This window comes from Neopsephotus bourkii, unplaced genomic scaffold, assembly GCF_033783945.1.
Source record: "Neopsephotus bourkii isolate Nb327-2 ecotype Australia unplaced genomic scaffold, CSIRO-AGI_Nbou_v1 NB_1491, whole genome shotgun sequence".
Classification (NCBI taxonomy): domain Eukaryota; kingdom Metazoa; phylum Chordata; class Aves; order Psittaciformes; family Psittacidae; genus Neopsephotus; species Neopsephotus bourkii.
Window position 1 is genome coordinate 587774 of NW_026901967.1, and position 70216 is coordinate 657989.

Here is a 70216-nt window from a genome sequence, read left to right on the forward strand (position 1 = left end):
CTGGAGGGAAGGAATGCCACCCAGAGGGACCTTGACACACTTGTGAGGTGGGCTGATGCCAACCTCATGAAGTTTAACCATGCCAAGTGCAAGGTCCTACACCTGGGTTGGAGCAATCCCAGGCACAGCTACAGGTTGGGAAGAGATTCAGAGCAGCCCTGTGGAGATGGGCTTGGAGCTGTTGGTTGATGAGAAACTGAACATGAGCCGGCTTCAGTGTGCACTCGCAGCGCAGAAAGTCAACCATATCCTGGGCTGCATCAAAAGGAGCGTGACCAGCAGGTCAAAGGAGGTGATCCTGCCCCTCTGCTCTCTTGAGACCTCACTTGGAGTATTGTGTCCAGTTCTGGTGTCCTCAACGTAAGAAGGACATGGAGCTGTTGGAGCAAGTCCAGAGGAGGGCCACGAGGATGATCAGGGGGCTGGAGCACCTCCTTTATGAAGACAGGCTGAGAAAGTTGGGGCTGTTCAGCCTGGAGAAGAAAAGGCTGTGGGGAGACCTCAGAGCAGCCTTCCAGTATCTGAAGGGTTCCTATAAGGATGCTGGCAAGGGACTCTTCATTAGGGACTGTAGTGATAGGACAAGAGGTAATGGGTTCAAACTTAAAGAGGAAAAGTTCAAGCTAGATATAAGGAGGAAATTCTTTACTGTTAGGGTGGTGAGACACTGGAACAGGTTGCCCAAGGAAGTTGTGAATGCTCCATCCCTGGCAGTGTTCAGGGTCTGGCTGGTTGGAATCTTGGGTGACATGGTTTATTGGGAGGTGTCCCTGTCCATGGCAGGGGGTTGGAACTAGATGATCTTAAGATCCTTTCCAACCCTACTATTCTATGATTCTAAGATTCCTTGTGAAAAATATGCACATGATTTGCACACCAATGAAAACTGAGATTGACACCATTAAATCATGTACTTCAGGTATAATGGAATTAATCTTTCAAGTAACTTCAATGCTATTACTTTTCAAAAAAATTTTATCCAGAAAGAGTGGATAAAAAAACAACACGTCAGAAGAATATGATAGTACCACAGTGGTGCCCCTCTTCTCAGCAGTAATCAGTGGTGGGATGTTTACTGGCATGAGGATGGGGAGAGGTTCTTTCACCATCCTTCATTGCTTAGAACAGGACTGTGGTCACTTGTACGCAATAAAAAGTCTCTGAGGGCCATAAGCACATACGTAAATGTTACCAAAGGAGAACTGGTTCATCTCATGAGTTTGTCTCTTGGTTGTTCTTTTTGTTTTGGTTTGGGGTTTTTTTGTGATCCTGGCATATCAAATATTGTTAGTCATCTTACTCAAACACATGCAAATTCTGACCATTATTACACCATGTCACCAAACAAAGACTATGTTGAGTTAACTTAGACTTTACGAATTTCTTCCTTGTGAGGGTGGTGAGGCCCTGGCACAGGTTGCCCAGAGAAGCTGTGGCTGCCCCATCCCTGGCAGTGTTCAAGGCCAGGCTGGATGGGAGTTGGAGCAACCTGGTCTAGTGAAGGTGTCCCTGCCCGTGGCAGCGGGTTGGAACTGGATGAGCTTTAAGGTCACTTGCAACCCAAACCAGGCTGTGATTCTATGATTTTATAATTTAATTAACACAGTCCAAGTACAAAGCCTCTCCAGCTTTCTTGTGTCCCATAAGCCAGCAAACATCTCTGCTTAGTAAAAGCAGCTGTAGTTGCAGGGCATGATTCTATGGAGTGAAATGGCAGAAGGAAACCTGTAATAAAAATGTCACCAGAACATTAGTGGTGTTTTCAATGGTAAATAAAAATGAACTTCTGTTAATTTCCTTTGCAGTTAAGCTAATTAAACATTTTTATTTCTCTGAGAACATACTGTAAATAAATAAACAAATGTAATTTACATCCCCATGTCTAATCTTGTCTTGGAATTATATCTCTGCCAACTGTTAAACATTTATTTTCTTTTTTTACCTAAAGATTTTCCCTACACATGGGTAAGCAAGCACAGAAAAGACAAATAGAAGTAGTCATTATTTATACCACATTAAGCTCTTGATTTTTTTTCTGTGTGTTTGATGGTATCCCATGTCTCTTCTGTTTTGGAGCTGGTGCTCTGTCCCTAGGTACAGGACTCCTCACAGCCCCCTGATCCCCATGATGAGTGGCACAGGCTGCACATCACCTCGTTGATGCTGTGTCACTCAGACCAGCATGTTAACACAGGAGCATAAGGAAGGGAGTGTACTTTCACAAGTGTAATTACTTTTATAAAATACATCAGTATTTATTTTCTAGCCATATAAGATTTTCTTTTTAGATAAAAAGTATTTTATTATGTTTGCCTTTTTTGTTTATTTGGACCCACAAACTTTATTTTTCTCAGTCATTTCTCAATGTTTAGCATTGTCATTTTATGAGAAAAAATAAGTGAATGTGACACATCAGTGAAAAATGCTGCAGAATGCTCCATCCCTGGTGATGTTCAAGGCCAGGTTGGACAGAGCCTTGGGTGACGTGGTTTAGTGTGAGGTGTCCCTGCCTATGGCGGGGGGGGTTGGAACTTGATGATCTTAAGGTCCTTTCCAACCCTAACTATTCTATGATTCTATGACTCTGTGAATTCAGTTCTTGCACCTTGCACTGGTGAGGATCAGCAGTGGTCCAGCTGTACCACAGCCACTTGGGTGTGTTCAGTATAAAGTCATTGGAGTGTGCAGAATTTAACTTTTTTTGCAGCTAATTTGTCAGTGTGACAAAAAGGAGCACAATAACAAAAAAAAAAAAGGCATCTATAAATGTTATATCCAAATTCTAGTTAAATTTAAGTTTTTAATGCATTTATTGAAGTCCAGGAGGTGGGAATGCATTTTTTGTTTTCTTCGTACAGTTTTCACAAAGTATAGGTGTGTTTACAGGCACAATTCGTACAGTTAAATATTTTTATTTTCTTGTCTTTTTTCCTTCTTTTTTTCCCTTTCTTTCCCTCTTTCCTCAGTTTTCATTTTTCCCTGCTGTTTTCTTTTGTCTTTTTTCCCTTTTTAATGTTTTCACTCTTTTATTCTTCTTTTTCCCTCTCTTTCCCCTCCTCCTTACCCCCCCCCCCCCCCTTTTCTCTCTTTTCTCCTATCTTTTTTCTTTTTATGTCTTTTTTCCTCTTTGTCTCTTTTTCTATTTTCATTTTCTCTTTTTTTTCTGGGGGCTTTCTGTTTTCCCAGTGTTCTTTCCAGGCCTTAGGATGTTGAGAAATAAGTGCCATGACCGAACTGGTGGACTTGACAGTGGAGGGGAACTCCCTGATAAGAGCTGTCTACGGAAGACGCCTCCGCCTCACCAGGCTGCTATTAGAGGGTGGTGCCTACATCAATGAGAGCAATGACAGAGGAGAAACCCCGCTCATGATTGCTGGTAGGGCAAAACATGTGGACAGCCAGAGTGTCAGCAAGGCAAGGATGGTTAAATACCTGCTGGAAAACAAGGCTGATCCAAACATACAGGATAAGTCAGGGAAAACAGCCTTGATGCACGCTTGTTTGGAAAGAGCAGGCCCTGAAGTGGTGTCTCTGCTCCTGAAAAGTGGGGCTGACCCCAGCCTGCAAGATCACTCCAACTGCTTGTGTATGCAGTAAGCTCTGAAGACAAAGAGACCCTAAAAGTTCTTCTTGATGCCTGCAGGGCACAAGGAAAAGAAGTCATCATCATCACAATGGACAAGTCTGCATCAGTAAGGCAGAAAACAAAGTAGTACCTAAACATGCCTCCTGCATACCTCGAGGAATGCCATTCCCCAACTGCCTGCCTTTCTCCATCGGGAATAGAACTGAAACCATTCCGGTCCTCGCTTTCAAGCTCAGATAAAACTGAAAAGGCATTCTTCAGCTTTAAAGAGCTGGATCATCCACAAGGCGTGGATAACTCATCTCAGATAGTTTCACTCATGAGAAAATCCATCTTGACAAAAGCCAGTTCCAAGCACTCACAAATGCAGCAGCTGCAGTCTGAGCCTTGGATAAAGAGCTCTCCGCCACTGTTCCACCAGAATAAAATCACCTCTTTACATGAAGGACTTCATGATATTACTCCACAAGAAGAGCTCTCTTCTAAAACCACTGGCCTTGCCCCATCAAACAGATTCATCATCAGGCACCAAAGTATTGACATAAAAGACACTTCTCATTTACTGAAAACCTTTGAACATAGTGGATCAAGTAAATTATTGGATGACAAGATAAACTCTCAGATTCCTTGTGTGGAAGAGAAATATAACCCCAATGGGATTCATGTGGGTAAGGATGCCAGCTTGGGACAAATCAGCTTTACTTCAAACCTTAACAGTGTTATCCAGAAAAGAAACTTGGGAGCAAATCACTACAGCTCTGATTCTCAGTTAACTATTAGTATGAGGCCTTCTGCTGCAGAAGACAGTAAGTCAGTGATAGGAAAGAAAAAGATCCTTTCTCCCTCTCACTCTTCGTTACAAAATCCTAGAGAAGTACTGCAGAACATGTGTCCTGTTACTCTGATCAGGAAAACCCAAGCTTCTCTAGAAAAGCAGGAATCGGGAGCCTTACTGTCGGATCACATTGCTCAGACAAGACCAGGTTTTCTTCCACCATTGAATGTGAGTCCTCACCCCCCAGTTCCAGATATTACTTTGATAAACAGGGTTTCTGGGATGATTTCTTGTGGACAAAAGCATTTAGTTCCAGCAGCACCTGCTTTTTCTAAGAAGACGAAGAACATGAAAATACTCCTAAGGAGGCAGTCACTACAGACTGAGCAGATCAAGCAATTAGTGAATTATTAACAGGGGGATTAATGGGTTAAAAATTCTTTATGATATGTAGATAGTCACTGCACTACCTGATTGTAATGGTACCCATCACAGAAAGTACACCTGTGATGTAAAGCCTTCTGCCTTGGAGTGAGGTAAATAGCCCAGAGACTACATGAAAAAATACACTTAACTGATCATACTGCTCTCTGCAAACTGAGGAATATCTATTATACTGTTTTCATAATGTTTTCAACTTCAGCACTGAAATCTTACCCATGACAGGCTGAACCTGCTATGGGTTGTAGTAGGTGCTATCATTCTCATTTTAGATTGGAAGTACTCTTTCCTGTTCCCCCAAATTCATACTCTTTCTCCACCCAGAAAGCTGGCATATGTGGGGTTTGGGAACCTGAAACACTGAACTGTGACGTTGGACACCAGGATGCTGCTTGTCCAAGTTGTGTAATATCCAGAAATCCCAGGCAGAACCAATTTGCACAGGGATGGGAAGCGGCCAGCAGACATAGGCAGCATCTTCTGTGTTCAGTTGCTTTGCTGCACATGAACAGATGTCAATGAAATTTGACGTTAAAAGTGTCAATTTCACTTGTTAATGAAATTTGTGTTGCAGAGCTGTGTCACATGCAGAGCTGGAAATTCCAGCTACAGCTCAGTTCAGCACACAACGCTTGGGAGCCGAGTCAAGAACCAGTACCGTCAGCCACAAATCCTGAATCTGGTGTGAAATGACCAAAACCTACCTGCACTGTTAATCAGCCATGCCAATCAGCTTGGAGTTCTTAAGCTGTTGGAGTTCTGTGATACGCTCATTTAAAAACAGGAAGGCTGGGGGAGGCAGACACCGTACCTAAACAACAGTCCACCACTCTCTGTAGTTCCAGACTCCCCCCAAAAAAAGAGATCTCCACATGACGCAGGAGCTCTTTTTCATAACATCATAGAATAGTTAGGGTTGGAAAGGACGTTCAGATCATCAAGTTCCAACCTCCCTGCCATGGGCAGGGACACCTCCCATTAACCATGTCACCCAAGACTCCGTCCAACCTGGCCTTGAACACTGCCAGGGATGGAGCATTCACAACTTCCTTGGGCAACCCATTCCAGTGCCTCACCACCCTTACAGTAAAGAACTTCCTCCTTATATCCAATCTAAACTTCCCCTGTTTAAGTTTTAACCCGTTACCCCTTGTCCTATGTCCTGGGTTTAGCAGCAGCAGTCATTTTTTCTCATTCTTGGTAGCTGGTGCAGTGCTGTGTTTTGACTTTCAGCTGGGAACAGAGCTGAAAAACACTGATGTTTTGGTTTGGCCAAGGACTCTGTGGGCCTCATGCTCTGCCAGGGAGGAGGGAAGCCAGGAGGAAGCAGAGACAGAACACCTGACCCAAACTGACCAAAGAGGTATTCCATACCACAGCACGTCATGCCCTGGATGTAACTGGGAGTGACCCGGAAGGGGCTAGAGAGGGTGGACTGCAGGGTTGCAGGAGGTATCGGTCGGTGCTTGGTCGGGTTGGGGGGTGAGTTACCGGTCGGCTGGTGATGGGGTGTTGTATTCTCTTCCCTTGTTATTTCCTTTATCATTACTATTATTGGTGGTAGTGATTTGTGTTATACCTTAGTTACTAAACTGTTCTTACCTCAACCCATGGGAGTTGCATTCTTTATGATTCTCCTCTCTGTCCCTCTGGGAGTAGGGGGAGGAAATAAGGAGGGGGGAGTGAGTGGACAAGCTGTCTCGCATTGGTTAAACCACGACACCTATCACTACAGTCCCTGTATTTTCCCCAGTCAGAGGCATGGCTTTCTTTCCAAGAGAGGATACAAGTAGTCAGGCATATCCAGATGTTGTTTTGGTCAGCAGGGGCACTTCACACACATCTGGGAGTGAGGAAGAGCTCTGTCCTCCTGCTGAGACAGACCCAAAAGAAAAATCCACCACCAGGGAGATATAAGTCCTCATTTTGCCTAATTTGAAGAAGAGAGATGAGAATTTCTTAGAGATGAGAAACACTCCTTTGCCTCAGAACTGTTGCACATATATGTTATCTGTCTAAACACAGAAAAATCTGGTTTTACTCCCCACTTACTGTGATTGCAAACATCTCTGTGCAAATACCACATCCTGTCTTTGTGCATATTTGATGGACACCTGACTTCTAATATTGCATTTAGCATTTTTAAACCCATCTCCTAAAGACTTGAGAAATACTGAACGTGTTCTGTTGTGTCACAGTTTACAGAAAGTAAGTACTGAAATTGTGTCTGTCTAATGTGAATTTCTGTATACTTTTCTTTCTGAAAACACACACTGGGTGCCATCTGCCTTCTTGCAGCTTCAGTCAAAATTCACCGAGTTTGGCACTGCCTAACAAATAACTGTAATGTTATTTAACTTTGCCTTAGTGTAAGACAATTTCAAGTGGATGATAAACAGTCTCTACAAAACCCTTTTTATGTAAAAATGTAAGTGTCCAAAAGTTCATAATATGTGTATTTTGAAGAAGGGAACATTTGACATCTGGAATGTAAAGTATGATTTACATCTTTACACAACAGAGTTGTGTATAAAGCGTGTTCACTACATTTAAAAAACAAACTGCTGAGTTTGCACACTGAAGATCCAAAAATAAGAAGTCTTAAAATGCACACTTTAAGGTATTTTAAAATATCTTTTAAAATATTTAATTTAAAAATATTTCCTAGCCACACATTTTCACCTTCAAGCATTACTGGCACTGCAAGGCTTTGAGATCAGCATACATCTTAAGAAAACTCAAGCATTCAAAATGTGCATTTTAAGAGCTGTTCAGTGCTGGTAGGAATATGGTGAAGGTGATGGAGCATTTGGTTCCACTCAGGTTCTGCCTCTTACTTCAGAAGGTATTGCTGGATCACCATCTGCATATACCAAGTGAAACAAGAACTACACAGGAATCTTTTTAGGGCAGAGAAATGATGTGGAAGAACATATGTATTATTATATTGAGTATAAATAAACTGGTCCCTGTAAACACCAGGTACAGGCATAACAGACTTTTCAAATGTTTTTATGATACTATAAAAGGAAGGAGAAATTTGTTATCTGTTCATCTCTTAACGAAGTTAAATATTTGAAGATGTATCTTAAAAAAAAACCAAACAAATTATTTTTTAGAAAAAAAAAAAAACACCTCACAGATCAAATGTTACCGGTGTCTTTGGTGGAGGTAGGAAGCCAAATATCTGTTCTATTATTACATAAGATCTGCTCCCTCAACTGAACAAGCATTTTTCTTACAAAATGCTCAGAACATGGAGGAAAATGCAAATGTCTTGAAGAAGTGAAGCTCTTCTGTGGTGTTGCCAATATTCTATGCTTCATTTTGATGCAGAAATAATGTGAAACTTTAATGTTAATTGTTGCATTTCCTTCAGAGGAAAAACAATTCAGTTTTGCTCTCTTGATGTTGTTACGATGCATAAATGAAGTTTTTTCCCTATTCAGAGGGCATACAAATAGATACATCCGTTTATACACCACTTAGGAGATGGTGAGTCACTACCAAAAATACTTGCTCCTGAGTGTTTCTCAGGCTGTCTCCATACAGGAATATTGGAACAGTTGATAAAATTTGTTCCAACATGGCTAAATTTGTGTGAGAGGGGCTCTTCCCCTCTCTCAGAGGCTGACTGTGCTTCCACTTCAGTGGAAATACACCCCTGTCATCCCTGAATTTGTAATCCTTGTCATTTTCCAGTTGTCTGAGCAAAGAATTATAGAATCAACTAGGTTGGAAAAGACCTTTAAGATCATCAAGTCTAACTGTTCCCCAGCACGACCAAGGCCACCAGTGAACCATATCACTGGTCACCATGAACATGTCACCATTTACAAAGTTTGTGAACACTTCTGGGGATGGTGACTCCACCACTGCCCTGGCCAGCCTGTTCCAATGCCTTTCAAGGAAGAAATTGTTCCTAATACCCAGCCTAAACCTCCCCTGGTGCAGCAGCTTGAGGCTGTTACCTCTTGTCCTGTCATTTGTTCCTTGGGAGCAGAGACCAGCCATCTCCTGGCTCCATTCTCCTGTTAGGTAACTGTAGAGAGCAGTAAGATCCAATCTGAGCCTTCTCCAGACTAAACAGACCAGTTCCCTCGGCTGCTCCTCCTGAGAGCTGTGTTCTAGTGGGAAATAAGACCTGAATTTCTTATGTTAAATACCTCCCTGAAACTTTCAAGTTTACAAATTAAACCAGGTGTTCTTTATGCATCTTGATAAAAAAAAGTCACAAGCTGGAACCTTTTCTCCTAAGAGGTGCTCTTAAGAACCTGGGATAGTTCTCACACCTTACAGTGAAAAATTAGTGTTAGTCATCCACTCTATCTCATAGAAAGATTAATGCCATAAAGCCCTTAAAACACTTAAAAACTACATAAAACAGTAGTGGCATGTCTGTGAGCAAGCACTCCTGCCAAACCAGGTTACAGCTTTCAGTAAAACACACCACTGATGACTGATTTGGAATCAAAGTTTAAAAAGGTGGAAAAAAAATTACGATTTTTTTTTTACTTTTGGTTTTAATTTTCCCTACAAAATGCCATGTGAAACCACACAATGAAAGTACTTGCTGCACAGGCAGTGGTGCCCCCACAAAAGGCAATGAACATCTAAAAATCCTTCATATTTTGGTTTAAGAACTGTAAGGACAGCAAGTCACTACACAAGAATGCCGTAAAAAAGCAGTTTCCAGGGTTTAAGTAAGCTTTAATCGAGCCCTCACTTTTTGTCTGTTTTTTTACTTTAAGGAGAAAGGCATTTGGAGTTGCTCTGTTTAGATTTTTGTCTTTGATAATTACGCAGTGCTTCCAAAAGAATACTGCCATATTTTAATGCAGCTACATAAGAATAGTAAATAAACCAGCCATTAAATCCCTGGGTTTTTTCTCCATCATGAACCCTTATTAAGACCTTCATCTTTCTGCATCTATTATGCAGTACAATTATGTAATTTTTCAACTAAAAGTAGGTATTTATACATAATTGGATTCTTACATTAGTAAACCATTATTCCACTGGCTGGCTATTTGGTTTATGTCACAAGAGCATGGATTGCTACAGAAAGGCCAACATCAGTCACAAATAACCATCCTAATAAGGACATTCACACTATATTATTATTCTAATTAACACTGAAATCTAGAATTAGGGGGAGGAATGCCTGTTGTAAAATATTTCCCAGCCACACATTTTCACTTGGCAATGTAATACCTTCAAGGAGACCAGGTTTGGCAAGGATAAATCTTAAGAAATCAGTTCTGCTTTTTTTCAGAGTGAAAGGGATAAAATTCCAATACTAACAACTAATTGTTCTGAAAAAATACCCAGCTACTAATCCGTTTTAAAAGAGGTCCTATGCTCCTTTACATTAGTTAACCTTATATATATATATATATATATATATATATATGTATATAAGGGCACCTATTACCTGAGCCACCTCTCTTTGGCCAACAGCGTGTGTTGAAAGATGGCACAAAACTCATAGGAATGTCCCTGGCTTTGTCATTTTACACAATTAAAACAAGCTTCTTTTTGCTGGCACAGAATGGGCAAAAGAACCCAGGGACTTCGATGAGGTTCTGAGGCTCCCTGGCGACGGCAGCCATCATGTTACACAAATTCTTTACTTAAACTCCTTGCAAGCATCTGTTAAAGCTCAACAAAGATGAAAGTAAGTTTATAGTAACCAAAGAGAATTACAGAATTAAAACTCCTTCTGCATCTAAATGAATCCTCTATGGCGTTACGTACTATGTAAGAGGTGAAATGTGTCATTAAATCGTAACAAAAATAACCTCTGTACAGCCTCCTGGTTAAAGCACGGCTCACCTCAGCCACCCTGCTTCATCTGAACTGGGGTTCAGGAAGCCAACATACCAACACTCCAACGCCTAACGCAGCACCAGTGGACTGAGACTTACCAACGTGAAGTCAAAACCACTTATTTTAAACTTAAGCATAAAGGTGGCACCTCCTGTGCACTGCAGATCTAATTCAGAGGTTGTGCCCCAAGCGAAAAAAAAAAGTGAATTTATGTTCAGCCACTCAAAAACCATGCTAAGATCTTAAATTGAACAGTGAAGATATTGATTTAGAGTCATATAGTCCAGTTTATTCCCAAAATCCACGCATGGGTGCACACTGATGAACTCTAATTAATTCCTGTATGTTTTCCCTGAAGGCATCAGTAGTTTTGAGGACTTCCATAAGCTGCCCCCGATGGCGTTCGTCTTCTCTTCCAAAAGCCATCCCGTTTTGAAATACAAACCTGACCTCAACAAACATTTTAAAAACACAGTAATGAGAACACCTTTTTTTAGAACACATTTTAATTCTGCTTAGACATATTCCCACTGAGACTATAAATCTGCATATGCAGTACTTTTTTTCCTGTTACAGCAATATAACATTGATTAGTGAAAACAGCAGCTATAAACGTCAGAAGGATCACTGAAAAATTCAAGGGAGCCAAGCCATAAGGATATAAAAAACAACATAAAACTGCTCCAAAAAATTAGATGTTAAAAATTCAGAAGATGATAGGGTACGATACTTTGAATTACACTGGAAGCACAATCAAAAATAATGCTGCTTTATTTGGGGTTTTAATGAGTCAGCTCTGCTGTGGCAGTCTGCGACACTACTCCCAGCTGCTTATTGCACCCATTTGCCAGAGTTACTGCTCCGGAGCAAGGAACACAGACCTCAGCACCTCATCTGGAGTAACTGACGTGTGGAGTATTTCCTGAGGGTCACCATACAATAATTACAATAATTTGCAGCAGACATGTCAGAAGTAATTGTAGCTAGAAAATGGTACTAACATGCTACTTCACTGCAAACACAGAGAACATTAATAAATTGCAATGGAATGTATCATGATGAGCTACAAAATAACCCCTTTGGGAACAGCATAGTTCTGTAATTAACACAGTCCTGATTCTTGCCCTCCCCCATAAAAGGCATAAACAGGCTTTAGCAGAGACTGAGGGTCACAAAGACTTTGACTTACATGAAAGCAGTTAGCAGCAGATCACCTTGGTCCACAGGTACAAGCTGGGGCCATTCTCCCCTTTATATGCTTCTAGGGAAGAAGTGCTAGAATATTCAGGTAACATAAGTAGCCTTTACTACACGCCACTGGATAGATAAGAAGGGACACGCAGACGACGAGTAAGAAACTATTAAGAAAGCACTAAATTTCTGCCTTTCAGTTGCATGTTATGCAAAAACTCCTCCAATATCCACAGCTGTGTTCTATACAGTTCTTTTAGTAAGGGAAACACATTTCTTTGACCAAGAAATCTTCATGTTTAAAGAGACTAAGTATTATAAGGTCATTCATTGCCTGCTTCCCTATTTACTATGCTAATATGGCTTTTCTGAATTCAGAATTTTGTGGCTCTAAAATGTCATAATAAACCCTACTTTTATCAAAGTTTTCTCGGATGTAAAGCAAATCTTCTACAGAGTACACATCCTCTTTTCCTGTCCAAACGGTGAGACTGTACCTATATTAAAAGATAAAACAACAAAGGGAAAAAAACAGAAAGAGAAAAAAGAAAATACGTTAACATAAAAGCATGTAAGTGAGAATCACTGCAAAAAACAATTTAAGAACTGAAGGAATTAAAGAACTGAAAGATAAACTAAAAAAAAAAAAAGTATTTTCAATGTAATTGGGATATGTATCACAGAATCACAGAGTGCTTTGGGTTAGAAGGGACCTTAAAGCTCATCCAGTTCCAACCCTCTTCCATGGGCAGGAACACCTTCCATCAGACCAGGCTGCTCCAAGCCCTGTTCAGTCTGGCTCTGAATGCTGCCAGGGATCGGGCAGCCACAGCTTCTCTGGGCAACGTATGTACATGTAACTGAGCTGTATTTATATAAACAAATCTATGCCCATATAATAAAGACATCTGAAAACAAAGGCCCTCAAACTTACCTATCTGACTGCTGGATTAACCAGCACAGCTCAGATACTGACTGTCGTATCAGTGCTGCTCTTACAGCGAAAGTTACAGGCTGGGGAAGTGTGTTGCATATCTGAGCCATTTCCTTCACCATCGCCCAGTCATAGCCTGCAGTAAACACCATCTCATTAAAAAGAATTCTTCACAAATACAGTCTGTATCAAAATCAGGACACAAAATGGTTTGGTTGGAAAACACAATAAAAGCAAATAAGGGTTTTGTGAAAAACCACATAATTCTAAAATGAAATGGCTCACTGATTATGAGTAAGAACTGTCATTGTCTCAGTGAAGAATATCAGTACTGAAGTGGAAAGCTAAACTTATTTTGAAAATCTTAATTTCCAGAATACAGAATGTATAGAATGTGTGATATTTTATAAGATACAATCTTACCATCTTTTATGAGATGGCATATAGCTTATTTTGAATCAATTATGAAATTTGGAAAAAACAGACTACGCTATGTCAGCATTAAATTTTCAATCTTTACCTTTATTGTGCTTGTCATGGTGCCAGCCAGTTGTCCACCCTAGTGATAAGGTCACATTTGGGAAAAATGAGGTGACAGTGCCAAGGAACCCTTTTGCATCCACTACAGAGCTATTGCCATTAGGTCCTGGTAGGATGTCTGCATTGATCCAAATGGGTCGCCTCAAGCGGTGCTTCACATGTTCAAGAAGTTCCAAGGAAGGCCGTAGGGCTTCTAGGCTGTACTAGCAACACATGGGTGATATGAGACACTTCACTTGGACTGAGTATTGGAAACGTACAGTGTGTACACCAGGTGGACATGTCAATGAAGCTGTACTTCCCAGTCTGAGGACCCTTTTTACCATCAGGTGACTACCACTGCTGGTAAAAAGCACTGGAAGTTTCTCATCTCCCTGCCTCCCTGTATGAACTTTTACCTCATGGCTCTTCTAACTTGTAACTTGTTAAAACTTGGATGATATTGAATGCTTGCAAAGGATTTAATCCAGGGAGCCACTGGATTTGTTTAGATGAGACCACTGGGTTGAAGACAGTATTCATAGTATTATGTGAAAACTAGTATTTGTGGCTTTATAATCTGGAAAATTAGAAATGAATGAATTTAAATATATTTATTCTATTTATTATATATATATATATATATATATATCAAAGATGTTTATATGCTGTTCAAAGGGTAAACGTAATTGCTCCCAACCCTAACAGCACTTTAAGCGTTAAAGCTTTTATCACTATTTCAAATCCAGTCAACAGACTGAAAGTTACCTTCACATCTGCACAAGATAATGCACCTATACGAGGAGAACAAAAGGTCAAAACCTCAACATTTTCTGATAATTTTAGCGAGTGAAAGGGCACCCATCTGAACATTCTGTTCCTAGTAGGGCTTCTTCCCACAGCTTAAAAGCCTGGCGTAATAGTTGCAGCATGAACAAGTCTGCCCATTAACTGTTCATCCTACAGGTAGTTACTAAGTATGAGATGTAGTCACTTGAGCAACCAATGCAGCGCCACTTGTAAGCATTTAATAAGGTAACTTAAGTCACCTATTCTCACTTGTCTCTCAGATAGAAAGAAAAAGCAAAACAATAACCTTTCTCTGTCCTACTAAAACTTTCAAAACCAGAAGTATTGGGGAAGGACAGGAAAAGTGGGAAAACGGGGAAAGGGTATGAATGCAAATAAAATACGTATTTTTCTCTCACAGCAAATTAATTAATGCTCTATGTAACATTCAGGAATTTAAAATCATTATGGCCAGAGTTGTGATTTCCTTACTAACAGCAAGGACCTGTGTTTTCTCCCAAGAGCTGTGCAAACTCTGAATGAGCCAGCTTTTTCCACAAAATCTTGCAGAACTGACAGACAGCTGAGCCAACAGAAAGTTCATGTTGCTCTGCACAGTTAGTTAGTTCCACATCCTAAACTGGTCCCCCTGGGTGTCACAGGAGCACCAGGAAAAGGAAGCGGAGGAGAAGGCACTGTGAAGAATGCCTGTTTGGACAACACAGATGATGGTTAACTGCTTTCCTATATTCCCAGTTTCAAAGAAATGCCATCCAAAATAACATCACTCATTTGGCTACAACTGCAGTGTGTACAACAAAAACCAACCAAGCCCAGCAAATACTCCCAAATGAATGTCTATTTCTCCTGTCCTTTCTCTTCTCTGTCCTGGCAGATATTTAAAGATTCTGTAACAATAAAAGGATTTAATCTGCCCACATCTTTTGGATTCTCATGAACTTTTACGTGAAAACTGTGACTGCATTTCACAGAACAATGGGTAAAAATCACATTTTACAACTGTCTAGCATTTTGGTTTGCATTTCTATAGCATACTTAGGCACTGATGAAGCTCTTTTTAATGTGGAGATGGGTTCTCCATCTGCTGCAAAAATGTATGCTGTACATGCAAATTCAGACAAAGCTAAAGTCAGGGCTTTGAGGTGTCTGAAAATCTCAGCTCACTTTGAACGCCATTTCAGGCTTTTCAAGGAAGTATATGGGGTTTTCGTGTGTACTTTCCATTACATGCAATGAAACAGCTAATGGTTATAATTTGTAAATGAACCCCTGAAAATTTTAATTCATAAGTTAGGCCAAAGAAACTGAATTTAGTTCAATATACATGCACCCTACCACACAAAAAGCAAGAACAATTTTCTGTATTAGAAACCATGCTGAAGAAATCTAATACCACATTTTTATGTGTTACAAGATCAGATATTAAAAGGAGCATACCTAATTCTGGAATTGAAATTATTAGTATTGGAGTTAATCATAAAACAGAATTCCTCTCCTTTGGGAGGGAAAAATAAACAGCTTTGGGAAAATTCAGATATTCATGCTAGTACGGAATGATGGTTCTAAATTATTACGAACTTGAGCACACCTGGAACAGATACGGCTTTTCAGCAAGCTTTTCAGAAGCTCCCTGAAAAACCTTGACAGTTTCATTCCCCTTCCATGGCAGAGAATGGCACCCAGAAAGCAGAAGAGACTTGTGTGCTGCCAAGCAGCCTGGGAGACACTGCTGGACTTCCTGGTCAGAAGGCTGCCTCTCCCAACTTCTTTCCACAAGAAGAAAACTTTCCACAAGCTTCCCAGATAGGTACCATGATTGCAAAACTCTGCTCATTAGCAGCTAAATAACTAATTCACCCAATATGAAATCATTGTTTATGGTTCAAAACACTTCTAAAGCTTTTATTTTTCTGATGCATTTAGTAATTCTAACCCTGTTTGATCATTTTCTGTTCAGGAAAAAATGCATTACACGAAATTGCACCGAAGAAAAACTTTGGTCTAACATCACCAAAAAGACATCTCTGCTTGTAAAATTTTTATTAGCAAGAACATAAACAATAAAAAAATCTTTTTCTCCTGAGATACCTCTTAAAATCCAGCTTGATGCCTTTATCTGTGTTGACAATCTCTTTCAGCCATTCCTGCAATGTGTTGTCACTGTCTGTTTCAGGTGGATGAGCCATGATAGGGTCTCCATTTCCTCCCTGGCCACCACGAAGAACAACATCTGCTTCTATCATGTGCACATCACCTGTTGATATAAAAAATGAATGATCTAACAGAGGCAGAAACAGTAGTTCCAACTTCTGCTTCAGAGTAACAACTAATTACAGGGCAAGTCTTTCTGCACTGGGCTGTATACCTACCTCCACAAAGGTCACCCAGTATAAGTTGCTGTCTGTGAAGCTACAGAAGATATTTTTCTAGGTACTTTAGGCTTCTCTAGGTACTTTAGTCACTTAACCCTTCAGAAGTCTGGAATTACATGAAAAATTATTTTTGTGAATATATTTGGCCAAGTAATCACTTCCCCCCCACAGAGGAACACCAAAATGAGTATCCAGAATGCGAATCCACTCTTGCTAAATTTCAAATCTCTTCCTCTTAAAACAGGGCTCCAGAGAAAAGGTGACCACAAGTTTTTAACACTTTCTTCACTTCATTCTCAAAATTGATCCTCTCAGCCAAAACTTCTTAAAAAGCGTCAGCCAGGAAACAGCACCTACCAGGAGAATGGTAACTGAAACACAACTGAGTGGAAATCTTAGGAATGCTGCAAGCTCTGGAAAACGGCTTTATATAATGGTAAGTTCCTGGGAATCTGGGAAGTGCCACTGGCTTTGTAGAGAATTCAATATATGTAGTTACTTAGACTGAAATAATAATAATGAAAAAGATAATTAAACAGTCAACAGAAAGCAAATGATGTATAAAATTACATAAATAACTTGTGTATTTCCCCAATATTCAGAGATATTAAATTAAAATCCACTCAATTAAACTGCTTACATGAAACCTGGAACACACTGTAATAACTGCAAACAAAATGGGGGTGGGAGCAGTAATAAAAGTGTCCTGTTTGAACAACATTGTATTACAACATTACACAATTTCAAACCACCCTAAAAAGCCCTAGAAGAAGATCCATCCCACAGGGTCAAAACTACCTGGGAATCACAGACTGGTTTGGAGCACTCAGCTCTGCACAGATGAATTAAACAGCATCCTGCCCCTTGTATGAGATTGGCTTGCTGGGACACTGGGTGAACTAGCCCACACCTACAACAGGGCTTTCAATCTCCTCATTTACATCTTCTGTCTGCCACAGCAGATCCACAGAGTGTCACTGCAATGGAGAGGGTGACCTAACATTGAGATCAAACTGGAAAGAACAGGGACACCATGACCACTGCCGCCAAGGCTGCAGTGCTGAGGTGCTGTGGTCTAACCTCAGTATTAGAAAAACCAGCCCCACCTGCGGAAGCAGATTTTGTATCCCCTTACACAAAGATATACTCTGAACTCCTGACAGATTGAGAAGAGCTCTTTGGCAGAAGTTCTTCCCTGTGAGGGTGGCGAGGCCCTGGCACAGGCTGCCCTGAGAAGCTGTGGCTGCCCCACCCCTGGCAGCGTCAAGGCCAGGTTAGACGGGGCTTGGAGCAACCTGGTCTAATGGAAGGTGTCCCTGCCCCTGGCAGGGGGTTGGAACTGGATGAGCTTTAAGGTTCCTTCCAAACCAAACCAGTCTGGGATTCTATGGATACCGTGGGTTTAGTACAAGCGAATGACACCGGAAGTCTCCGGAGACACGGCTCTGCTCTGCTGGCTTTGTTCAGCGGAAGGTCTGACCAGACAGCGCGGCTGCAACCCGCCAGTCTTTTCACAGCTAACGGAGTCTGTCTGACGGAGGGAACACCTCCAACCCCTGTCCTGGAGCCCAAAGGAGCAGATTACGACGCTGTGATGGGCCTCGCAGGGCACCGCAGGGCGGGGCGGGGCAGGGCAGGAAAGCCCGTTCCACTTACTTCTCGCGGCCGCCCTGGCGCGGGCCTTGCTGTTGGCGGCGTGGAACCAGCGGACGGCGGCAGCATCTCTGGCTTCGATGCGCTGCGACCTCAGAAAGTGATCCACCGCCTGTTCGCTCCAGGCACCTGCGGCACCGCCGAAGGCCGGAGAATTCCCTCAGCACCGCCGGGGGAGAGAGACACCGGCCCCTCAGTACCGCAAATCGGGCAGCCCGGCCCCAGCACCCGCCGCGGCACCCCCAGCAACGCAGCTCTTACCCTGCCCCTCGTCCGCCATGGCCCCGCCAGCCCCACTGTGCTCGGTGGGGGCGGTGCTGGCTGCTGACCGGGAGAACGCTTCCTCAGGAAACACGGGAACGGCGGAGCAGAGCCGGGGCAGCGCCGTCTGCTGGAGAAAGGGGAAGGCACCACGCAGGAAGGACGTGGAGCTGTTGGAGCGAGTGCAGGGGAGGCCGCGGAGGTTGCTGTGAGGGCTGGGGCAGCTCTGCTCTGGAGACAGGCTGAGAGAGCTGGGCTGGTTCAGCCTGGAGAAGAGAAGGCTCCTTAAGGGGAGACCTTAGAGCAGCTCCAGTGCCTAAAGAGGCTACAAGAAACCTGGAGAGGGGCTTTGGACAAGGGCCTGTAGGGACAGGACAAGGGGAATGGCGTTAACCTGACAGAGGGGAGATTGAGATGAGCTCTTAGGCAGAAGTCCTTCCCTGTGAGGGTGCTGAGGCCCTGGCACAGGTTGCCCAGAGAAGCTGTGGCTGCCCCATGCTTGGAAGGGACTTTAAAACTTTTCACACCTCTTGCCATGGGCATAGACAACTGGATCGGCCACAGCACTGCTGCCCTGCCTGTGCCTGTGCCAGGAGACCTACCCTACTCCTGCTGCCTGGGGAATGCCCTTTTCCAGAGAGTGTGAAGTGTTGAAGTAAAAAACACTTTTACTTCAGCCAAGGGATTCTGGAGCCTTGCTACTGCTGCCGATGGCATGGCCTCTTGCAGGGTGGGGGAAGTCCAGTGGGCTGGAGGCCTTCATTTTTTGGGGTTGCCAGCCAGGAGTTATGGGGCTGTGGGTGCTGGCCTGCTACCGCCACCTGCACCAGCTCCTTCTGGGTCTGCTCCTGCCTTTCAGGGACGGGCAAAGGAGTGGTGGCCAGGACACCTGTGCAGGGCAGCCTCCAACGTGCAGAGTTCCTCCTCCTGGACAGAGTCTGCAGGGCTGCTGGGGCAGGCTGGATTGGGGTCAGGAATCACCAGCCTGAAACTGGTGGAGCCGGGGTCGCTGCTGGAGCCGGAGCTGGCTGCAAAGCTGTGGTTGGTCTGTGTTACTGCGCTAGAGCGCAGCAGCCTCTGGGCCTCCTCACTGCATCGGCACTCAATGATTCCGAGGACACCATTGACCAGCAGTGCTGTGTGTTCCCCAAGGATAGGCTGCAGCATCTACGGACCATAGACACTCAGGACATGCAGGATGGTGCTCTCAGCAGTCTTTACTAGCCACCACTGTGCCCCATGTATTGCCTGGAGCTGCTGGCATAGCCAGGGCAGCACAGAATTGAGGAGGTGTTCCTCTTTTTTGGAATAGTTCTGCCCACACTGCAGGCAGGAGGCCACGTACAGCCTGCTGCCTTGCAGCCTCCTGCTCAGCTGGGGACAATGTCCCTTGAAGAAAAGACAGCAGAGATGCCAGAGGCGAATGGGGGCTGTTTTCAGCCTGTTGTCAAGGTTCTCTTCTTTCCTGGCTGCTGGCATGTGGCAGCTCTCTGGCAGATACTGCCATAGAAACATAGAATAGTTATGGTTGGAAAGGACCTGAAGATTATTTAGTTACAACCCCCCTGCCATGGGAAAGGACACTTGACACTAAACTGTGACACCCAAGGCTCTGTCCAAACTGGCCTTGAACACTCCCAGGGACAGAGCATTCACAGCTTCCTTGGGCAACCCATTCCAGTGCCTAACCACCCTCACAGTAAAGAATTTCCTCCTTATATCCAATCTAAACTTCCCGTGTTTGAGTTTTAACCCCTTACCCCTTGTCCTATCACTACAGTCCCTAATGAAGAGTCCATCCGCAGCATCCCTATATGCCCCCTTCAGATACTGGAAGGCTGCTATGAGGTCTCCACGCAGCCTTCTCTTCTCCAGGCTGAACAGCCCCAACTTTCTCAGCCGATCTTCATATGGGAGGTGCTCCAGTCCCCTGATCATCCTCGTGGCCCTTCTCTGGACTTGTTCCAACAGTTCCACGTCCTTTTTATGTTGAGGACACCAGAACTGCACACAATACTCCAAGTGAGGTCTTGTGAGAGCAGAGTAGAGAGGCAGGATCACTGACCTGCTGGTCATGCTCCTCTTGATGCAGCCCAGGATACGGTTGGCTTTCTGGGCTGCGAGCACACACTGAAGCCAGCTCATGTTAAGTTTCTCATTGACCAAATGGTCAAAATAAGCATGACCAGCAGGTCAAAGGAGGTGATTCTTCCCTGTGGCAGGGGGGTTGGAACTAGATGATCTTAAGGCCCTTTCCAACCCTAACTATTCTATGATTCTATGACCAACACCCCCAAGTTGTAGTGATAAAGTCATGTTTTCTGTGACTGGAGAAGGCAACTCCCTGATGTACATGCCAGTATCCACCAAAGAGCCGAACTTCGCAGGGTCCTGCTGACCTCAGAGAGAAGGCCCTAGCCCCCAGAACTCTCCCAACCCTGCGAGAGGACGCACACCAGCAGTGCTCCATCGACTCTGGAGTGAAGATCAACAAATTCCTCTTCCACTGACACAGAGTCTCTGGCTGCTGCTGGGGTAGAATCAGAGAAAAACAGCAACCTGAAGATCACTTAGAGTTCATTTCATCAGGGTAGCGGGGACAAAAAGACCTACACTTTAATGTAAAATTGAGTATTCCTAGGAGGAGCAGGTAGAAAGGGCAAGGTTCAGCATATCAGGGATAAGAAGAGGAGGTAATACCAGTAGAACTGATGGTATGAACACTAATAATGGATCTTTCAGGGATGTTTAAAATGAAGGAAGAAACAACAAACCAAATCAAAAGCAACCACTCGGACACTAGCCGCCCCCAAATCCCAGAAAAAGGCAGGTATGTGATGGTCTTTTGGAAAGTGTTTTCAGACACATCCAGTCTGGTTTTGGGATGATCCTTTTGTTGAGGAGCAGGAAGCAATTACTAAAGTCAGACCAAGAAGGAAGGAAAAAGTAAAACCTTTTAGACATCATGTTTTTGTTTCTGATCATTCACTGAAGTCCCTAACACAGGATATTCCAAACACAGAGAAGGCTAGGGCATGCATATACTGGGAAAGTTGTAGTTTTGTGAGCCATTTGTAAGAGGCAGTAAGCACAGGAACTGAACAGGTTGGCACTGCCCAGAATGTGCTCCTGGCACCTGGCACTGTGTTGACTGGTGTTACTTGTGAGGGAGAGCCGATTCTTCCACATGGCCCTTACGGAGGCTCCAGCAGATGTAGTCAGTCCTGTCACCCCAAAGTTACTTATTTCAGTACTTTACAAAAAAGTTGTTTGAAATTACTCATTTTGAGATGAACATGCAATATTATTGGTAATCAGGTGTTGAAACCTTACAGATATGCTGTATAAACCATTCAAAATTTCTTAGGCTTCTGCTGTTTCTTATTCTGCTTCTGCTGCTTCCATCTGCTTCCCCTGCTGTGCCAATGCTTTTGCTGCTGCTTTTCTTTTTCTCCCACATCTGCTGCAACTTCTGCTTCTTTTAGTTCTGTTCATTCTCCTTCTCCTTCACCACATCCTTTTTGCTCCTCCTCCCGCAACCACCACAGGTCCTGGTAGGGAAAGGGCTGGGATGCAAGATAACCCGTGAGCAAAGAGCCCCACTGCCTTTTCCCTTCCCTATTTACTTTTCCCTTCCCTTCCCCATTCTCTTGGGCAGCCTCACTGCTCCTTTGTCCAGGAGTGGCGCCAGACCCAGACCTGCATTCCCACTGGCCACATGCTCTCCTCACAACACCCCCAGCAGTGGCATCCACAGCCTCCTGCAGGGCCAGGAGTAGCAATTCCCTCAGGAAGCCCCCTCACCACCAGTCCCAGTGCTGGATGCTCCCACAGCCTCCTGGGAACCTGGGAAGTGTGCTTCCCTCAGGAACACAGCTCACCCAGCCCCTCTCTCTTCCTGGGACAGCCTTTCCCTTCTTTGGACCATCTTTCTGCACCCCAGCCCTGGGGCAGCCCCTCAGACTGTCGCAGGGGTCAGAAAAATCATCTCTGCTTCAGTTTTTCTTTTTTACATTTCTCTTAGGAGGCCGCCACCTTGCCCTTGAGTTTTGCTCGGGCTGCAATGAGACCACCTGTAAGTGGCCATAAAGCTGTCAGCAGTCTAGGACCAGCACCCCCTAACAACACTGCCTTCCCTTTGGAGAGGCATCTCCCTAGATACACGGGGAACCAGGGCTGATGTGCACACAGCTGGTGGCAAGACAGTGTCTGCACTGAACACACCCCACATGACAATTACATGTAGAGACAATGTGCTGGATGGGTTCAAATGTGAACTGTGGGTGTTTCACAGAGGCTGTCACTGAAATTCTTTCACTATACTAAAAAAACCCACATCTCTTTTCTTCTTCAGCATCTCCTAAATTGCTGGTGTTTGAATGGCCATTTTTAATTCCACCTTGGAATTTTGTTAACATTGCTGAGGGAGCCAAAATGGACCTGGAAGGAGGCATAGTGCTGACATTCTTGAGCCTGCCTGCAGCTACACAAGGTTAACAAGTGCCAGCACTTCCTTTAATAGGTTACTCACCAGCTCTTCAACAATCTGAGACTTCATCCTGTTCACACATTGTATGCCACTGCAATTCAGGCAAGAGCATATACATTTAAACAGAAGAGATTATTAAAGAGAATAATGCTTAATGTTTTTGTGTGAAAAGAGGTTTTACGCAAATTCTCTAAACATGTAGTTGATAGTGATAAATCTCTTTACTACTACAAGTTATAGCAAACCAGGTGAGTATTGAATATTGGCTTAGCAAAGGGAAGGCCAATAGCAGTGCAAAGCAGTTGATGTGAAAGTAGGTCTACTTACTACTACTGCTACCCGGTCCTACTGTAAGAAAAGCTGAACAGACACAAAGAACCTCAGAGTTTTGCTTGCAAATTAAAAACCAGTATTTCATACCGTACTGCCATTTGCACTAGAGCGCTCCCTGCAGAAAGCACCCCACCTAAGGCACACTGAAGAGGGGGAAAGGTGCTGAGAGGCACCAACAGCCAAAACTATTTTACCTTTGCTGTAGTGAGAACAGCTGTAACAGAAAAATAAGGAGTAAATTCCCCTCCTCAAAATTAAGTAGCTACAGATGGAAAGACTACAACTGTCCCTCAAGAGGGTACAAAGCTGGACTTCTTCTTAGCAGCATTAATTCAAACATCATGGTGGATAAGCACGTATTTTTTTCTACTCAACTTTAGATGTAAGCAATACAGAAACTCAAATGTACATTACACATTCAGAAGTGGTCGCTTTGATTATTTTTTCTTACTCCTGTGGTATCATTAACCACCACAATATATTATTAGATTGTCCTGCACAGAGCAATCCCAGTTACAGAGAAATGCTGACATATTGAACAGTCTGCCACAACGGGATTATTCTTTTCCCTGGCACAATGGCAATTTCAGGACAAAAACTGCATACTGCACCATTAACTTCCAACAGAATACAAAGGATGAGAAGGACTTACGCTTGACTGTTATATTTTCCCCTCCGTAAGTTATGAAAGTGTCTTTCAAAAAGGAATCTAGAATAATCTGGTGACTGTACACTTCAGTCTCTTTTTCTGAAGGGCCAAACTTCCAAACCACTATTTTCTTTTTTTTTTTTTTTTTTGTTTTGAAAGTATGAATTCCAATAAAACCTTCAAATGCTGACAAATTTTCAAACATGTACTCAGGAAACACACTGTACAACTGCAAACCAAATTAAAACATGTAAAAAATAAGAATTTCAGTGTGATACAGTCTCAAACTAATTTAAGTCATTCATTATTCTCTTTTTCAGTATAGGTTGTTTCATGGCTCAGTAGCAGCAATGAATAGCCTGTAATTTAGTACTCAGCTCAGGACTGACACTGCAAGGTTAAGAGCACACTGAAGAGAGCTGTCTCGATGCCGACACAGCACATTTAGGTAGGCTGGGAGGCCAAGCCTAGGTACCTAAAGCAGTACTGGGCAGACCATACTCTCTTTAGCAAAAGCCTCTCCAGCATAAGAATTCATTCAAGGAAGTTAGTGGTCAGTACAGTCTTGTACTCAGTCACTATCGTATTCCTCTATTTGTAATTCGTCTCCTTCCATGATTGCTTGAGCTGCAACAGGCCGGGGCTGACTGCAAGGTAGTTCACTTCCACTGCACTGGCTAGAAGAGAGAGGGAATCCACCTGATTCATTCTCATCTATCGCGGTTTTCTCCAACTCTGCAGCCACCTCCACAGCATGAGCATCAGCACTGTCCGTCTCGGAGCTAACAAATAAGTCTGGTATCCCAGGATCTTTATCAGTAAGTGTTTCAAGCTTTAACCTGTAAAATTATCATTGCAACAGTCAGTTACCATGACAAGATGTCTGCACCTTCACACAGAAACTGCAAGAGAAAAGAGTGCCTGTGTACACACAGGCCACCCTTCTTCACTGGTGCTTAACAGTATTTTCATTTTTCACCAGTAACACCCTTCATCAGTAATGTTAATTCTGCTCTACACAGCAACAGCAAAACACCAGATCCTGTTTTGTGCTCTATGGCTACCCTAGTATGCATTGTTCCTTGAAACTGAACTTTTTGATGACAGTGGTTTTCCTCAGCTTTCTTCACACACACAAACCAATTAATTTACTGACAGCCCACAGTGCGTTTGAACCTTTCCAAGCAAAACCAAAATCCTTCAGGACAGGAAGCAACTTAACATGGAACAGGCAAATCAAAAATAAATATTAAGAAAATGGAATAGAAAGGAAATCTCTGACTTCTCAATCTTTGTACCATCTCTGTATCAGCATGTTACCAGTGTTGCTTTATTGTTTTTCCCACTCCACGCTGGAATAAGAAAAACTTACATAGTTACTGTCAAAAACTCATCCTGACACCAATCCCAGCTGATCAAACACTGTGCTCTCTCCTCAATGCCAGTTTTATCGTTACAGTACCATTCCCAATCCTACAAGCAGGTATATAAATAATGTTGCTAAATATGATAATATAGTAATATTATTACAATAGCATAAAATTATTACAGTGATGTATAACTGTATTATAATATTAATATATGAAAGAGTCTTATTTCCATTGAAGCAGCTGCACGCAAGTTATTTTAATGAGTACTTAATAACACATATTTTCTATTAGGATTCCTGAAGGAAGCAAATGCTTACTAAAATACCTACATCTCTCTGTATTTTATTTCCAAAATAGAGAAGAGATGAAAAAGGATTACCATGTTTTCAGGAGAAAATTACCTGTCAGATAAAACGCTAAGTGACACACATCCAACTTAATACAGATACAAAACACTGATCAATATTTAAAGGTGTGCTGCAGACAAAATGAATGGCAATTAATACAATTAATTTCTAAAGTTATAAACATTTTGGCCCAGACAAGGGAGATTGCAAAGAGATACACCTGTTAGGGACATTGCTTGATTCCCACCTAGCAACCAAAAGGCGTTTTAACACAACTGCTGGGGAACAGGGTGGTTCTTGTGTAATACAGCCTTCAGTTTACACACCAGTATTCCTTAGTTAAACTTAGACAGCAGTTCCACAGTGACCAATGTGGGATGTTTTGTCAGATGTCCTAACAAACTCTCCTGATTCAGGGATGAAAGAGTTACTCTCATCCCAGCTAACTGTGATCTTGATCCCTTATCAGAAACAGGCCAACACAATTAAAACTGTTGATGAAGTTCAAAGATATCAAAGTGATAGAAATGTAACTCAGTTATTTAACATCTTGGACAGAGGAACTTCAGTGGCTAGTTTTAGTTAAAAAAATGCATTCTAAACAAATGTTTATTCTAAGTAGTCCAGGAGGCAAAAAATCCACAACATGAAAACGAGTGCTGCTACCTCAGGGGAAGCACTCATTAAAATATTTTGTAGTTCCATAGATATACAACAGTAAATATTCTCAAAGAAGTAATTCCCTGTTATGCTTTTCTTCTCATAACCCTAACACACGTGAACACAGAATGTTCTGTGAAATGTCCAGATTAATGATTTATGTCACAATAAACAATAGGCAGAGTTCCCTACATCCTGCATCAATTCAGTTTTATTCTCACATGGATGTTTTTGATTATTAAAATATATTTATCCAGATCATGCACTAGATTTGTCTAGGAAAGAGCTAGTATCTCATGCAACAGGAAAGAAGGCTAATGAAGGATTACAAGCAAGACTATAGTGAAAATATGGCTACCATTACTGTAAGGATAAATAGATTTGAAGCGAAAAGGAGTTTTAACAAGCAAAATAAATTACCATCTTGCCAGTGAGGGATAATATCACATCACGGATGTGCATGGAAGATGTTTCTCTATGAAAGGGTTCTTTTCCTCAATATAGAAGGAAGGTGAGGAGAAAAGAAAAGGAGGAGACAGTCTTACTCTCTTTAAGTTAAAGACAGAACTTCAGTTTACCTCCCAAGATGTGTTTTCAGCGGTAGCCTCCCAACATCCTGGATAAAAGCAATCTGAGCTAAAAAATAAAGAATCACCAGTATCACATTGGGTAAATCATAACACACATACAATCAAAGCTACTGGAAAGTAGGTAATTTGTAACTTTAGTCCAGTATTCCTGTATATACTTGCATTAGTTTGGATACCAAAACACTGCACATATGTGTATTTTTTGTCTCCAAATTGCCTGCCATATTCCCATAAAATAAAAACAAAATCCGTGATATTCATCAACTGTGTATTTGTGATGCAGAGTTATTATTCCACAGCCCACAACATTAATTCATCTCAGTGTCAAGGCCTTAGCTAAGGTATGAAGCCTTTTAGTAGAAGTAATTAACATAGCATAAGCAACCCTGATGTCTAAACAGCAATTTTATGATTATGTACCACAGAAAGTATGTTTTTCCACACGAGCTGTCTGCTATTGGATTACCTCAGGTTACACATTTTTTTGAATGCACTTCAAACTTGAATTTTGTTCATTTTTTTTCTAGGAAAGGCTTTTGGAAGCCTTTTAAGGCTTCTGATGACACAGTAAGCAGTGCAGATCTAGTTAATATTCCCTACTAGGTTTCCAAAAGTTTTCTCACCAGATCTTAGATTTAAAAGGAGCCTTAAGCCTAAGAGAACCCCTTCATTAATAAAGTTTGAGAAGCAATTAATTAATACAAAGTGGGGAGAGGGGTACAGGGTTAATAGTTAATGCCTGCAATGGAAAAAAAGTGCCAATACAGTTCCACAGAGATCTGTACTAGGACATCGGCTATTCAATACATTCTTAACATAACCCTGTGAAAAAAAAAGGATGAAGAGCAAGATGAGCAGTTTGCTGATTCCACCCAAGTTAGAAAGCTAGTAAGCATGTGGGCAGACAGAAAAGCTGTGCAACAATCTGAAGAAACTGAGTGAGAAGGCAACAGGATGAAATTCAAAAGCACAGATACCAGAAATCCAGCAGGAAAAGGGAAAAATTATTTCAAATACTGCAACATGAGGACCTCATCTTACACATTTAAAAAGCATCATACAGGTCTCACTTCTGCCAGGAGAGATACTTATTTGAATTATTTCAGTTACATTAAGTTTTTAAAACGTTCTTGATACTGTTTCAAACCCAATAAGATAGCTTGAATTTTGATTGTGCTACTAGAAACATTTTGGGGTATCACTTATATGCATTTACCATAAGTATTTTCTTAACTGAGGCAAAAGCACAGACAGTATTGATACCTGGGGTTATAAAATTGCACTATACACTTCAGTTACTTAAAAAAAAAAAAAAAAAGGAAGAGTCCAAGATTAAAAGTTGCACTCAATTTACCTTGATTTCTCATTGGATTTGCTAACATAGCAAGATAAGGCAATAGCTCAGTCTGAAGACACTCGGGTGGTAAACAAAAGCTTGAAAAGAGAGATTTTGCAGCAAGGCAATTTTCTTGATACTGTAAGAATTAGGAGGAAAAGAAATACAAGTAAAAAACTGGTACATCATTAATGTAAATATTCTCTATCGCAAAAGGCAGACTTTCTCCTTGCCTGCTGGATGACTACACACAGGCTACTGAAAAATGAGAGAAAAAAGATAAGCCATTAGAGTTAACATATACAGATCGTAAAAATGGTGACACCCTTCACTGTTGCCTTTTAAAATTAAAATCTGGAAATTTTAATTTCCAGAAAATATTTATCCTTTGATTAGAAAATCCTCCACCCACCCAGACCAATATTTCTTGCCAGATACAGCAAGTGTCACTTGAAATGTAAAAAACTGTCAAGAGCTTTGGCATCTCATTAACACTCTATTTCTGATAAAAGCAAACCAGCAATAATTTCTTAAAACTTATGCAACGATTTAAACTGCACAGAACCTTAAACTGACTTCTAGGAATGCTTGTGTTTCCATTAATTTAGGATTAACACTCTCCCAGCAGTGAGCTAACTTGGACACTTGAATCAGACTTTGTCAGAGGCCTCCAGCTGATTTTTCCATTAAAGGAATAATAAAAATGTAACTCTTCAACCAAGAGCTTTTTATAAGTAGTTCATCTCAAAACAGGATTTTTGAGCAAATATCATGAACACTACTCAACTGTCATCCCCTTCAAAAACTAAAACACAACAATAATAAAAAAATAAATAATTTACCTTTTTATTGATAAAGAACCACTGGGGTTTATGTAAAGGCCGGAACCCCATCCCTCCTTGGTGATGGGCAAAGGCTCTGGACATATTTGAATGTATCACCCCTCGGGTGGCCACGGATGCACTGTATTTTTCCATCACAAGCCGTGTCTATGACAGAAATCAGGCATAATGTGAACAGTGTGTCTCATGTGAATCACAACACACTCTGTAATTGCAGGGACACAACAGGCACAGAATTTGTTGAGATTACTGTGAAATTTTACTCAAAGCAGCTGACTGAAAAAGCAATTCAGTTCCATCAAGGAAAAGACATATATGCTGCAGAACATTTTTATAGTAAAAATATTCTACCTAAAAATACTTTGTGGAGTATTTTGCAAACACTGTAGCCTGCCATAATAAAATACTGATAGATGCTGGACAAAAAGTTGAACCTGCACCTCTTCTACAGTTGATTTATTTCAACATTCATTAGCAACTCACTGTCACCTACCCTGCAAGTGTGAAGTAAACATTCATAAACACTTAGATGAAAGTCTAGGTAATCAATGTTAAGAGTACTAAAAACAGCATGTGTTTATAAAAAGGTGACACTTACACTCCAGTTACTACACAGGACATCAGCGGTGCTTAAGTATTCACTGGCTCTCACTACATCATCTATATCAGAAAAAAAGTCTACATAGTTCTGGTGAAGGTATAAATTAAACATGCTTCCTGACATATGTGATTTTTCCACAATATCCTATTAGGAAACAAAAAACAAAAGAAAAAGTTTCCAGTTTTACGAGTGCATCCAGTAAGAGATACAACACATTTGGATGGTTCAGGAGCTGGCATACATGGTCTATGAAGTGATGCTTATATACAAAAGGAAGATTGGCTTGCTCCCAGAGAAAGCTAAAGGAGGGACACAGGGGCAGAAGCCATTACTGTATTCAACCCTCTTAATGGGTGGTAACAGAAAGGTGAACTCCTATTGACAAAGCACAGTGAAAAAATGCAAGCTAAATCACAGGCTGCAGCAAGCACAAGTCCACTTTCCACCTCAAGTTCATCAGTGAAGTGAGAGTCTCCGTTCTTGGAGATCCTCAAAACTCAACAGATCAAATTCCTGGGAACCTACTCTTCATTTGAATTTAGCCTCCAGAGATCTCTTCCACAGTAATTATTCTGTAACTTGGACAGGCTGAATACACATGTACTAAAATCAGTGACAAAACCCCTATGCTTAAGAATTTGCATCAACCACTTAAGAGTTTGTTTTGTTTGGCCTTTTTTTCAAACCAAAGTGGAATCAAGTAGCTATTACAGACGTACCTCAGGCTGAATAAGCAAGGTGTCCCGACGGTATTCTGATAAGTGAGCAGGCAGCTGAGGGAATTCTGATTCTGACACTGGGTCTCCTACAAAGGATTTTACAATCTTTTTAGTCTTTCAGTATCAGAAATGTTGCTACATTTCTGCACATAATCAAAAAAGCCAGAAGACACACATTTCAGGTTAAATATTCAAAATGAGAATAAAAGTTAGACAGGAGCAAGAACAGACATGCATAGCTACTGAATAGCAGTTTCCACATACACTGAGCATCGCTTTCAGCTACTGTCAATTCTACCAGCTAATTTTAGAACTGATACGGTGAATCGTCACTGAAGTGAGGAGAGCCAGTGCCTTAATGTATCCTGATTTAGCCAAGTGCAGATAGTACTAGTTTAATATGTAGCAAATGCTTATAAATTATAATGTTAAAAAACCAGTACTGAACCACGCAGAGGGAGCAGGTTGTTTCTGTAAATTTACAGAACCTGGTGTAGAAGTAGAACTTACAGTAGTAGTAAGGTGGAAGTAGTTTGGAGAGGTGGAAAGGGAGATATGATACGACAGGGTGGAAGAGGTTTTCAGATCAGAAGGAACAGAGGACAAATGTCTATTAACGGGAAATAAAGAGCCAAGATAAAAAGTAGGGAGGACAAGAGAGCAGATGCACAAATAATGGAGGCAGTAGCCATGAGGCTGCATGTCTGTTCTGTATTTAGGAATACATACAAGTACAGAATGTAGCAGTACAACAATGTCTATTTCTGCACAAAGGCAAAAAATGCTTTTGTACAAAGCAACAAATGTGCTGGCTATGTATCCAGCTTTGCATGCATGACAGCACATGGAACTAATGCAACTAGAGCTACACAATTTTATTACACGTCATACAACTTAATGAAACATTCATTTACCTAATAAATACAGACAGCTGCAATCTGTATTTACAACAGACCACAAACTGTTATTCCTGGTGGTATACTGTTATTAATGACCAAAGACAGAAACTGGAGGTCACTGTAAGCCTTACTTTAGCAAAGGCTGCTCCTAGCAGCTGACACGCTTTGCCCAAGAAAAAGAAGAGCAAGTCAAAGTTTTCTTACTTTTGCAGTAAATTATCTTCCCCAGAGCATGGAAAAGAAAAATGGAAGCATCTTTGCCACCAATAGCTTGTATCTCCTGGTCTTCTGAAGTATCAGCTTTACTTTTCTTTCTTACTTTAGATACTGCTGCTTCACATTTTACCATGGAGCTCCTTTCCTTCTTCAACCAAAACTCTTTCTCCAGTGAGTAGTCTACCAATAAAAACAAAAATAGAATCAGGATAAAGTATACGAATCCAAACACATTTCCTACTCTTAAATTACATCAATATACACATAGTTGTATTTAGCCCCAGATGGCAACTAAGCTCCACACAGCACCTCAACTCGCTCCCCCACCAGTTTCATAATTGAAATAACATAGTAACAATACTATAAGAAATTGTAATGAAAAAAATAACAGAAGAGAGAGAAATAAAACCCAAGAAAAACAAGAGACACAAATTAAAAGCAACTGCTCACCACCAATTCCCTAATGCCCAGCCTGTTCCTGAGCAGCAGCCCCCAGCCTGCTTTCCTCCTGGGTTTTATGCTGAGCATGATGCGCTATGGTCTGGAATACGCCTTGGGTCACCTGGGGTCAGCTGTTCTGACTGTGTTCGGCTTCTTGTGACCTTACTGTCAGGGCAGCATGAGAAGCTAAAAAGCCCTGCTCAGCATCGGTGTGTTATCAGCATTGTTCTCAGACTAGAGCCAAAACACAGCACCGCACCAGCTACTAGGAAGATAATTAACTACATCCCAGCCAAAATCAGGACAGCAGCAGATAGTACTCAGCTTTTAGAAGACATGTAACAGTCGTGACATGGAACGCTTTCAGCTTAACAAAATAAACAAATAACCCCCTCCCACACACCAGCAAATACAAAACCTTTGTGTATTTTATTCCTGCTCCACAGCAGCACATAAAAGATATTTTACATAGCTCACCTAGCTGTGCTGCAACAGTGAACAGAATGCCTTTACAGCAGAAGTGGTCAGAATGTCTTAACAAAATCACAGGTATTTACCTTTCATAGAAGAAAACTGAAGACTGTTTATTGCACTTCTTATATCACCTGAACAACCTCTGCAAAGCAACTCCAGAGAAGTTTTGTCAAGAGCAAAATTCTTTTCTCTCTTCTACAAATAAAAAGCAACATTCAAAGTAGTAAGAAAAAGTAGGACAAGGAGCATTTGAATATTACCCTGGCTGTGGGGATCTAGCTCTGACAGACACCATAAATAGACTACATGAGCATCCACCATGTGCTCAAACCACGTAATACTGCTAACTTTAGAACTTTCAATCCATTTAAGCACATTGCCACATTTTATACAGCATACTGCAGGGAACACACAATTCTTTGCAAGGTGTCACTCAATATTAGACTTGGTCGCAATGAAAATCGGTCGGGAATAATACAGGATTTGGGCTCATAACCTCTTCTCACCTTGCTGGATACAATGAAAATTATTTCTGCTCCTATTATTTGTTTCATATATATACAGCTTCTGTAAAAGGCAGGAGAATCTTCAGCAGTAACTTTGAACACTTAGACCACAGATCAAGTGGAACTGATCTCAAAAACAAGACATCTTTCAGTTTGTTCCCTGTTTTCCGTTAGGGGGACTGGTGAAGGTTTTTGGGGGTGTAGGGCTCTGCTATCAAAGATCAAACAAATATGCCAACAAAGATAAATAATGTATTTCAGATACAAAAGGCTGAAATCTTCTAGTGCAAGCACTGCACAAGTTATCCGTTTTGATGACTTACCAAACTACCTTCTGTTGCAGCAATTCGATTAAGAACTTTCATCATATTTGTTGTTGCAACAGGCTTGAAACTGTTGGATTTCATAAAAAAAAATATTTAGTTTCTGACTTCTCATTAATTCCAATCAAGTTTTAATTAGATAAAAGATCTTACCTAATAGTGGATATACACAACTCCTCTAGAATGTCCACTGGGAATAGTAACCTCTGCTTGCTGTCTCCACTGAAGTTGTCTGATATAATAAATATAAGTGGACATCTACTCATACGAACAAATCTCCTAAAATGAGACATAAGTATGGTAAGAATCAAACTCCAGTTTACTGTGAGTGGGTGAAGCTAATCCTTAAAACATTATTTGCAACTGACCTGAGAATTTCATGTAGGCTGCTAGGCTCTCGATAGAATTGGTAAGGTAGGTCCTATTCAAAACAAAAGAACTGCTGTCATTACATTAGATGTAAATATTCTCTCCCACAGACAAGTTATGGCACATCACTTGCTACATGTGTTTTATTCCTGGTTAGCTAGTTCACAACTAAATTTGCATGTGACTAACACCGAAGATAACCAGGTAAAAAAATAAGGAAAAAAACCCTATAGCATAGCATTTCCTTCTTTCATTATGGAAAAAAATAATCTAAAGAAACATATCACAGACTGGTTTGGGCTGGAAGCTCATCCAGTTCCAACCCCCTGCCACAAGCAGGGACATCTTCCACTAGACCAGGTTGCTCCAAGCCCCATCCAACCTGGCCTTGAACACTGCCAGCAATGAGGTGGCCACAGCTTCTCTGGACAACCTGTGCCAGGGCCTCACCACCGTCAGAGTAAAAAAGGAAAAAAAAAAAAAAAGAAGGTAAACATTTTCTTTCTGTCCTTATTTCCTAAAAAACAACGTTGGGTGTTTATGTAGCCTGTTAGACTGAGTTTCACATTTAAAATAAACATCCAAGTTAGCAGCTCCACCAATGAAGAGAGCAGGACATGTTATTGATACACGAAAGGACCTACACAAGAAAGTGACTTTATGCAGCAACGGAAAAACATGCTTCCTAAATTCTCCAGTACATCACATCACTCAGCTACAATTTTTGTCTCCTCTTTTTCTTGAAAGAGGAAACTTTCTTGAAATTTTACAGACAACTTGACTATCATAAAATTCCTCTCTCAAAAAAAAAAAAAAAAGGAAAAAAGAAATAATTAGAACAACTCAAAAAGAAAATGCCACTGAAACACACTCCTGAATAAGTAAAAATCACATCTTCTCCTGTATCTCCCATTATGGCTTACAAACCCCTAGACTTCATATCTCTGCCCTAAATAATGTCCCCTATATAAAGCCAGGAATGCTGAATTTCAAATGCTTTCAACTGTGCTAATCCTTGCGTATCTTCTGTACTCTCCTGGATCCTTAAATAACAGGAATAGCGAGAGGTTTTTTTCCCCTTCTTCCTGTCTATACATATACACATTTCTAGAAAGCTAATCATATAGAAACATGGGTATGACTTCTGAAAATTGTTTTGGTCTATGTTTTGATATAATCTTATTTCTGTGTACAAACTAGTCTCCAGTTTTCTGCCTATTAGTTTACATTTAGGCTTGGTTCTAGACTGCTGTAGAAACTTTAAGAAGTAGTAGAGAACTCATCTGCAGTAAAAGCAGACTAACTTCTGACAACACCAGTCCACCAACTGAAGCTAGTTAGCATGTCAATGTTACAATAAAAGGTACTGTTTTCAAAATAAGATTTCACGAGTTTTCACTTACTTCAATAAGAATGAGCTTTTTGTCATTTTCTGAGGACTCCCCAAGCATCTGAAGTTTGTTATACTTATTTGCTCTTAACAGAAAATCTTGAAAGACAGCTGCTTGGGCCTGACTCGGACACGTATGAAAATTTGAGTCTGAAAAAGAAAACTAATTAAAAATATATATTCTGTATTATATAAAGTAGAATATAAATACCCACAAGAACTGATACCACTCATGGTATTTTCAGACAGCAGCCACTGAATACCACCAGACAAGCCCTTTGACAAACACATGGCAAAATCAGGAGAATTTTTAAAGGGTAGAATTCAGTTGAGGGCGCACATGAAGACAGACTTAACTATTTTTTTTAATTGGCTCAAATGATACCAGGCTACTACATAGCTCTCTATATTGTTCTGAACTGCAAATTGTTTTGGAGTAAAAACTGTAAAAAAACAAAACAAAAAAAAACAAACAACAAACTAAATCGCTTTTCAGCTAAGAGCAAAAGAGAAAGATTCTTATCAAACATTAAGGATATGGCTCACATGGCTGTGACCTTATAGATGACAGACACAAAAGGATAAAAAAAATACTCAATACAAAAATAACTGGAAGGGCAAAGAAAAAAAAAGGGCAAAGGACAAAGCAAAATACTTACCATGGCCAAATATGTTTCTTAAGTCTTCTTTTGTGAAGTCTAAAGATATTGGATTGATCCATTCTTGCACCTGAACACCAAGATCTTTTGCTAATATTTGTATAGTTGCAGTCTTTCCACAACCAGAAGGACCAGTCAGCAGTAAAACAGATCCACCCTGTCACGGGGAGGGGGAAGGAGTGGGGAAAAAAATCCAAAACATAATACATAAAGACTGAAAATAGGCTGAAGATAAATATTAGCTGGGTTTCTTCTTTAATTTCTGTAGTAACGATTCTCTTTTCCCAATAAAAACAGAGCTAAATATTTTGTATTATTAGTTTACCTGTTGGGTTTTCAGATAGAAAGAGCTAGACTCAAACTCTGAAAGCCTTGTTCTTAGTTTTTAATGCATCTGTTTAGTTAACCGCGCACCCTGTAGACTAGGAACATTAGACACCAAACTGCAGAATCAGGTCTGAAAAACACTAAGCAAGACTAGCAAATTATGCTTGTATATAGAAATGCCTGTTATCAATCACAAGGTTAAAAACATTCTATTATATCAAGTCTGTGCAACTGGGAATTTCTCAAGATACTTAAAATTAACCTATGGAAGACAAAACACAGTTACAAGCACAAAGTGCAAAGGCGTGAACTGAACTGATCCTAGAAAACAGTATTTCTGAGCAAAACCAGAATTCACCTGTTGGCAGCATAAGCCCAAAACAAATCTACAAGGTCTAATCTATGTCCTTACTAGATTTCTTACAGGTAGTGATTACATATCTATTGCATTGTAAGGTGAGATTTTCTCTGAAATTAAAATAAAATTGAATCCAGCTCATTTGTATGGTTTTATAACCCTAGATGCTAGTTTTAGCAGTATTACCTGCTTTGGCTGCCTCTGTAATACGTGTATTTTTAACCAGGCTTCAACTTCTTCGATCTTCTTCTTTTGCACAGCAAGGTCACTCTAAAACAAGATTAAAATATACTGAGTGCATATACACACCTGATGGTTTCCAAGACTGTAAAAATGAGGCTCAAGAACAGAATACACACTGACTGGAATATTAACAGACATATATAAGCATAAACATATGAAACTGGAACATACTATGTAGAAATAAGTGGAACAGTTAAGAATCATCATTTCAGCCTGTTTCCTCCAGCAACCAATTTTCCATCTCTATCTGTTGGGAAATAATTATTTATTTATTATTCCTAAAGTAACATTACAATCTTGCCTGTTTGTGCCAGTATACCTTATACCTATTGCTGGACGTGGTACTTTTTAGGTTCTATCGACTCTAATGCTACATAGCTTTTCTGAAGTTCTGCAAATCTCATGCAACTTACTGATCTTCTAGCCTTGCAACTCAATTCCTCTCCAGAGGTGAGATATTAAGTATCTAAATATAAAATAGAAGTACTATACTAACTCATTTACATCAACCAGCACTCAAAACTAAGACAAGTTTAACAAGCTAACATCTTCGAAACACACTGTGAAAAAGCTGTTTCAAGAGCAGAACCAGTGAAGACAGGTTTACTACAGGTTTGAGTCTTTTCTCCTTGAAGTCCTAAGGTACCACCATGCCCCCACCCTCAAAGTCATGTACAAGATGCATCAAGCAAACAGTAGATAGCAGAAACTACAATCAGTCAAGTACTCTGAACATGCTAATGGACTGGCTACCTGCTGCCCAATAACACTCAAGATGATTTCTGTTATCTCTCCCATAATGAGTGCACTGACTGAGGTCTCTCCTCTTTCTTTAGCTGTGGATTTTCCTAGTACTTGGAGCTGTGACATTCAGCTGAAATTCAGAAACAGGTTCAGAAGTTGAAGAATAGACTGACACGAAACACCTTATCAGTAGCTTTATATCCTCAGGAGAAAAATGCATTTCCTATAGATAAATACCTCACTAAAATCTTACCTATAGACAGTAAATAAATCAAACTAGTACTTCGCTGCTCTAGTAAAAGAGGATGTACCTAGCATCTGCTAATACAGATGATGAACAGGAGCACAACAGGTCACACTGTAATGTTACTACTACATCAGCATTTAGAATAACTCTCACACCTGAGTTTCAGGTTTGTATCTATCTACCCATGGTTCTTCTTGAGACTGGCTCTGGTTTTGTCTGGACTTGTTACGATGTAGATCTACTGAAGATGACTTTGCTCTTTTTCTGGGCAGACCTTTGCTTCTTCTGCTTTCTGTCACAGAAAACACGTCTTTCTGCTGCAGCTGCTGGTTTCTACCGGAGTTATCTTCTAGTGGCTTCACAGGAACGGCACTGGGGGAAATACTTGTGTTTCCTAAGAAGTCACCAAATGAATGCGCCAACCAATCTGTCACCTGGTAAAATACAGATGTTTTGCTTCAATGTAGCACTCTCCTCCCCTTAATTCGGTACAGCTGTCTCTACAAAATCAGAGATTTATGTCAAGCATATGTAAGAATACGTCGTACATGTAAAGATCTTCATTAGAATCAGAGGTTGGAACTGGATGACCTTTAGGGTCCCTTCCAACCCAAACCATTCTACGATTCTATGACTAACTCCTAGTTAGCCACAAACCTGGGCAGTTAAGCTTTTAGAATGCATCAATTATATGCTTCTTTAGTATTAAAAACCTTACACACTGATATTTTGCAGCAGATCGGCAAATCTGAACAAGCTGAAAATTCAGAAAACACAAGTTCAAACTAAACAATTAAAACTCCCATAAGAATGAAAAAGTAGTATAGGCTTATTTATATCCTTTTTATATTAAGGTCATGTTCATGTTGTATGTCCTCTGCCCCTCATGTTTCAGCATGTGGCATTTACTTTTTTCTTTTCTATAACATTGACAATGCAGACATTTGTGTTTAGATGTCAGAAACAGACGTCAGAGAACCATTAGTTGGGCAGCGCAGTAAAATCAAATGTTTCATTTGCTTATGAGAATGTGGTATGAGGAATCCTGAATCAGACTGTCACTCAGAAGTCTGACGGCAACAAGAAACAAAACTGCTAGCAGCACCGATGTTTAATTTAAGATTTAGAAATACCCTGTCAGGACAGGCATAAAAACTTACGACCTACAGCTACTCTTCAGCCTATCTATGGTGACAAAAATATTATCACAATGATCACAGGCTCTCTGCTGGTAACAACCATGTGATAATCTTTTAGCATAGGACCTGTAAAAGATGACATGACAAAACCGAGCTCTGTGAAAACAGGAGCAAGAGAACAGACACGTTGTCTCCAAAAAGGTCTATGAATGGTCTGCCATTTACATGTAATTAATCAAACAGACCATTACCAGACAATGGAGTATTTGAGAGCAAGAATCACAAAACCAGCTACGTTGGAAAATACCTTTAAGTTCATCAAGTCCAACTATTGCCCCAGCACTACCAAGGCCACCACTAAATCATGCCCCTAAGGGCCTCATCTACACAGTTTTTGAACACTTCCACTACTGCCCTGGGCAGCCTACTCCAATGCCTGACACCTTTTGGGGAAGAAACTATCCCTAATATCCAGTCTAAACCTCCCCTGGGGCAGCTTGAGGCTGTTTCCCCTTGTCCTATCCCTTGTTCCTTGGGAGAAGAAACCAGCCACCTCCGGGCTCCATCCTCCTTTCAGGCAGTTGTAGAGAGCAATAAGGTCCACCTTAAACTTTCTCTTCTCCAGACTAAACATCCCCAGTTCCCTCAGCCATTTGCCATCACAGCTGTGCTCCAGGCCCTTCACCAGCTCCACTGCCATTCTCTGGATCCACTTCGGCACCTCAATGTCTCTCTTGTAGTGAGGGGGTCAGAACTGAACACAGGATTCGAGGTGCAGCCTCACCAGTACCCAGTACAGGGGGATGATCACTGCCCTGGGTCCTGCTGGTTCTGTATCACTATTGCTGATACAGGCCAGGATGCGTTGGCCTTCTCGGCTACCTAGGCACAAACTGGCTCGTGTTCAGCTCCATCAATCAGCACCCCCAGGTCCTTTTCTACTGAGCAGCTTCCCAGCCTCTCTTCCCCAACCTGGAGTATTGCATGGGGTTGTTGTGGCCCAAGTGCAGGACCTGGCACTCAGCTTTCTTTAACCTCATAGCACTGGTCACAGCCCATTGATCCAGCCTGTCCAGATCTCTTTGCAGACCCTTCCTCCCCTCCAGATCAATACTCCTAGCTGTACCCTTGGCAGTGTTCAAGGCCAGGCTGGATGGGTCTTGGAGTAAGCTGGTCTACTGGAAGGTGTCCCTGCCCATGGCAGGGGTTTGGAACTGGGTGAGCTTTAACGTTCCTTCCAACTCAAACTAGTCTGTGATTCTACGATCCCTCAAAGAGCACCACCAACTGAGCCCGCTTGCTTTTAACATTATTCAGACAAAACCTATTTTTAGTTGAATCTGCATATTTACAAGGGGGCCGGTAACATCCTGTGAGAGAGTTACTTTTTCATGCACTACACTAGTAAAAAAAGTAACACCTTATACACTAAAATAAACCAAAAAACCCACACACCTGAAGAGAAACTGCCCAGAGAGAGACTAAGGGATAATTACCGGGCCTAAAACCACTGCTAATCCCCATCCCTCCCTCCCTCCCCCCCCCGAGGCCTACCTCAGCCGGCACCGTCTGCTTTCCCGAGGAGCTTCCAGACATCCTCAGCCCGAACGGCGCCGATCATCCAGTCGGACGCTCTGCGACCAGCCGGGCCTGAGCGGACAAGCCCGCCCAGCGGCGGCCTCAGAGAACCCCGCTTCGGGGCAGCCTGAGAACAAGGCGTGACCCCGAGAGCTGAGGCAAGCACAAGACACTGCCCACCAGCCTCCCAGGGGCCCTTCTGCTTCGGCGGCCTTTAGCTGTTCGTGCCGCGCCTGCCTGTGAAGCCTCCCAACCCCCCCGGCAAAGCGAGTGACGCAATCAGCGGGCGGCTGTGCGGAGAAGGCCCCCGCTTACGTATCTCTTAGGCCACCAGTGCCCGCCGCAGGTGTGGAGCGGCAGCATGAGGAGGCCTAACTTGCTGTTGACGGGTGCGCGGCACCGGCACCGGCACCGGCTGTGGGGTGCGGTGGGGAGGGGTGGGGTGGGGTGGGGTGGGGAGGTGGGGGGGGAGGGAGGGAGGGAGGGTAGCGGCTTAGGTTGGGCCTGGCGGAGGGACGCCCATCTCTACCCGTGGTCTGGAGTGTGAGGTTCTTGCGGAGCAGCGACCGGGCTGCGCTGAGTGCCAACTTAACGTTTCCCGTGTTGGGTTAGGCTTTGAATGAAACAAGGTTTATGACAGAGGGGATGTTGAGATCCGAGGAAGAAGTACCTCCCTGTGAGGGTGGTGTTGCCCAGAGAAGCTGTGGCTGCCCCATCCCTGGCAGTGTTCAAGGCCAGGCTGGATGGGGCTTGGAGCAACCTGGTCTAGTGGAAGGTGGCTAAGCCCATGGCAGGGGATGGAGCTGGGTGAGCTTTAAGGTCCGTTCCAGCCCAAACCAGTCTGGGATTCTGTGATCATCCAGATTAGAATAAAACTTTTGCACAAAATGAGACTTTTCTTCATAGTTCTGGCCTTCTTTTTTCATCTCCAGACATTGTTCTTATTTACATTTCGTCATCATGCAGGGTTTTGCCCCCTTTTTATTATACAAACTTGCCAGCATTGACTGAAAAAGCTGCCTTTTTGATGCCGTAGAAGGTTATCTGAAGAGGATTTACACGCTGTTCTCCTAATGTTTTACATGGGGTTGTGTCTTTAGGTACTCCAGGTGTTGGAAAAACCACGCTCGGAAAAGAGCTGGCGTCAAGAACGGGGATGACCTATGTTAATGTGGGTGACATGGCAAAAGATGGTAGGCCATATTAACAATATAATTCATCAAAGGACTTAAGATATTTTTGCTTTGTACAATTTGCAGTGCATGCATTGTATATTAAGTGGAATGGCAATGAATTTGCTTTAACAGGAATGCTTTTGGTGGCATAGGGTGAAAAAGCATTTATGTGACTGTGGCCCACTTTGTATTAAGTAACAACAAACTTATCCTTTTATGGATTTGCTCTGAGCACTATCCTTTGTTTGCATCCTCCTGAAATAAACATAACTACAAAAATAATTTTAATAACTGCTGTTACTTCACAAACTTCCACAAATTCTTCTTGCTGCAGGAGAACTGTATGAAGGTTTTGATGAGGAATATGACTGTCCAATTTTGGATGAAGACAGAGTAAGCCCAACTTCTGAAACTATCGTGCTTGTACTTTGACTTTCTGTAATTTCAGGTAAACTTGCCTGTCTTTGTTTCTTTTGTAGGTAATAGATGAGCTAGAAGATAAAATGAGTGAGGGTGGAGTTATTGTTGATTATCATGGCTGTGATTTCTTCCCTGAACGCTGGTTTCATATTGTGTTTGTACTTCGTACAGAAAATTCATTTCTCTATGACAGACTTGAAAGCAGGTATGGATAAATAAGGACAAAGAACTGTTGTGTGACCTCATGAAAGATTTTTTTAGGGTATAAATTACTGATTGTGGAATATAGTTATCGACATGTCTTAAGACTGTCTCTTGCTGTTGTTTTTAAGGGGATACAAGGGGAAAAAGCTGCAAGACAACATTCAGTGTGAAATTTTTCAGACACTTTATGAGGAAGCTCTGTTGTCGTATAGAAAGGAAATTGTACACCAGTTACACAGCAATACTCCCGAAGACCTGGAGAGAAATTTGGATCAGATTATGCAATGGATTGAGCAATGGATAAAAGACAACAATTGACATTTGCTGCAAAAGAACTGTGCTGGATCTCTTCTGGGGGTGAGGGTTGTTAATATTTGACAATTTTAATTCTTGTATGATGCATTAAAATTAATTTTGTTATTTTGCGTGGCTGGGGACCAGACAAAAGCACAGAAGGCTGAAGGCTTTGAACAGCCTCTGAGGGAGGCATACAGGAAAACTGACAAAGTGAAAATTCTGCAGTCAATGAAAGTCACAGTTGCCTTAGTAGCAGGAACTAGGTTAAATAATTAAGAATTTCTTTGAGCTTGCAAGTAAAACCAGGCCTCCTCCCCCAGGATCCCCAAGAAAACTGTAAAGTCCTGATAACTGGTGGCAGTTGAGGAGCTTTATACCAAATTTTGATTTCTGAAACAGTGTCCTGAAAAGGGGTTAGTCTGTTTCTGAACTGTTAGACTAAAACCTGCTGTACTCTACTGCATTCTTGAATATGTGGAGGCTAACATGGAGTGAGGGCTGTATGATAAATTTTAAGGAGGGTGCTTTGTTTGGAGGAAAGAGATATGACTTGGTAAGGGAGATATTTTAAAGTCATTACACAAAACTTTGGGAATTACTTACGCTGTAAGGAATCATCAGCTATATCTGCAGCAGAGTGGTGTATTAAACAATAATTTTATTTCTCTGTTTCCCCTCTGTATCACCCACCCCTATCATATTTATCATTGTAAGTTTATCACTGAAATACTTGATGGGAATAACAAACCTCCTGCGATCCAAAACATGGTTACACTTAAGGTACTGGCAGCTATCTGTTCTCAGTGCTTGTAAAGCCTGGGTCCTGGAAGAGCATGAAATAACCTTTCTTACTGATACTGTGGATTGTAAAGCCTCATGAAAGATTCTGTAGAAAGTACTTGCTAATTAACTTTTTATATGCATGAGTCTGGATAATAAAACTCTTACGACCTTGAAAATTTCTATGGTAAAGGGTACTGTGGTTACATGTTCTATTTTAGTTCCAAATTTGGTAGAGTTTTTTTTGGGGTGGTTTTGTGGGTTTGTTTGTTCATTTTGTGAGACTTACAGAGGAATACCACATCAGCAATTTGACACTCATGTAAATTGAAATGCTGAAAAAATGTGGATTTCCTTGCAGAATTGGGACCAAATGTTGTAAAGATATAAACATGCATGTGCTCCTTTCAGGGGTACTGTGATACCAGGTGAAGGGTGATCTAAGGAATGGAGGTGCACTGGGCAACACTGATTTCTAAATGTGCTTTGAATGGCCGCATCCTGCCCAGCAAAGTCGTGTATCTAAATGCTGTTGGGTTGGAGGGAAAGCTGTAGGTGAAGTACAGACCTTCCGCACCATAACCACCACTCCCTCTGTTGTGAAAATGTGGGCTTGTTCACCTGGAGTGCAACAAGCTAATCTCAAACAGAGTCAAGATATTGTTTAATTTATACTTGCACAGAGATGGGTGCTGGGGGACAGGTCCACAAAGTCAGCACACCATCAGCCTGCCAGCTATCCCTTGTAAGACATTTCAAATGGTGGTAACAGGCCTTTTCTGTGTAGGTAACACCCTGTATCTCCAACCCTTTGCTCTTGCATTCCCTCTGTTTAAGGACACAGCACATGCATTTTATTTGAGCTAATGTCCCTGTGGGCAAGGGTGTTTTACCTTACAGGGTGTGATTTCTAGGATTATAATCATAGAATCCCTGACTGGTTTGGGTTGGAAGGGACTTTAAAGCTCATCCAGTTCCAACCCCTGACATGGGCAGGGACACCTTCCACTAGACTAGGTTGCGCCAAGCCCTGTCCAATCTGGCCTTGAACACTGCCACGGATGGGTCAGCCACAGCTTCTCTGGGCAGCTTCCACCTCACAGGTAAGAGCTCCTTCCTCTGAATTTATCTCAATCTCCCCTCTGTCAGGTTAAAGCCATACCCCTTTTCCTATACCTACAGGCCCTTGTCAGAAGCCCCTCTCCAGCTTTCTTGACAGCCAGCCCTTTAGGCACTGGGAGCTGCTCTCCTTGCAGCCTTCTCCAGGCTAAACAAGTTCAGCTCTCTCAGCCTGTCTCCATGCTCCAGCCCTCCACAGTGAACCAAGTCCCTTTAGAGACATTAACTTCTGTCTTCCTGCACTTTTCAAAACTGCTTCTGTGTTTTCGACCCTGGGTTTCTTTCTAATCTTTCTGAAGTTAGCTTTTCCTCCTCTTCTGATCCAAAGGGTTCGTACATCAGTCTTCTAACTTCTCAACACCTGTGAGCTGGTAAGGGAACATCATCGTTACAAACTCAAGATTTTCAAACTTTCACACGCACAATCCTTTACAACTGACTTGCTCATTGACGGGTTAACACGTCCACCACGCAAGCTGCCGGGCCAGCTCCCGAAGCTTCGGCCCGCCCCAGGGCGGTAATAGCATCGCCAGGACGGGAAGGGCCGCCTGCGGCCGGCTTGGCAAGTGGGTTGGGAGCTCCGCTACTAGGGGGAAACGAAGAGGGGAAGGCGCCGAAGAGGTTCCACCCTCACCAGGGCGGTCCCACGGCTTTAAAGGTTCACCGCACGGCCAGAACAGTGTTTTCCGACAGCCGCAACCCGCCGTGAAAGCGGCTGCGCACCATCACTTTCAGGTTCTTTCACTTTAGTGCTGTTCTGCTGCTTTCATGACGGAGTTTTCCTGTTTTGTTTTTTTTTTTTTTCTAGGTAGAATCCGTGTTTTGCGGGAGGTGCTGTTCACATCGCCGGTAAGTGAAGTCCTCCACGTCAGAAAACAAGACGACCAACCAAAACTCGGAAGATGGAGGAAGCAGAAGAGGATGACATGGTATGTGGAGATTTGGGAAACGGCCTCGGAAGAAGACCCGGAGGTGTTTATGAGGGGAAAAATTTACAGAGCTGCTATTCATTTAAATCTAGGAAGGGATCTGGAAAGGCTTGTCATTCTCTCTTGTCAGCAAAGAGAGTGGAAGAAAGTGATGCTGCAACTCTTCTTGGCTCAAAACAAAACGGTTTTTACAATGGATCATCGAAAAAGCTTGTTACTAGTTCCACACAGCAACGTAGGTGTGGTAAGAGTAATTTGAGTGTTTATTATTTACCATGAGAAAACCCCGTTAGCAAAACCAAGCAGTTCATTTGCTTCACAAGGTGTCAACAAGTTCAAGGCAAAGTGTGTGCTAAAACACTTGGACATCTCTGGTGGCTCAAGGCACATGACTGCTAGGATCCAGTGCAGCCTCACAGGGTGGTTTGTGCAGCTCATAAGGTTGCTGTTAGTGTCACAGTAGGAGACACAGAGTAGTCTCTGTGCCTAGACCTTCCAAACCATTTGGCAGCAAAATTGCTTTTTAGTAAGTGAGGCTGTGGCCCTTCTAGTGTAAACTGACCATTTTTAAAGTGCTTAGTTTTGCTTTTGAAAGTGACATTTAGAAAAGAACATCTGTGGTGGGGGACAGCATTGGTTTTCTCTAAATATAGATATGAAATTTAATGGACTTCCTTGGATGCCTGGTTTAAGTGTGTTTTCCTAGAGGTTCTATCATTGGAACAGGTTGCCCAGAGAAGCTGTGGCTGCCCCATCCCTCGCAGCGCTCAAGGCCAGGTTGGACAGGACTTGGAACAACCTGTTCAGCGTCCCTTACCATGGCAAGGGGTTGGAACTGAATGAGCTTTAAAGTCCCTTCCAGTCTAAACCGGTGTGTGGTTCTATGATTCTGTGAAAGCTTATGGCTAAATATTCAAAACCCCATTTGCTGTTGGCATATTTTTGATGTTAAGAAGTTGGTTTTGGAATCTGCACATCTCAGCTCTCCGGTGGTGTCTTTTTTTTTTTTCCCTTTCTCTTTTATTAGGTGAAGATAACACTGCTGTGGATAAAATCAAATATAGGCAGTGCTGTTTATTCCGCATCAATTGCTTTCCCTCACATTTTTAGCCATTTTTAGTATTTTGTAACTTGCTTATTCTTCTCCTTTAGAACAAGTCCCTGCTATCCTCTCCAGACACCACTATAAGATAAGACATGTAATTATTCTTTATCAGTTTCATCATCTTCAGTGCAAAGATGTCAGGAAAACAGCATAATTCCTGTTGGTTTCACTGCCCTTATGCTGGTCTTTTTGCATGATCTTTGGTCATCTTTGTGTGATTCTTGTCTTAGATCTAGGTCTATCACACAGCAGCATTCATGAAAGCATGACTAAAGTCCACATGCATCATGATTTGGATTTAGCAGAAGGCTGCATCTTAACCTGCTTAGTTTAAGAGAAGTAGTAACTTCTTGTGTAGAGGAATACTGAATCTTGTGGGATATTCCACTAACATACTTTATCTTCCAATCTTGAAAACTGACATTAATTCTAAATAGTGCTAGATGCTGTTTTGTTGACTGTGGTTGTTTAAAAGTTACAATCTGAAAAGAAGCTAAAAAAAAAGTTTGGTTTGTTGTTTTTAATCAAGATGGCAGCTTTGTGGTTTTGTTTGGTGGATTTTCTTTTGTGGGTGTGGGTTTGGTTTCTTTTATGAAATTCTAAAACAACTGTCCTTATTTTAGGTCTCATTATAGCTGACCTTTTTTTTTTCCCCCCCATTTCACTTCTTTAACTGTGAAACAATGTGTTTGGTTTTAGTATTTCTGTATTTCTTAAGTCTTTTAATTGGCTCCTGAAGAAAAAATATACCTCTGAATGTTATCAGTTTTCAGGGTAAAGCAACTTCTCATGTTTTCTTTTGTAAATATTACAGTTTCTCAGCATTTAGTATCTGCTATCAATCTTACAGAATCTAATGCTGAAGTGCCAAATGAAGAACTAAAGCAACAACTTCGGGGGGCTGTAGAGGTGACTGTGCCAAGTATGCTGTTGTTGAAATCTGCATTTCCTTTTAACATAGCAAAGTGTTGGTTTAGCTGAAGATCTTGGCATGTCCAGAATCAGGGATGGATTCAGATTTTTGTAACCAGTGCAGTAGTTGGAAGCCTCATTCAATTTTATGACACAAAAATATTTTTTTTTTTGTGATGGGGAGAATGTAGAGGAAGTATTTTGAAAAGCGTAGAGATGTAGATAATATTGAAAGGATCATACTACTTTTCTAGCAGGTTTTCTTTATTTAAGCTTCAGGGCCTGAAAATCTTCAGTATAAACAGAGTAGTCTTTGGGGTTTTAATCTGGATTTTTACTGAAAGGTAGTTAACGCCTACATTTTAATTTTACTGTGGTTAAATATTTTGATATGTTGGCATCGGTATGGGCAGAAAGAGCATGGTGGCCTCAGTTGTCAGGGTATCGACTTCATCTGTACTGTGTTCTTTAACCCCAGGATATCCTGTAGTAGGTCACTGTCAGGTTTTCTTAGCATGAAGAACCTTCAGTGCACAGCAAGTTAAAACATCAAGGAACCTTACTCATTTTCAGTTAGACAAAACTGAAGAAATGCCACTGCTCTGAGGTACAATTTTAGTATCAATTAGTGTAAATTAGTACAAATTTAGTATCAATTGCTGCGGGCCTGAAAGAACTATGAAAAAAAGTTTTGTATAACAACAAGTGAACAACTGAGTGACCTACATAGAGGTTAAGGAAAAATAAGTACACAAAGCAGTAAATTTCATTTTAACTATTGGAAACTAGAAAAATACCCTGCTTTCTTCCAAAGGGGGGAATGTTGCACAAGGGTATGACTGTCAGGTGACTACAGCAGGGATCTGTGTGGACAGTGGTTTTGTTGTGGACAAGGTAGGGGTTTTAATCCAAATGTTGTAACACGATATTCACACTATAGAGTATAGATGTTTTATATGCTATATTTAGGGTATGTCATATTAATAGAGCATTTATATTTTAGTATGTATTTGTAGTATTTGATACTGCAATATAGGAAAACTGTTCTGTTTCCTTATTTTAAACCTCAGGACCTATGTTGATACATGCATCTTCTTTAGCAAGGCAAAACTGCAGTGGTTTATTTTCCAAATATCCTGGAAGAGAACAGAAAGAATAATAATTACAAGTATTCTTCAAGGATTTGGTGCTAGCATGTGCTGTTAACATTTCTTCATTGTAAGCAAGCTACTTCTCAGGAAAGAATCATATAGTATAGAAGCAGAACACTGGTTTTTTGAAGAGGGCAAGTTTACATTGCCCTCTACATTTATGAGTTTTAACACGACTACCTTGGGTTTTATCAGTGTACCTATTTTGTTTTGCTTCAGGAAGTTGACATTTTGAAAGTTGATCTTGAAGCATCTCAGAGACAACTTGAAGGAAAAGATGAAGCCCTAAGAATTCTGCAGAGCATGGTAGGAGTTTTTCAGAAATCATTAATGGTAAAGGAAGAAGAACAGAAGAAATCAAAGAAATCTTTCTGCCACTCCTCATTAAAACTCCCTGAACCTGTATTTACCAGGACTTTAAAACACTGAATCTGCAAGTATTTTACACACTTGGCTTCTACGACTTTTACTTCATGGAGCTATTGTGGTTATTGAAGAAGATTTTACTGTTGTAGCAATTCTCCATTTTTATCTTTGAGGTTGTTTGAGGATTTATTTAAGTTAAAAGAACAAGGCTTTCTCTCCAGCCCTTTAAATTACATGTTCTGCCAGTGCTTGAACTTCTGCTGCAAAGCACAGATATTTTCAGTTGACTGCTCCATATGTTGTCTTAGAGGACATTATACATTAAATGTTAGGTCAGTGTTTTGTCCACAGATTGTGATACTTTCATTCATTATCACAATGGATTATGTTGAAATCAGTTCCTGTTTTTTAGCCTGCTTGCTTAACCCATTTATAGCCTGCAGTTTCTACCCTCAGACATTCATAGTAAGTTACCCGGCTCAAAGTCTAGGTATGTTGTAACCAAGTTTAAGAGCTGATTTTGTGGATGAGCCCTAAAGAAACATGATGTCATCTTAAATGAATGCTACATTTTCCAATACAAAAGATTGTGGGACTGAAACACAAGTTTGTTAATGCAACGTAGCATTATGTGACTTGAAATTAAAACCCACAAGTAAGTTGCTAGTGTTTGTAATTTTGCACACTCCTTTTTAACTCTGAGTTTGAATTTCTCATGATGTAACACTAAAAATTTGTCTACAGCCAAATTAACTAAACTTAATTACAGTATTTTAAGGACTTGTGCTTTGTTTGTTTGTTGTTGGTTTTGTTTTTGTTTTGCAGGCAGTATTTAATAAAGCCACTAGTCACACAAAAGCAATGCTTCAAAAGACTGAGGAAGAAAAGAGAACTTTAGAAAAGGTAAGGGTGCATTTTTCCTTCACGCCTCTCTAAGAACACAGAGTTTGTTGCTATTAAAATTGGGTTATCAGACTGTTTATTTTGATTAGAACAAATCTGTCATTAGTTCAATTTTTTTTTAATTATTATTATTCCTTTTTAGTAGAAAGGGAAAATGTTAATGCATCACTTTTTTGATTTTTTTGATGCTGTATACAGTGTGTAGAAATAGTACATGAAGGTTACTAAAGCTGTTTAATTTCTGTTGGTCTTTGTTGTGAGTTTCAAAATCATTCATAGGGAGTTGCACTATTTCTTAGTTATGAAGCTGGAACTTCGCAGTAAGTTTAAGAAATTGGTGCCCAATTTTCATAGGGAAGATGGGGAGGAGGAGGAAGACAGTGGCAGTGAGCTACCTTGTTAAACTGGTTTCTGTGCTTTGTTTCTCTTCCTGTGTGACCTTGCCACAGAACAGTAAGTAGGCAGGGAAACATGGCAGTGTGGGTTTGTTTTTCTCATAAGCCACTACAAGCATCAGTTCATGCAACACTGATCCACAGATCAGTGATGCAGAAATTTTCTGGTGTGCGGCACCAAATGTATTTTTAGCAGTATCATAGATTGTCATCGTCATTGGTCACCTACATTTCTGCCAGTGCTAATCTCAGCACCAGCAGTTATTCTTCCTTTCAATAGGAGGCTTGTAATAAACTGCTGCAGATTTGTTTTGTTTCCACAGGAAATAAATATTTTGCAATGGGAAATTGAATTTGATCAGGATCAATTTAAAAACGTGGAAGACACATGGACAGAAAAATATTACAGGTATTTGATTTACACTGTGTATTTTTGTGAGTTCTTTTAATTGCATTGAATGCTATATGTCTTTCCTGTGTTCCAAGTTTACTTCACTGGATTTTCAGGGTTTTTCATATTTTCCTGATTTCCTTCCAGATTTGGGAATATTTGTTTAATTTTCGTGCTAGTCACATTTGTATATTTCAGTTGAAACTTCTAGCTTTGGTAGGCTGAATTTTCACTTCATCCTGTTATATTATTATGCTAACCAGCTGGAACCAGACTGTTCTTTACTTTCAGTGTAAATGAGGTATGTGCATGCATGTGGAAATACCATTTGCTGGTTAATCATTGCTTTATTTTCTTGCACTGAAGGTGTGAGCACACATACAGGTAAAACCGAATGCTTTTGAGAGAGGATAATCAACTGGTTCTTTGTTTAAATAAGATTTGCTGTGGATAGGCAGCAGGTGTAGTTAAGGCAATCAGAAGATGCCAGAAGCACTAAACTAACAGTGCAGCAAAAGGCCTTGAAAAAAGCCATCAGCAGTCTCCCTTATTTAAATGTAGGAATGATATCTCTGAAGTCTACTGTCGTGGTTTAACCCACAGCCAGACAGCTTGTTACCCACTCCCCCCCCTTCTTGCGCTCCCCCTACTCCTGGGGGAACGGAGAGGAGAATCAAAAAGAAATGCAACTCCCACGGGTTGAGATAAGAACAGTTTAGTAACTAAGGTATAACACAAATCACTACTGCTACCACCAATAATAGTAATGATAAAGGAAATAACAAGGGAAGAGAATACAACACCCCATCACCAGCCGACCGATAACTCGCCCCCCTCAGCCTGACCAAGCACCGACCGATACCTCCTCCAACCCTGCCGTCCACCTAGTCCTTCTGGCTCACTCCCAGTTACATCCTGGGCATGACGTGCTGTGGTATGGAATACCTCTTTGGTCAGTTTGGGTCAGGTGTCCTGTCTCTGCTTCCTCCCAGCTCCCCTCCTCCCTGGCAGAGCATGAGGCCCACAAAGTCCTTGGCCAAACCAAAACATCATTTTTATCAGCTTTGTTCCCAGCCCGGAAGTCAAAACACAGCCCTGCACCAGCTACCAAGAAAGAGAAAAATGACTGCCACTGCTAAACCCAGGACATCTACCCATCAGAATTTTTTTTTCTTCAAACTTTGAATTGAAGAATAAGCCAAAAGTTTACGAACTATTTGTTTGAAAGCGGAGTTTTGTTAAGATACTTGATCTTGTTCACCTGTTAACTTAATTACCTTGAGGGATACTTTGTGAAAACCCCCTTAGCTTTCCTGACTTACGAGATTGGAAGCGTACCCAGGTAGTCTGGAGCAACAAAACTGGCATTAACTGTTGAAAACTACAGCTGTGGCTTCAGCAAACTGCAAACCAAAAGTTCAGTCTGCTTCGCAAAAAGGCTTTCTGGTACAGGTGTCAGAAAACAGGACAGCAGGATGAGAAGAATGTGTATTCCCTTCGTTTATCCAAGTGAAATAATTCAGGCTACTATTTAAAAAAAACCCCATGAATTCACAGCATTCTGCATTACTGACATCTGAATAGATGCACCAAATAAATAACAGAACCATAAATTAGTTTGGGTTGGAAAGGATCTTAAGATCATCTAGGTCTAAGCCCCTGTCATGGGCTGGGATGCCTCACACTAGACCATGTCACCCAAGACTCTGTTCAGCCTGGCCCTGAACACTGCTAGGGATGGAGCATTCACCACTTCTTCGGGCAACCCATTCCAGTGTCTCACCACCCTCACAGTAAAGAACTTCTTCCTTATATCTAACCTGAACTTCCCCTGTTTAAGTTTGAACCTGTTACCCCTTGTCCTATCGCGACAGTCTCTAATTGAGAGTCCCCTCTCCAGCATCCTTGTAGGCCCCCTTCAGATACTGGAAGGCTGCTATGAGGTCTCCAAGCAGCCTTCTCTTCTCCAGGCTGAACAGCTCCAACTTTCTCAGTCTGTCTTCATATGGGAGGTGCTTCAGCCCCCTGACCATCCTCATGGCCCTTCTCTGGACTTTCTCCAACAGCTCCATGTCCTTCTTATGTTGAGGCACCAGAATGACTCACAGTACTGCAAGCCAGGTCTCACAAGAACAGAGTGGATTGCCACTTTTGCATTCAAGAAGCAAATACTTCAATACCTCAAGGAAAAACATGGTATAAATGTATACTGTATTCTCTAAGATTGCCACACTTGGCAGAGCAGCTGTTCCTGAGAACAGTGTTCAGCCTACAGGAAGTTTGTTTTATAAAATTCAGACCAAAGGCCTGTTGTCACATGGCCAATAATTCTGTTCTTTGAAGGAAGTAAAGCGATTTCTCTCAAATGTTTCAGAGCTTCATTATTACAAATTTCTTTGAGATTATAATGGTACTGGTGCTTAAACTCACCTTCTGTTAAAATCTGAAGTTGCTGAATGATCTTTTTTTTTTTTTTTTTTAATTTTATTTTTTAGACATTCACTCAGATGTACTTGGACACATTTAGATTGCTTGTGTAAGGGTGTGGTTTCATGAATAAGGCTAGCCTGTTTGAACAGCCCATGCTATCTGGATTGCAAGAGAAACCTCTGTATGAGCACAGGGACTCCTGGTTTTGCTCTCTGCAGAGCCACGTGCAGCCCTGGAAAACAAGAAGCTAGAGTGGCAAAGCATGCTTCCTTAGCCTTGGGTCAGAGCCACTCAGACCAAGCTTACACAGAGCCTACACAGGTTGGTTAGGAGGAGTGTCAGGTTGGACACTGGCCCCTGGCTAGCAGATTTGGATCTAACAGCATACTATGTATTATTGGTACAGGTATTGTTATGGGAAAATTCTACCATTTTTCTCAATAAAAAATACTAAAAGTGAGAAAACAAGTTGTATAATGCAGCATGGATAATATCTTGTCAAACTGGCAACTCAGCTGTTTCCAGTTTTGATTTTTTTCTTCAGTCTTCCCAGTAATCCTAATCTAAAATATTTTAAAAGGTAGTACATCCTTTTTCTAACTTCTGCAGGATATATTGTGAAAATGCAGCTCTTAAGGAAGCATTGAAAATGAGAACAGAAGAAGTTAAAATTTCTAAAGCTGAAAATGCAAGTAAGCTGCCAACAGCTTTTCTTCTTAATGTGTTGTTTCTCAGGAATAATGCAGGAATAAAACAGGAAGCTTTCTGTTGGTAAAAGTCTCTTTGTTACTGGCAGATGATCTTAGTGGCTATGCAGAAGCCTGCTTTCAATGGAAAAGTTGTGTTTGGTTTGGGTTTTTTTCCCTCTTAAAAATAAATAAATGGCAGGAGGAGTTAGGTATGTATAGCTTAAAAAGTAGATCAGGTATGAAGAAAGTATATTTATCTTATCTCACTGGCCTGGGAAAACAAAACTGGGATCTGAGTTGCTACATCTGCATATTCCCAAACTGATGCTTTATAGAACTGTTTAATTTCTGTGTAGATAAACTCAGAAGCTAAGAAGTCAGAGCAACAGACTTTGTAATCACTTTCCTTGTTTTATTTCATAGTGCTGAATCAGCAGTGCTTGGAATTTCTTGCCATGCTAGATGTGAAACAACAGAAGGTTGTTCAGGAAAATGTCCTTGAATAAAAGTGACATTACAGATTTTACAGGTTTTGAAGTAAGTGTAACTTACATGCTTTTCAAAATGGCTGATTCAGATATATGTTTATATTCCAGATACATACATATTTTTTTGCCTACTGATTATTTAACTGTTTCTTTGGACCAATTTTTAGCTAATAAGAGTATACCCTTGCCTGTTAACATTCTAATTTGTGGATTGTATTGCAAAGAAAGAGTAGATGGAGCATCAGGCTATTTTTCACAAGCTAGCATTTTTAATTTTTATTTCCTAATTCTTTAAATCTTTACCCCTTTGGTTATAGATTTACTTATTGAAAAAAAAATAAATCTAATTAAGTCTTCAGGGAGTAGCATCCAGAGGCTGATAGGTTTTGCCTTTAGTTTATCTTGCTGAAAAAAGCACACTTCGTGTGTGACTCACACTTTGTGTGGGTCAAAAGCAATCACACCTAAATCTTTTGCAGCTTGCTTCCCCTGACTCTTATACTTCCTTTGTAGTTTCAGGATGCTTTTTGCTAGTCATCTGGAATCTCTTGGATTGTGTTGTGTGTGCACTTAGATATTTAACTGGTAGTTTGGTTTGGATTTTCAGCTGGCGGTTCTTGGAGCCTGCACCTGCAGTGCTTCTGGGGGACAGCCTTGTCCCTGTGCTAAAATGGCAGCTGTAACACAAAAGCAACTTCTTCATCTCAAGCAAGAGGTAACACTGCTTGGCTTAAATGTGAACATGCAGAGGCATGCTTGTGCTCAAAACTAAGTAAAGCAGAAACACTCTTATTACAGCTTACACAAACTAATGTGTTTTAAACCAAGAATGCATCTCAGAATTAATCTAGAATTTGTTTGTAATCTTGTAATGCTCTAACTTTTGCCGATATAAAGTTGTAATTACACTATCAATCAGCTTTACTAGAAACAAACAAAAAAAATCTTTCTCATTTTTTTCCTTCCACCCATATTTTTTTAATCTTAAAAAAAAAAGTAAAGAACACTCTAAATGTACGCACTCCATAAGTGTATGCCCAGCATGAGTGTGGACTACCACTGACCCTTTCCTATCCTTCCTGGCAGTGCATTCTACCCCTCCCCTGCATTGACATCAGCACTCACCAGCCTGCTCGCCCAGTTAGGTCAGGAAGCTGATCTGCTGAAAACTGTATATTTGCATCACTCTTCAATCAGTAATGTAATTTTCAAGCTCTTAAGGCTTTTAATTCAGTGGAATTCTGTAGTTTTAGAATTTTTCTTCTAATTCATAGTTAACTCTATAGATGTGGAAACCATCCTAGTGGCCCCACTGCAGAAGTTCCAGTGACTGACTTGTTTTGAAAATAAGTACTGTCATGTCCCTTTTGTACGATGATCTAAAGTCCTTTCCAACCGTGACTATTCCATGATTCTATGTGTATCTATGTGAGTATTTATTGTTATTCTTACACTTCATATGTTACAAAACGAGTTACAAAGCCCTTTGTAAAAGAGGAAGAATTCCAATGATCCTTTCATTTTTTAAGATAAAGGATAAAGGTAAGTACTTCAGTGCTTTTGTCATGGTCGAAACCATAGCAGAATTTAGGAATGGCACTAAGATACATTTGTGTTAGCCATTGACCTGGACATGCCTTGCTTTGAGGTGGGTCTTAGAATCAAAGAATCGCAAAATCAACCAGGTTTGGAAAAGACCTTCAAGATTATCAAGTCCAAGTGTTCCCAGTACTGCCAATGTCACCATTGAACTGTGTCCCTTGAGGGCCTCATATACACATTTTCTGAACACCTCCAGGGACAGTGATTCCACTACTGTCTGTTCTGATGCCTGACCACCCTTTCAGGGAAGAAATTGTCCTTAAAAGCTAGTCCAAACATCTCCTGGTGCAGCTTGAGGCCATTTCCTCTTGTCATATTGTTAGTTCCTTGGGAGGAGAGACCAGTCACCTGCTGGTTTCATCCTCCTTTCAGGTAGTTGTAGAGAACATTAAGGTCCCCCCTGAATCTTCTTTTCTTCAGACTAAACACCTCACTTCCCCCAGCCTAAATTCCTTGAGCACCCTTGTCACGTAATATTAAAACAGCACACATCTTGAGTGCTGACATCATTGTTTCCAAGCTCTATATACTGATACCTTAAATTTGTGTAATGTATGTATTTTAAACTTTTTAGAAATCTTAGAATCTCTTGAGTGGCTTATGTCAAAGATATACATATATATTTATTTTTTTTCTTTTTTCCTTAGAATGAGAGAAGCTGTAGACTGCATTGCCCTTTAAGAGGAAATTAGTCAGGGTCCTTAGTTCCACAGTTCCTTAGGAAGTTTTTCTCTTTCTCACTAATGCCACAGTTTGTGTACTTCTATTTTCCTTAGGGCATGTCACATTACAAGGGAACAAGAGCAGTCTGGGACAAAAACTATCCAGCCTGCTGTCATCAGAGGCGGATGGCAAGAAAGTTAAAGAGCTGGACAATCCTAATGAAATCCTGAAGATGTTAATAGATCTGGTTAGTGTTCTGCTAGATATTCATCATGAGTCCAAATCTGTCATTTTACACAAAATGCTTTTTCTTAGCTTATAAACTACTTTCTTTTCTTCCTCTTTTAAATAAATACTCAGGTAAATGACAAAGAGGAGGCTCTGGCCCATCAAAGAAAGGTTAACTACATGCTAGCTCGAGCAATTGAGGCAAGAGTAGATGATTCGGAACAGGATACGGGAAATGGGATGCTATGTACTCATCAGTACAAATACAGGAGTCATCGGGCCCCGAATGTGCCTGCTGCCAAAACCCTTGCTCTCAAAGCAGTGTTTCCCCAGTTCACAGTGCAAAAACATGTGACAATCCGGTAAAAATGCTTCAAAAATCACACTCCTGGCCCTCTGAAGGGCACTGTGAAGAAAATGATTCACGTAGAAAAGCAGATGAAACTGTGGTGATCTAGTAGCCATCTGTGGCAATAATTTCTTTTTTTAAAAAGGGTGTTGTGGAAGGATACTATTCAGCCTAGAGAAGAGAAGGCTCCTTAAGGGGAGACCTTAAAGCAGCTGCCAGAGCCTAAAGGGGTGACAAGAAACCTGGAGAGGGGCTTTGGACAAGGGCCTGTAGGGACAGGACAAGGGGGAATGGCTTTAACCTGACAGAGGGGAGACTGAGATGAGCTCTTAGGCAGAAGTTCTTCCCTGTGAGGGTGCTGAGGCACTGGCACAGGGTGCCCAGAGAAGCTGTGGCTGCCCCATCCCTGGCAGTGTTCAAGGCCAGGTTGGACGGGGCTTGGAGCAAGCTGCACTAGTGGAAGGTGTCCCTGCCTGTGGCAGGTGGTTGGAACTGGATGAGCTTTAAAGTCCAAAACAAACCAGTCTGGGATTCTGTGAAATACTTAAAAATGTCCTGTGATGAAATTACTGAGTACTGGCCCACGCTAGAGCGTTTGCTGCTGCCATCTCCAGTGTTGCAGAAGCAGCAAGGTGCCTGTTGCTTTGCCGAAACAACCAGACATAACCAATGTCACACTAATTCCCAGACGAGGTGGAGGGACTGTGACGTCACGTGGGTGACATCAAGGGAAGTGTCCCAGCTTGTGTTGCGCCCTCTGCCGGCCGATTCCGGTACCGCGGGTGTAGGGCCGCGTCAATCACAAGCTAGCACCGCTGCTTTCCCGCCTCACCTGCTCCCGCTGCCCACACCGCGACTGCGCAGGCGTGTGGGGGCGTGGCCGTGCGAACAGTGGCTGGGCGCGCAGAGGAGGGGCGGTCCCTGAGGTAAGTGGGGTGGTGGGGGGCGGTGCTCAGATTCTGCACCGGGCCTCCCCCCCCCCCCCCCAGGGGTGAGTTTGGGGTTGTGGGGCTAGTACAGCTGTGGTGGGGCTGAGGGCGGGGGATGCGAGTCCCGGTGCAGTCGTCGGTATCGTGCCGCCGGGCGGCTTTCCCGTCTCCCAGCCTGCTCCAGCTGCGGCCTTCCCGGTCCGCTTTCCCTGGCATCGCCACTGGCACTCGGGTCCCGCCGCCTCCCGAGGCTCCCGGCCGGGTGGGGTGGAACGGGAGCTGGGCCTAGTTCTGGTGCGTCTGGTGTCGCGGTTGACCCCGCGGGTGATGGCTTGTTAGTGTTCCTTTTGCAGCGATCGGCTCCGTCTTGTAGGTGTCAGGGACCTTTGTCTTGCCTGGTGTGGCATAGATGTGTTATCTCAGTTGAGGAAAACGTACTACGTATTGAGCGCTGAATTTTATTCCGGACCTGAAGAGGGGCTTGTTTACTTCAGAACTGATAAGCTGTAATGAGCGAGAGAAAGTTTGTGCAGGGGAGATTATATACAGCCTCAGCAGCATGAGCGAATACACTCTCTGGAAATAGAAGATGGTAATGAAAGAAAATAATCCCCATTTACTGGGCACTGGTGAGGCCACACCTCGAATCCTGTGTTCAGTTCTGGGCCCCTCACTACAAGAGAGACATTGAGGTGCTGGAGCGGGTCCAGAGTAGGGCAGTGGAGCTGGTGAAGGGCCTGGAGCACAAGTGTGATGGGGAATGGCTGAGGGAACTGGGGTGTTTAGTCTGGAGAAGTTCAGGGGGGACCTTATTGCTCTCTACAGCTACCTGAAAGGGGAATGGAGCCAGGAGGTGACTAGTCTCTTCTCCCAAGGAGCAAGGGATAGGACAGGAGGGGAAGGCCTCAAGCTGCACCAGTGGATAGGTTTAGATTGAATATTAGGGACTGTTTCTTCCCCAGAAGGGTGGTCAGGCATTGGAACAGGCTGCCCAGGGCAGTATTGGAGTCACCATCCCTGAAGGTGTTCACGAATTGTGTAGACAAGGCCCTCAGTGACATGGTTTAGTGATGGCATTGGCAGTACTGGGGAACAGTTGGACTTTTTGGTGATCTTGAAGGTCTTTTCCGAACCTGGTTCATTCTGTGACTCAATGAAAAACAAATCCTTGTGTTTTAGGATGCAGTCTGCCACTGGCTGTTCTTACAGCAGTTCTTGATGTGTATTGCATGTTAGATTGCTTAGATGATTTGGTTGCTCCTAGGGTATTCCTTACTGGTTTTGCTTCTTGTTTCATTGATTTTTATAGGGGATACAAAGTATAATGTACATGCTTGTACCATACACTTACAGGCATTAAATATTTTAAGATGTGCTTCTGGATAAACTATGAAACATTCTCAGTCTATATTTAAATATAAGCTATAATGGCAGAGAACTGGTTTATCGGTGCATCCTGTAGAAAGAAACAGAGCTCAGAGAAGTTGCCTGCCAGTACTGTAGGCTGTTAGTATCTATTGCTGAGGTTGACTAAGACAAATACCTGGTTATTAGTAATGCAAATCAGAGAAGTTGAGAATATTAAGGGAACATTGGTTCCATTGGGTAGTGATCTTTCAGACCTGGTACAAGAATTGTATTATCATTACTCATTTTCTAATGCTGAGTAATAAATGCTGATACAACTAATGATGATGGCACTGTGGGCAGTCTGAGACAGATGTGTTTGTTTGGTTGAGCAAGTGGATTCTTCAGCTGTGGGCCTGACGCTCATGGCACTGCTTATGTGTCAGAGCACTGCTGAACATGCGTAATTGTTAATGGATTTTTGGAGAAATCTGGTTGAATAAACAGAATGTTGCTCTTTCTAAGCAAGGAAGTTTAGTTTTTTGCAGTGTGCCATTTAAGCTTTTCCTTGTGTGTCTGGAAACTTTTATCTTCACCCCCTGATTCAGCTGGTAAATTTGCAGTAGCAGCAGCTGGTGCAGTTTTGGGGTTGGATAATATGTTGTCTTGCTTAGTGGGAATTCTTTTAGTTTTTATTTGACAACATTCAAGTTTTAACAAAGCATTTGCTGAGTTGTAATGAAGTTCCTTGGTAAGTGGATGGCTGATGAACATCAAGGGCAGTCATTTGTACCCGTGTTTTGTTAGGTTGTTGTTTTTTTTCCTGTCTGTGGGGCCCTGAATTGGTGGGTAGGTGTATGGTGTAGCAGTATGAGAGGGGAGGAGAGGAAGAGAAAGGTAGTACCTAAATAATTAGGTACCCTTAAGGTGGGAGAAGAAGCATACTGGGTTTGCTGCAGCACTTCATTTCTAGAGCTCTGTGAGTTTACTTCTTAATGGTTGTATTTCTGTTAGAGTCTTTGTTCTAACTATGGTAGCTTATGGGTGGTAAGCTAGAAAAAAGCTACTTGAATCCTATTGCAAAGATAAAAACTTCAGTATAGCTTTCTGCACAGCCTAAGTATGGTTAAACACAATCATGGAGCTGAAATGATGTAACTTTGCAGTGAACAAAAAGACTTTCCTGGTAATCTAAAATTAAGATGGGCTAAAGACCTGTGTGTGTGTGTGTGTTTTTCTTAATCTCTAAACCTGATCTTTTCTTGTTTTAGCATGCTCCAAATAAAAGCAGGGCTGATTCTGCAGTGATGATTAGCTGTAACTAGCTGGAGACCTGGTAATGCCTATACTTATTATTAACACTATGGAGAGTGTTCTTCAAGGATTCTTGAACATCCAAAGGCAGCTTCTCATCAGACATTAAACTGGTTAGCTGGTAATAATTAACTTATTATTTTTTTTTTACAAGTTATCACCACTGAAAACTACTGCCTACCTCCATACAGAGAGACTGTATTTGAAAATAAGTTGTCAGTCCACCCGGTAACTTCAACATTCTCTACCCTGGCAAATATGTGTTATCTCCTTCTTTAAGTGTTGGGAAGTCCCTCGTAGAATGTTGGGTTTGAACGCTGGCAAATGTGCCTGTTATGTTAAGAGTGATTCATAAAGTTTATAAAGGAAGTGGCCTGTGAAGTGCACCGAGGCACTTGCACTCATTGCAGTTCATCCAGATCACAGTATTTGCTTTCTTTAGGTAACAGGTAGGTAGCAGAATTTTTGCCTCTGTTTCTTAAGATACTTTCTTTGTGCAATTTAAAGTGCAGTATTAGGAGTTTGCCAGAGACCAAACTTAGTCTGACTGAGAAAATAACATAAGCAAACCTTTGTTACTCTTTTCTTCAATTTAAGCTTGCCTTTTGAAGGCTTCAGAAGGTAGAGAAGGGTGTTTGATCAGCTGTTGATGTGACCTAAATACTAACTGTTCAGAATTGTTCCTGGGATTGGCACAGAATAGCTCACTTCAGTGCAGTTCACATTTTCTGTTGGAAGTGCTGGCTTCCTGGGTTCTCCTTGGTGATTGCTGCCTGGCAGAGCAATGAAGTGTTGTTAGTTTTCCAGTTAAGCACTTGGGTAAGGTAATGATGAATGCTGGTCAGGACACAAGTAAAAGCTTTGAAAGATAAGAACTTAAGGTGAGTTTGCTAAGAAACACATCAAATGCTTACCTAGAGTGCTCAATAAGAAGTACTACTCTGTCCTCAAACAGAAGTTAACAGAGCAGAGCTGACTGTTGATTGGGGAAAAAAAAAAAAAGTGGATGTTGGCTAACCTGTGTACTTGGAAGCCCTTGTGATCAGTGTGTTCTGTTCTTCAAGTGAGATGAGCTGCTGCTTAAGGGAGCAAGATGCACGTAAGGACAGATTGTGTGATCAGAAATGATGACCTGTAATGGTATCAAATATTCACAGCGTGACCTCTTTCTGTTCCTCAGTGTTTTGCTTTCAGTCTGTTTCTGACTGAAGAAGTAGTAAGTGAGCACTCCAGCACTTCTTTTGACATCCAGCTGCATAGTTTACTCATACAGTAGGCAGTCATCTGTTCATAAGGAAGTAACAGGCCAGTTTGATGCAGTAATCCATGAAATTGAATCTCTAAAACTAAACTACCTTACCTCATTTAACCATCTGCATCCCCCTGTCTACACTTGACTTTCTGAAGTAAATCTTTCTCGGATCTTGCTCTTTAAACTGAGTTTCACAATATTAGATAGTAGCTTTAGTAGCTGTTATTGTTATGGTAATTTTGAGCTTTGATTACCCTTTTGAAAATGATTTGTATTTTATTTTCAAGTCTCCTCACACATAAATATTTAACTTAACCTGAAAGCATATCATAGACAGTGATTAAAACGTTTAAAACTTAAACCTTTCTACTTTGAAAACAATTTATACAATGGAGCTGTTGAGAGCCTCAGATTGTATGTCTCACTGCACTGTTGCCTCAGATACAGTTATGAACATGGTGTTTTAATAGTTTATTTAAAAAAAAATATGTGAACTGATTTTGAGAGAGTCCAGTGTATTCAGAACTCAAAAAAATATGTTCAGAAGACAACACATAATGCTGCTTAGTCAACAGAAGGTCCATGCCTTTAAATATGTAAGAGGTGACAGCAGCAAGGAGGAGATTAGCTTAAGTCCTGCAGGTGGCTGCTGGACATACAGGTTAAGCTTCCCTGTGCTTTTCTTTTCAGTACTGATTTCTTCCTGCTTGTGCATTGCCCTTTCTGGTGTGCTGGCATGCTTTTTTGTATGTCTACATGAGGAACTCATCTGGATGAAAAATAACTAAGGAAAAGCTGTATTAAACCCAGGTAAGTTCTGCTCTGTGCAGAGTCACCAAGCAGATGTTAACTCTTGTGATGTAAGGAACAGTAGAGGGATGAGCTGTTTACAAAACAGTTTATATAAAACCTTCAGTGGAGACATCTGCAGCTTTAGTCTCGTGTTCCATCCCCAGCATTGTTCCTTTTTCCCATACAGAACAATAATTTCCCTCTCCCATCTCAGTCCTTTGCTTTTTTGTATGATTTTGTAGAATTGAGGTGGGGGGGGGGGGGAATGGTGGGTGTTTCTTCTGAAATTTCTACCTACTTAAAAAAACCACAGTTGATGGTGCTGCTGGTTTCAGATTGTCAGAAGTATAATGCTTAATATATTCAGAACAAATGCAGTTTGCTAAAAATGGTTTCTACAGACTTCTTTTGGTCAGGGAAACAAGGAGCCATTTAATAAAATATCACTAGAGCTTTTTCACAGCTCTAACCCATTCCTTGTTTAATGTAAATATTTGGATTGGCCGTAGGCAAATCTAGGGAGCAAAAAATAAAACTTGGTCTTGCTGCTGAAAGAGGATTTGAAACCATACAAGAAACCAGGAAGCTTTTACAGTTATTCGGTGATGCAGATACATGGGTTATGGACAGAGAGGTTCAAGAGAGGTAAGGAGCTTCTGCTTATCCTGTGTTGGGGCTGAAGATGATTTTGTTGTGTTTTGGGGTGTTTGTTGGGTTTTTTGTTTCTCTTTGTTTTTCTCGAAAAAGCTGAAAACCTGTAAAATACTTCCTGAAAAGAGTAATGAAATTACATAAATAATATCGTAGTTGCTCAAAGTGATGTTAGTTGTTCAGGATGCTTTACTAACTCAAATAGAACTATTTTAGTTCAAAACAGTAGATTGTCACAACATTACTGGCTCAATAGACTGAGGTATTGCGATAGTTTTCTGAGCTATCTGTAGAAATGATTGAATCTGTATTAAATATATGTAAATATTTGCATATGATTTCAGTTCTACAATCTGCATTGAGTTCATTTTCAGAGAAGACAATGAGCCAACAGTGTACAGTGGATATTCATCCTTCTAATCTACCTGTTCAGCATTACAATCTAATAATGCATATATGTTTAATTCAAAATTTGTCTTGTGCCACTTAAGAGTGCAGAATAATGGATAATCTCTAGGTTTTCTTAAGTGCAAGATAAAGATAAATGAAGTAGTTACTTTCCTCGGTATATTTTCTGAAATATGAGTTTGTTTTTTTTTTTTAATTAAAGCTTCTGATGTCATTGAGAAACCTGGATGAAAGTTGTTTCAGAGACATCTTTAATTTCTTAGTGATATTTGTTCAATTACTTCATTAACAATTAGGGGTTTCCTTAAAAAAAATAAAATAAATTGCTGATCTTAAAAATGCTCAAAATTCTGATTGCAGTAAGTTGGGAGCTTAACTTGCAGATCTGTAACTCCTCAGTGTTTTGTGTAGGTAATTAGAGTGTAGCAGATGGAGTTACAGATTTTTGCCAGGACCTTGTTGTGGGTTGATGCTTGTTTTGCTTTGGAGACCTGTTTTGGTGAAGAAACAAGCAGACAGCTAACTTTGTTCTCTCTCTAAAATATATGATTATCATTCTAGCTCTTCGCTTCCTGTAGGATGAGAATGTGTACCAGTACAAAGTCCTGGGGAATGTGTGGCTGTAGAGTCGTAAGGGGCCTGTGATGACCACCTCTTTTGGTCTGCATATAATTGTAGCTTAGGTTGTACCTGAGTGGTACAACCTGTGTAATAAATCATAGAATTACAGACTGGTTTGGGCTGGAAGGGACCTTAAAGCTCATCCGGTTGCAACCACCTGCCATGGGCAGGGACACGTTTCCACTAGACCAGGTTGCTCCAAGTCCCATCCAGCCTGGCCTTGAACACTTGCCAGGGATGGGGCAGCCACAGCTTCTCTGGGCGACTTGTGCCAGGGCCTCACCACCCTCACATGGAAGAACTTCTGCCTGAGATTTCATCTCAGTCTCCCCTCTGTCAAGTTAAAGCCATTCGTCCTTCTCCTGTCCCTACAAGCCCTTGTCCAAAGCCCCTCTAAAGCTTTCTTGTAGCCCATTTAGGTACTGGAAGCTGCTGGAAGGTCTCCCTGGAGCCTTCTTTTATCCAGGCTGTCCAAGCCCAGGTCTCTCAGCCTGTCTCCATAGGGGGATATCTACAAAGAATAAAAATCAGCCTTATGTATTTCTTGATACCTCGGTTTCTTGTAATCCTTAAGTATTTCAAGTTTTTTGTGTCTGTTTGACTAACTTTTTACTGTCAGTTTTGTTGCTGTTCATAAATAAATGCATAAATCAATCCATAAATCCATGGGTCCAGATGGGATGCACCCGCGGGTGCTGAGGGAACTGGCGGAGGTCATTGCTAGACCGCTCTCCATCATCTTTACCAAGTCTTGGGAAACGGTGCCTGAGGACTGGAGGAAAGCAAATGTCACTCCTGTCTTTAAAAAGGGCAAGAAGGAGGACCTGGGTAACTATAGACCGGTTAGCCTCACCTCCATTCCTGGGAAAGTGATGGAACACCTTATCCTTGGTGCCATCTTAAGGCATATCAAGGATAAGAGGGTTATGGGGAGCAGTCAACATGGCTTCACCAAGGGGAAGTCATGCTTGACCAATCTCGTAGCCTTTTATGAGGAAATAACACTGTGGATGGATGATGGCAGAGTGGTGGATGTGGTCTACCTTGACTTCAGCAAAACGTTTGACACGGTCTCCCACAGCATCCTTGCAGCTAAATTGAGGAAGTGTGGTCTGGATGATTGGGTAGTGAGGTGGACTGTGAACTGGCTGAAGGAGAGAAGCCAGAGAGTTGTAGTCTATGGGGCGGAGTCTAGTTGGAGGCCTGTATCTAGTGGAGTGCCTCAAGGGTCGGTACTGGGACCAGTATTATTTAATATATTCATCAATGATTTAGATGAGGGAATTGAGTGTACTATCAGCAAGTTTGCTGATGACACTAAGCTGGGAGGAGTGGCTGACACGCCAGAAGGCTGTGCTGCCATCCAGCGAGACCTGGACAGGCTGGAGAGTTGGGCGGGGAATAACTTGATGAAATATAACAAGGGAAAGTGTAGAGTCCTGCATCTGGGCAGGAACAACCCCAGGTTCCAGTATAGGTTGGGGAACGACCTGTTAGAGAGCAGTGTAGGGGAGAGGGACCTGGGGGTCCTGGTGGACGACAGGGTGACCATGAGCCGACACTGTGCCCTTGTGGCCAAGAAGGCCAATGGCATCCTGGGGTGTATTAGAAGGGGGGTGGTTAGTAGGTCGAGAGAGGTTCTCCTTCCCCTCTACTCAGCCCTGGTGAGACCTCATCTGGAATATTGTGTCCAGTTCTGGGCCCCTCAGTTTAAGAAGGACAGGGACCTGCTGGAGAGAGTCCAGCGCAGGGCAACTAAGATGATTAAGGGAGTGGAGCATCTCCCTTATGAGGAAAGACTGAGGGAGCTGGGTCTCTATAGTTTGGAGAAGAGGAGATTGAGGGGTGACCTTATTAGTGTATATAAATATATAAAGGGGGAGTGTCACGAGGATGGAGCCAGGCTCTTCTCAGTGGCAAACAATGATAGGACAAGGGGAAATGGGTACAAACTGGAACACAAGAGGTTCCACTTATACTTGAGAAGAAACTTCTTCTCAGTGAGGGTGATGGAACACTGGGAACACTGGAACAGGCTGCCCAGGGAGGTTGTGGAATCTCCTTCTTTGGAGACATTCAAAGCCCGCCTGGACACGTTCCTGTGTAACCTTATCTAGGTGTTTCTGCTCCGGCAGGGGGATTGGACTAGATGATCTTTTGAGGTCCATTCCAATCTCTAACATACTGTGATACTGTGATAAGGATGGGATCTGTTCTGTAATGTCTCTTAATGGATCACCAGAAGCTATTAACCTTGTAGACTTTTAATTGGAATAGCTTCTGTTTCAAATGATAATCTCTCACTTGCAGGAGGTCTTGAAATGAGATTATTTTACCAGCAAGAACCATATTCAAGTGAGTGTAAGAGAAACGGCATTAAGTACATACTTGTGGCTGTTTGCTCATTAGATGGTTGTGTAAGATGATTTACGGTGCAGCATGCTGAAGACCTTTGGAGTGACTAACTCATGGCCATGGAGATAACACAGTAGTATATTCAGACTGTTTATTTTTTTCTTATATCAGGTCACATAATACTGCATCACATGGTGATGCATGATAGTTGTTTCATCTTTCTTACCCTTTGAAAGTCTCTATTTGAACTATGATTCTATGTTAGCTTAAAGTACTCTTATTAGTATTAATAGGGTAGTAAGTGAATGCACCTGATCTGAACCATTGAGTGAGAGGAGACCTTGCACCTCATCGGAGGAAGTAAGGCAGAGAATCTGGATCTGTAGCTACAGGGTGGTATAAGAGATATGAGCGATTTTAAGCATTTGTTTGGGCTCTAAGCCAGTACTAGGTGGTCAGAGTACATTGAATGGGGTGGAGTGTAAAGTCACCAATGCAGAGATTAAGTGCACTGATTAGAAGGAAAACTAGACAGACCTTCAGAGCAGAAAATAAAGGTATCTGAGTCCATTCAGTTTACTTAAGGGAAGTGTAAATGACGTCTTGATTATGTGTTATAGGAAATTGCAAATTGCACAATATGGGTGTTAAGTTGTGAAAAAGAGAGAGAATTAGCAAAACAATTCAGAGTGACCAAAAAGGCATACCCTTAGGTGACTGGAAATCTTCATTAAACAAATTAAATGGGAAGTTTTGCAGTAGCGAATGTGATTAATAAATAGCTTTTTGATGAGTTGGTATGTCTTTTAAAAGAGGGCTTTTAAATTATTACTATTTTATGACTCAGAAGTGTAATGGGCTTTGTGTAGAATAGAGATGATGATTATCATGCTGGATTCTTTCCCTGGCCTTGGAGGAAGGTATAAGAAGATTTAAAGGCCACTCACTGATCATTGTGGGGGAGGAGTACTGACCTGTGCCCACATGCTGCAGCTCTGTGTAGACAACTTCCTCATGTTTCAGTTCATTTTCTGCTTTACAGTTGTTGATGTATTTTAAATTTTAGCCCGTGTTTCATCTTATCTGAAACATTTGGTCATAGCTGAGATTGTTTTTAATAATTGAGATTGTTTGCATAGCTTGGGAACTAAGAGAACTTGCTTCTTCAAGTCTCACATTCATATACTTAATGTTGAACTGGTTGTCAGAAAGAAAGATGCGTTTTGTGGTTCCTATTTTTGCTTAAAAGCATGAAATCATAGAATCATACAATATTTAGGGTTGGAAAGGACCTTAAGATCATCTAGTTCCAACACCCCTGCCATGGACAGGAATGCCTCACACTAGACCATATTGCCCAAGGCTCCTTCCAACCTGGCCTTGAACATTCAATGCCAGGGATGGAGCATTCACAACTTCCCTGGGCAACCCATTCCAGTGCCTCACCACCCTCACAGTAAAGAGCTTCTTCCTTATATCTAACGTAAACTTCTCCCTGTTAAACTTTAAACCCATTGCCCCTTGTCCTATCACTACAGTCCCTAATGAAGAGTCCCTCCCCAGCATCCTTGTATGCCCCCTTCAGGTACTACAAGGCTACTCTGAAGTCTCTGCACAGCTGCTTCTTCTCCAGGCTGAAAAGGCCCAACTTTCTCAGCCTGTCTTCATATGGGAGGCACTCCAACCCCCTGATCATCCTCATTGCCCTCCTCTGGACTTGTTCCAACAGTTCCATGTCCTTTTTATGTTGAGGACACAAGAACTATAAACAATACTCCAAATGAGGCTTCATGAGAGCAGAGTGGAGGGGCAGGATCACCTCCTTCAACCTGCTGGTCACACTTTTGGTGCAGGTCAGGATACAGCTGGCTTTCTGGGCTGTGAGCACACACTGAAGCCAGCTTATGTTCTGTTTCTCATCTGTCAACACCCGTAAGTCCTTGTCAGCAGGGCTGCTCTAAATCTCTTCTCTGCCCAGCCTGTAGCTGTGCCTGAGATTGCCCCGACCAAGGTGTAGGGCCTTGCACTTGGCCTTGCAGAACTTTGGGAAGTTGGCACTGGCCCACCTCACAAGCATGTCAGGGTCCTCTGGATGGCATCCCTTCCCTTCAGGATATCAACCAAACTACACAGCTTGGTGTTGTTGCTGACTTGCTGGAGGCACACTCAATTTCACTGTCCACATCACCAACAAAGATGTTGAGCAGGATCGGTCCCAACACCAATCCCTGAGGGACACCACTCATTATCTGTCTCCACTTGGACATTGAGCTGTTGACCACAACTGTTTGTATGAGGCCAACAGCCAGTTCTTTATCCACCGAGTGGTCCACCTATCAATTTGATGTCTCTCCGATTTAGAGACAAGGATGTAATGCAGGACAGTGTTGAATGCTTTGCACAAGTCCAGGTAGATGACAGCAACTGCTGTACCCCTGTTCATCAGTTCCGTAGCCCCATCATAGAAGGCCACCAAATTGGTCAGGCAGGATTTCCCCTTAGTGAAGCCATGCTGGCTGTCACCAAGCACCTTGTTGTTCTCCATGTGCCTTTGCATGCTTTCCAGGAGAATCTGCTCCAAGATTTTGCCAGGCACAGAGGTGAGACTGACTGGTCTGTAGTTTCCTATGTCTTCCATTTTGCCTTACTTGAAAATGGGAGTTGTATTTCCCTTTTTCCAGCCATTGGGAATTTCACCTTATTGCCATGATTTTTCAATTATGATGAACAGTGGCTTAGCAACTTCATTCTCCAGCTTAATTAAGAAATGTCTCTAAGATTATATAGGCATCATTTATTTAAACAGTTCACTTGTGCTTCAAGGGGGATAATGGCCTTTTTTGGGGCTTTGCATGTGAACTGTATGGCACAAAACATGAGGAGTAAAACTAGCAAATCATAGTATCCTTCTGGTATTGAACTTTCTGACATTGTAATGCCATAGTATGTGCATTCGGCTGCATTTTGCTTTAGTAAGACACCCTCGATTTCCTAATTCAGGGTGTATTTTTGGGTGTATTGTGCATAGTGTAATACAGAATGTATTCAGTGTACACGGAGGCCGACAGCCTGTAGCCCTGTTTGTGCTTGCATTTTGTTCACATGGAGCAAGGTGAAAGTGTTATTAAAAAGGGAAAAGAGTATTTCATAGAAGTTGTCTTCCAATAATAATACTTTGTAAAGAGCAAAGTGTCGTGAATGAAAGACCACAACAGTCTCTCTGTTTCTCTTTTTAGGTTTAAGAAGGCTAGGACTTCACTAGAACTGTGTCTAGAATGGACAGTTACTTTAAAGCTGCCGTTTCTGACTTGGACAAACTACTCAATGAATTTGAACAGAATACAGGTTAGTTCCTGCACTGCCTTGTTCTCCAGTAGAGTGATTTTGGTCAGATGATTGTTACCATGGAATTTGAAAGTAGCCTATGCCAAGTGAAAGTTTGTATTCATCAAAGATAGGATTTAGAGAGAATACACTTTGAGAGACAGGAGTTATACACACTGTTTTTTTATTTCTTTTTGCTTTAAACAGATGAATATGCCTGCTACAGGGCACCCCAAAATTCATATGACTCAAAACACCATTCACTGTCTTCAGTTCTGGATTGCTTACAGTGTGTATACCCAACACCAAAACTACAAGAGAATGCCAACAGTTGTACTTCATCAGAAGAGGTCTCTCTAGGTAGCCACCTTGGAGCACCTAAAGTGCTTCCAAGTTACTCACCACAA

The 70216-nt window shown here is 41.7% G+C and overlaps 6 protein-coding genes across 11 annotated transcripts in view; 4 read left to right on the plus strand and 2 right to left on the minus strand.

Moving 5' to 3' along the window:
• Window positions 1-3171: 3171 nt before the first annotated feature.
• On the plus strand, window positions 3172-4794 carry ANKRD34B (ankyrin repeat domain 34B). The gene is given in 2 exon segments (XM_061369284.1): window positions 3172-3577; window positions 3580-4794. Coding segments are annotated over 2 exon segments (1548 nt in total). The 5' UTR covers window positions 3172-3225; the 3' UTR covers window positions 4776-4794.
• Window positions 4795-11251: 6457 nt separating this feature from the next.
• FAM151B (family with sequence similarity 151 member B) lies at window positions 11252-18502 on the minus strand. 2 transcript variants are annotated; one of them, XM_061369297.1, is made up of 7 exons: window positions 18372-18502; window positions 18114-18239; window positions 16174-16339; window positions 13277-13494; window positions 12757-12892; window positions 12237-12319; window positions 11252-11643 (listed from the first exon to the last, which is right to left on the minus strand). In XM_061369297.1, the coding sequence occupies exons 1-7, from the start codon at window positions 18388-18390 to the stop codon at window positions 11636-11638; spliced, it is 756 nt and encodes a 251-aa protein (XP_061225281.1). In that variant the 5' UTR covers window positions 18391-18502; the 3' UTR covers window positions 11252-11635. The 2 variants fall into 2 exon arrangements, with proteins under 2 accessions (XP_061225281.1, XP_061225280.1); XM_061369296.1 differs by lacking the exon at window positions 11252-11643 and having other exon boundaries at window positions 12019-12319; window positions 18372-18405.
• A 5466-nt stretch (window positions 18503-23968) lies between these two features.
• RAD17 (RAD17 checkpoint clamp loader component) lies at window positions 23969-40322 on the minus strand. 5 transcript variants are annotated; one of them, XM_061369275.1, is made up of 16 exons: window positions 40197-40322; window positions 37659-37937; window positions 36456-36539; window positions 35585-35741; window positions 34939-35075; window positions 33535-33587; window positions 33320-33445; window positions 33167-33236; window positions 32421-32532; window positions 31411-31602; window positions 30308-30393; window positions 29586-29732; window positions 28988-29134; window positions 28164-28284; window positions 26798-26855; window positions 23969-24681 (listed from the first exon to the last, which is right to left on the minus strand). In XM_061369275.1, the coding sequence occupies exons 1-16, from the start codon at window positions 40236-40238 to the stop codon at window positions 24414-24416; spliced, it is 2079 nt and encodes a 692-aa protein (XP_061225259.1). In that variant the 5' UTR covers window positions 40239-40322; the 3' UTR covers window positions 23969-24413. The 5 variants fall into 5 exon arrangements, with proteins under 5 accessions (XP_061225259.1, XP_061225261.1, XP_061225260.1 ...); XM_061369277.1 differs by lacking the exon at window positions 37659-37937; XM_061369276.1 differs by lacking the exon at window positions 29586-29732.
• A 193-nt stretch (window positions 40323-40515) lies between these two features.
• AK6 (adenylate kinase 6) lies at window positions 40516-43275 on the plus strand. The gene is made up of 5 exons (XM_061369280.1): window positions 40516-40609; window positions 41321-41413; window positions 41730-41788; window positions 41875-42020; window positions 42148-43275. The coding sequence occupies exons 1-5, from the start codon at window positions 40582-40584 to the stop codon at window positions 42335-42337; spliced, it is 516 nt and encodes a 171-aa protein (XP_061225264.1). The 5' UTR covers window positions 40516-40581; the 3' UTR covers window positions 42338-43275.
• Window positions 43276-45010: 1735 nt separating this feature from the next.
• Window positions 45011-56925, plus strand: CCDC125 (coiled-coil domain containing 125). The gene is given in 13 exon segments (XM_061369303.1): window positions 45011-45388; window positions 47100-47158; window positions 48532-48618; window positions 49504-49581; window positions 50300-50385; window positions 53407-53489; window positions 53910-53979; window positions 53981-54023; window positions 54582-54830; window positions 55504-55516; window positions 56353-56486; window positions 56600-56729; window positions 56732-56925. Coding segments are annotated over 13 exon segments (1497 nt in total). The 5' UTR covers window positions 45011-45117.
• A 4818-nt stretch (window positions 56926-61743) lies between these two features.
• Window positions 61744-70216, plus strand: part of ZFYVE16 (zinc finger FYVE-type containing 16) — a 39518-nt gene continuing 31045 nt past the window's right edge. The window contains 4 exon segments of the mRNA XM_061369271.1: window positions 61744-62468; window positions 62960-63095; window positions 69722-69830; window positions 70017-70216. The exon segment at window positions 70017-70216 is cut by the window's right edge and continues 1977 nt beyond it. Coding sequence (XP_061225255.1) covers window positions 69761-69830; window positions 70017-70216 — 270 coding nt within the window. The 5' untranslated portion in view covers window positions 61744-62468; window positions 62960-63095; window positions 69722-69760.

Excerpts from the sequence above, each read along its gene's own strand:
- FAM151B (XM_061369296.1), bottom strand. Across the intron at positions 16,340-18,113 it reads CGCCAGGGCGGCCGCGAGAA|GTGATGTGCACATGATAGAA; the intron begins GTAAGTGGAACG and ends TTATATCAACAG. Across the intron at positions 12,893-13,276 it reads CCATGACAAGCACAATAAAG|GCTATGACTGGGCGATGGTG; the intron begins GTAAAGATTGAA and ends TGTTTACTGCAG.
- RAD17 (XM_061369275.1), bottom strand. The coding sequence starts at position 40,238 with ATGTCTGGAAGCTCCTCGGGAAAGCAGACGGTGCCGGCTGAG. Across the intron at positions 30,394-31,410 it reads GAAGATAATTTACTGCAAAA|GAGACCCAGTGTCAGAATCA; the intron begins GTAAGAAAACTT and ends AATCCTTTGTAG. Across the intron at positions 24,682-26,797 it reads CTGAAAACACATCTTGGGAG|GTTAAAGCTTGAAACACTTA; the intron begins GTAAACTGAAGT and ends ATAATTTTACAG.
- AK6 (XM_061369280.1), top strand. The coding sequence starts at position 40,582 with ATGAGGAGGCCTAACTTGCTGTTGACGG. Across the intron at positions 41,789-41,874 it reads CAATTTTGGATGAAGACAGA|GTAATAGATGAGCTAGAAGA; the intron begins GTAAGCCCAACT and ends TTTCTTTTGTAG. Across the intron at positions 42,021-42,147 it reads TATGACAGACTTGAAAGCAG|GGGATACAAGGGGAAAAAGC; the intron begins GTATGGATAAAT and ends GTTGTTTTTAAG.